At 37.9% G+C, this 70,299-nt stretch overlaps 7 protein-coding genes across 10 annotated transcripts; 6 read left to right on the top strand and 1 right to left on the bottom strand.

Annotated features, from left to right (window-relative positions):
• The first annotated feature begins 13,555 nt into the window (after nt 1–13,555).
• Nucleotides 13,556–16,707, top strand: LOC116263358 (zinc transporter 8-like). Its single transcript, XM_031643065.2, has 3 exons — nt 13,556–14,247; nt 15,487–15,636; nt 16,261–16,707. Exons 1-3 carry the CDS (start codon nt 13,624–13,626, stop codon nt 16,564–16,566), a joined length of 1,080 nt encoding a protein of 359 aa, XP_031498925.1. The 5' UTR covers nt 13,556–13,623; the 3' UTR covers nt 16,567–16,707.
• A 4,914-nt stretch (nt 16,708–21,621) lies between these two features.
• Nucleotides 21,622–23,210, top strand: LOC116262180 (zinc transporter 8-like). The gene is made up of 3 exons (XM_031641318.2): nt 21,622–22,242; nt 22,675–22,824; nt 22,905–23,210. Exons 1-3 carry the CDS (start codon nt 21,625–21,627, stop codon nt 23,208–23,210), a joined length of 1,074 nt encoding a protein of 357 aa, XP_031497178.1. The 5' UTR covers nt 21,622–21,624.
• Nucleotides 23,211–25,506: 2,296 nt separating this feature from the next.
• Nucleotides 25,507–35,337, top strand: LOC116262524 (gamma-glutamylcyclotransferase 2-3). The gene is made up of 8 exons (XM_031641976.2): nt 25,507–25,976; nt 26,068–26,144; nt 28,000–28,053; nt 34,054–34,110; nt 34,589–34,629; nt 34,718–34,789; nt 34,874–34,953; nt 35,052–35,337. The coding sequence occupies exons 1-8, from the start codon at nt 25,868–25,870 to the stop codon at nt 35,135–35,137; spliced, it is 576 nt and encodes a 191-aa protein (XP_031497836.1). The 5' UTR covers nt 25,507–25,867; the 3' UTR covers nt 35,138–35,337.
• On the bottom strand, nt 35,124–38,007 carry LOC116262523 (uncharacterized). Its single transcript, XM_031641975.2, has 6 exons — nt 37,711–38,007; nt 36,883–36,955; nt 36,543–36,636; nt 35,841–35,957; nt 35,704–35,758; nt 35,124–35,618 (listed from the first exon to the last, which is right to left on the bottom strand). The coding sequence occupies exons 1-6, from the start codon at nt 37,741–37,743 to the stop codon at nt 35,202–35,204; spliced, it is 789 nt and encodes a 262-aa protein (XP_031497835.1). The 5' UTR covers nt 37,744–38,007; the 3' UTR covers nt 35,124–35,201.
• A 5,680-nt stretch (nt 38,008–43,687) lies between these two features.
• LOC116262967 (uncharacterized) lies at nt 43,688–44,757 on the top strand. The gene is made up of 3 exons (XM_031642521.2): nt 43,688–44,035; nt 44,146–44,357; nt 44,454–44,757. The coding sequence occupies exons 1-3, from the start codon at nt 43,889–43,891 to the stop codon at nt 44,494–44,496; spliced, it is 402 nt and encodes a 133-aa protein (XP_031498381.1). The 5' UTR covers nt 43,688–43,888; the 3' UTR covers nt 44,497–44,757.
• Nucleotides 44,758–49,325: 4,568 nt separating this feature from the next.
• On the top strand, nt 49,326–55,428 carry LOC116263242 (pentatricopeptide repeat-containing protein At1g80150, mitochondrial). Of its 4 annotated transcripts, none has more exons than XM_031642905.2 (5): nt 49,326–50,834; nt 50,982–51,034; nt 51,264–51,378; nt 52,628–52,884; nt 55,048–55,428. In XM_031642905.2, exon 1 carries the CDS (start codon nt 49,394–49,396, stop codon nt 50,597–50,599), a length of 1,206 nt encoding a protein of 401 aa, XP_031498765.1. In that variant the 5' UTR covers nt 49,326–49,393; the 3' UTR covers nt 50,600–50,834; nt 50,982–51,034; nt 51,264–51,378; nt 52,628–52,884; nt 55,048–55,428. The 4 variants fall into 4 exon arrangements, with proteins under 4 accessions (XP_031498765.1, XP_049936271.1, XP_031498760.1 ...); XM_050080314.1 differs by lacking the exon at nt 50,982–51,034 and adding an exon at nt 54,643–54,731 and having other exon boundaries at nt 49,326–50,925; XM_031642900.2 differs by lacking the exon at nt 50,982–51,034 and having other exon boundaries at nt 49,326–50,925.
• A 1,897-nt stretch (nt 55,429–57,325) lies between these two features.
• LOC116263061 (tRNA(adenine(34)) deaminase, chloroplastic-like) lies at nt 57,326–68,560 on the top strand. Its single transcript, XM_031642642.2, has 4 exons — nt 57,326–62,122; nt 62,215–62,302; nt 67,492–67,619; nt 68,050–68,560. The coding sequence occupies exons 1-4, from the start codon at nt 57,633–57,635 to the stop codon at nt 68,309–68,311; spliced, it is 4,968 nt and encodes a 1,655-aa protein (XP_031498502.1). The 5' UTR covers nt 57,326–57,632; the 3' UTR covers nt 68,312–68,560.
• Nucleotides 68,561–70,299: the final 1,739 nt, after the last annotated feature.

The raw sequence follows: 70,299 nt of genomic DNA, 5'->3' as shown, positions 1-70,299 counted from the left end.
TATTATCAAACCAAGTATGAGCTTAACATTAGTTAAGTACATGGAGAGTTAAATTTCAGTTTGTAGCACATGCCACTCTATAGTGACTGAACTTTGTTGCACCAAAACTAAGTGATAGCTTAACTTTCCAAAAAGATTAGGGCCTCTAAATGTGCAATATGTAATTTATCCATTTAAATTACAATCAAGTGTTACTATTTTTCTTTTTTCTTTTCTTTTTTTGGGTATAGAGAGAAGTATTATATGGACAGATTGGATTCAGGTAGGGGGAGTAATTAGCAAGATCACTTTTCCTCCATTAGCTATTTTTCTTGAATTGAAGTAAGGTAAGTAGGATGCAAAGCCATGGACAAAGGAAAATAAGAATGAAACAAAAATCAAAGAGAAGCTCCTAGGAAAAGAAATGTAATATTAGGTGTACTTGGGAATAAGGCAACTCCTTCCTACCAACAAATGGTCACAATTCCTATGTAATTTTGGTAAGCGATAGTGACTATTAGATTTATCTTAAGTACTATCCCACTAATTGTTCTTTAATATCATTACAAGAAAAAAATAAATTAACACAAATGTTGTTATCCTTTGTCAGCATTTGAACAAATAAGAAAATCATACTAATTTGTGGAACATGCAAGATCTCTCTCAATTTGAATTTATCTTTATCATGGTGAAGAATGGTCAACCTTATACAATAAATAATCACATGAGAATTATGACCAATTTTTACATTGGCCTAGCTTAATAAAGATCATGAAATGATATATTGTTCCAAGTTGTTGGTAGTATGATATGTTGGCACCTCTAAGGTATGATACATCACTCATGAACTTAAATACCAATATTCATTCCCAAGCACTAGAGACTCCAACCAAGTATGCCTGTGGTTTTGACCATTTATTTTTTTGAGATGAGTAATTTGTTGGCATGGCTTTGCAGTGGGTCAACACTTACCACATATTTGACATACAACTTATGCCATTTATAGATTTTGTTTTGGTTTTATTTCTTGTTCTCAACTTCTTGTTTGTCCCTTGATATCTTCATTTATAAAATTTCCTTTGTTATTATTTTATTGATAGGGAACCCTTATATGTTGGCTTTAGGCAATAATGACAAATAAGAGAAGAGCCTCATCCTTTTCATTTCTCTTAAATTGGCAATATGAGAATTTTAAATCAAAAGTAGTGCAATTCATTTAGACTCGTATGCTTTATTTGATTACCTATGGATGACTTAAATGTCAAATACTCATTTAGCAGCCCACATAGACTATACATCATTAGATCCTGTTTATCAATAAGCTTAGTGGCGACTGCAAGCTCCTGGGTTATTAATTTGGCTTGTTTAACATATTCATTAATGGATATGTCCTCCTTTTTAGATTTTGTAAATGAGGTTTATGTTATAGTATATTGGGTTTTGATTAAACACCATAAGCTATATTCAAAGATTTCCATATCTCATATGATGTTCTACAACCAATCACTTGCTATGAATCAGCTTTTTCGATGTTCATAAAATCTAGCATAAGAAAATCTAGATATGATGATGCCAAAAACATGTTTGAATTCAAATTAAGCATTGTCATGCATGACAAATTTTGGTGGGCAAGGCTCGGAACCATCCAAAAAACCTAGAAAAATCATGTGGTTAAAGTCGGGAGAATATGAGATCCTACATTATATAATTATCAAACATGAATATTGTTGATGGAAGCTATTGCAAAGTATTGGAATGTTGAAGTAACTGAGATGAGATATGTTGTAAAGATCACACTTGAGCCATTAAGCAATCTTTTGAAAAATCTATGCAATAGAGAAGGAGAACCCATTTTTTAGGCTTTTAGGTATGATAGCATGAGAAGATAGGATATCACATAAACCACACAAAAACAACTTTCTTTTTTTTCTCTCTATAAATAGAGATGCTATATGGTTCAATCTAAAAAAATAGACCTACATTCATGGAGATGAATTATATGCATTTCTTTATTTTATTTCTTCATTCATTTTCAGTATTCACACATTCATATTTATGCTTGCATATAAAGATATTTGTTTAGATCCTTATTTTTAAGTATTTAAATTCTATTTTGAATGAAAAGTAAGAAATTTTAACTGTCATCCAATCATGACTTATCACCAGATATCTTCTCATTTTGGTAATGAGATTTTGCCTAGATTTTATCTTATGTTGTTTGTGGACATGAATATGTTGTTGCTTTAGTAGTATTCACATTTTGTGTTTACTTTACAAGAATGGGTTTAAAAAAAAGAGGCCCTTACTCATGTAGTGAACATTCTTCTCTTCTCTCAATCTTGAAAGTTGGTCTTTAAGTTGAAACTTTTGACTGCTTATACCAGAAAGTAAGACAATGTCACAAGGATTGCATCCTATTGCATATAAAGATGGGAGTTAAGAACCCACAAGCACCTAACATTGGCTGAGTCAGTCGCCTGTACCACAGCCTAACATGCTTTTTTAATATAAGGAGTACCTTTAGTTAGTTGAGTTATTGCTTCAAATACTATTTGAGTCCATAAAATAAGGTGATGTTTAAAAACATTTATTTTGTAACTTTTAACTATAGAAACCACTACTAATATTAAGCATCTAAAATCTAGAAATGCTTCACTTGTCACTAGATTATGGTAACCCTACTTATTTTTGTCAAAATAAGGATCTTAGGGCATGAAGGAGTTCACCTTCTCTCACATAAACACAAGGAAGGTACTTAATGTTTATAATATCAAATTACGTCAAAAATTAGTAAAGTAGAGCTCTTTGAATAACGAGGTTACATTTTTTACAAACTGCCAAAGCTTGTTAAGCTAGTAGTACGAACAAACTTTTAGAATGCATCGTTGCTTGACATTATTTCTTTCACTTTTCTCCTACAACAAATAATCAAAGCTAGAAAATTCATGGAGTTATAATTAAACACTAACTAAATAATATCTGCTCAAAAGATATAACAAAAATAAAAATAAACATGACATTGTGTTGATTCTTACAAATCTTTTATATAAAATTTCAATATATATATATATATATATATATATATATATATATATATATATATATATATATATATATATGTATATATGTGTGTGTGTGTGTGTGTGTGTGTGTGTGTTTTATTATATCAATCTTATTAATATGATGCATTCTGATAAAAGTGTAAATTGCATCTAATACACACAACAAATTGTAGGATTCCTTCCAATTGAGAAACCATTACAAGGGTTAAGAATAACTCCAATAGTACCAATTCATGGTGCCTTGAATGCAAAAGGTTGGCAACTTTCAATAGAACTTGATGCATGGGAGATAGTGTCCTTTCTTTTACTAAAAAAGAATAAAAAAATTTACACAAAAGAAATATCAGCCTCATTCAATCAAAAATAAAAATCATGGCCATACTCCACCAACTTATCCACTAATACCCAAAGTAATGCCAACCATCCATGATCAAGTTGCTAAAAGACCATTCATTTAAAGTCACTAACCTATCTATTGCTTCCTCTAATAACTGGACCAAAGTTTTGTCCCTTCCACACAATTCCTCAGCTTAATTTCTCTTCCAAGACATCCATACTTCTGTGCATCATACACATACAACTTGAACCACAAGAGTTGCTTATTGCATACATGCTAAATGAAAGAGGTGCTTGTATGCTATTGAAGCTGTTGCCTTGCCAGTTAAGAAGCAAACCAGAGCTCGTCAGATTATAAACTAAGAAGATACAACATTAAAAGGCTTATGGTTGTGCCAAAAGAAAGGTAGAATTAAGAAGAGATAGGAAGGTGCCAAGCATTGTTAAGCTGGTTATCATAAAAAGAAAGAAAAAGGCCTAAATATTCTATAGCATGGAATTCTTGGGGATTAAACTCCATTCACATGTCATGGAGAACTACCAAATTTGTTGTATGACATCTAAATCAAACTCATATGCATCCACCTACTGGGCCTTAACTTACAACTGTAAGGCATGCATAGATACACGATATCTGAATAGTCTTCATACCTGATTGAGAGATTATTGGTCACCATGTACATGCTCTATAAACTCCATTTCAAATAAAAAATTTCATGAAGAACCATTTAGGGATATATATATATAACCGTTTGATCCATCGTGATGGACAGTTAAGAAAGAACAAAGAGATAAAGGTGATAGATACTTTCATCATCTAGTATTTGGTCTCACTTTTTTCTCAATGTTTTTCTCTCAACCATCCGTCTGCATCAGATGGATGACCTTGGTTAGATGGTTGAATAACTGTAGATAGCCAAAGTCATCATTCACTCATTATATATATATATATATATATATATGCAACCTTCCCTCGCTTCGTGATCTTCTTGACCTTCTTTATATATCTTCTTGATCTGAGGTGAAAGAAACCTTCTATCTGGCCTCTATACCAGTGGCTTGCTTCAATAAAAAAAAAGGAAGATGGAGCAAGGCATGGGAGAAAGAGTCCCCTCTCTGGGGACCCTAGCCGGTCGCCCCTGGACAATCAACAAAGTGGGTGAGCTATGACTCTGTTCCTCGACTGCCCGACCAATAGAGATCTTTCCACGTGTGCCCGTCACCCGAGGGTCACTTCGTTTCACTCACTTTTTTCTTCTTTATGTAGTCCCAAGTTCATGAATTTATTGTCGACGTCTTGAAATTTCGTATCATATGATACATGTCAAATCGGGATAAAGGCCATTTCCATAGCTTCCGCGCTAGAAAAAAGGCATCTTTCCTTGGCTGCGAAAACTACACCCAATGGGTAAGCTTCATGAACATCTACCAGGGAGGCATGAAGGGAAGTGGGGAAAACCAGCTATATCCGGTCTTTGCTTGGCCTTTCACCCCTAGCCACAAGTCATCCCCGTATTTTGCCAAATACGTGGGCTCGGTCCTCCAAGGCCTATTAGAGCTCTCTTCAACCTCCTCATGGCTAGATTGCAGCCAGAACAGACAAGACGCCAGTCTCCTTTTATTGTTGTTGTCCTATTCGGATTTGCGTATAAGCAAGACTTGCTCATTCTGCTCCGCACGTCATATATATGTATATATACATAGTAAATGATGACTTTGGCTATCTATAGTCACTCAACCATTTAACCAAGCCCGTTCATCTGATGCAGATGGATGGTTGAGAGAAAAACATTAAGAAAAAAGTGAGACCAAATACTAGATGACGAAACTACCTATCGTCTTTTTCTCTTTGTTTTTTCTTAACTGTCCATCATGATGAATCACATGGTTATAATTAGATGGCTAAGTGATTTTAAAAACCTAGAGTCACCATTCAATATATATATATATATATATATATATATATATATATATATATATATATATTTATGTATATATTTATTTATAATGGGCAATTTCAAGTTAAATTAAGGACTTCCACCCGTTTATTTGAAATTAGAACCTCTTTTTATGCTGATGATTAGCAAATTTTGTTCATATATTCTTCTTCCAGATCCAAATTTGCTTTCTTCCTTACAAGTTCCTTCAAATCTCTTCCTTACATGTCAAGCAAATCAAAGTTTATGCAAATACATGTTTACAAGGAATCAAGTAATGTGGTGAATTCAGAAAATCAGCTAATGACCCCCAAGGAAATAATAAATTTTAAAATCTTGACAACAATATAGCAACAAAATGAATTTGAACATTGTGAGGAATATTTCTTTTAAAAAAAGTACCTTCATCATAAAGAGATACAAAAAAACATAAAAACATCACGTCAAAATTCATGCTCCTTATCGAAATGAAAGAATATCATATTCTAGGCTGATGGATTCGCATGGTTCTAAACCTAACAACAGTCTTTCATAAAAGACATAAATATATCCTTTATTAGATATTTTGTTTTTTAGTAGTATAAATTTATAATATTTGGTTTCTTCTTAGGGACTTCAATGGATTGGATTCGAATCGGATGTATTCTTGATTATATCCACTTTTTTGGATATTCACGTGTTCAGATTTAAATTTAAATTCAGGTGAAAATACAAATGAAGAAATGTCATGTCTGAATATAAAATGCAACATATGATTTCACAATGTAAATCTGATCCGAATTTGAATCCAAATTTTGAAATGAATCTGGCCGATCTTTGAAATGTAAGAGAATTGAATATAGAATATTTAATTAAAACTGAATCTGATGCGAATCTGAATCCAACCAGATATTTATGTATATCCGAATTCAAATTCAATCGGATGTCATTTCTTAAATTTGAATCCGATATAATTTCTTAATCACATACTAATTTTTTTCAATATTTTTTTTTTCAAAATGGTTCGATCAGATATCTTATTTAAATTGGATATATTAACATCACTATTTCCTCCATTCCCTTCTTGTTTTTCTTGTTCACCGTCCGGAACTCGCATGTCAGGGTCATGAGTCTATCCTTTGCACATATTCCAGCAGTTTACGTGAGCACATAAAAAGCAAAAACTGTCGACATAATTTGTGCCAGACATGATAAGGTCCAACTTTTTATTGATCCCATCTATGTCCTATTTCTATTTTACCTCTACACCCGCAATATTTGCTCCATTTTCCTATTGACCAAGAAAGTAGGAAAGACAAATATGTTGTGAAACTTATAACAAGAACCCCAATTCAAAGTTCCATCACTAGAAGTACTAAAAAAATTATATTTTATGTGCACTCATGTATATGTCTGCATTAGTGGTGGATTCACGAGTGGAATTGTGTCGGCAATTGCCCACACAGACCCAGAAAAATAATTCATTCACAAATTTGTAAACCCTCACAAACATTTACTCCCCCTCCCAACTGGTTCTAACTATATATTTGAAAGGTTTAAGATTTTTTTTTACGGCATAAAAACAAATTTGATTGCTATATATAGTAGTGCTCCTCAGCCAAAATTTTCTACCTCCGCTGCTGGTCAATATGTAAACAAACTAAAGAAGTTAAAAATAAAAAAGTACTAGTGCTTAGCTCTCCTCGGAACTAGAATAGAGGATTTCAATGTAAGAGAAAAGAGAGAAGGAAATGAATCACCCTCCAATGTGTGTGCCTTCAGCTATACCTTGGTGGGAAAGAGAAATAAAAGTTCCAAAAAACTATTGCAGTGTGGACCTTAGCGTTGCTTTAGTGAGCAGCAAGTTGTTCAACTTTAGGACTTTTTCTGCACCACAAAAAGCTAAAAAATCTTGTCCTATGTTCCAATGGTGTGACATCTCTCTTGGATATGGATGAAGTAAGACGTGGTTATATGAAGTCACATAATTCATTGTGACATCATTTCTAAAATAAGGACGTGTTTGTTATCTGAGGCTGATCTAGAATATGCGCCACATAAGATCCCCTGTTCAAGAATCAGCACAAACCCTCAAATTCCACACTGAGTGAGAAAATGGGGTCCCTGCAAGGGAGGCTGAATTAAAGTTTTTAAATTTTGATATGAGATGAAATATCATTTTTAAAAAATTTATATATAGGAAAACTGAAATTTTTTAAAATTTACATGTAAATATTTTTATTTTTATTTTTTTGAGGGGGGCCAAGGCCCCTGCGGTCCCCCCTTGGCTCCACCCCTAGGGTAGTGCCTTTTTTTCACTCCAGAGTGATGAGATCTGATTGCTAGGTGAACAATAATTGAGTGAGACACAAATTGTTTGGTTAGGGTTCTCTAGCGGTGAAAGGACGAAGAGTTGATAAGATTTTGTAGAAATTCAATTTCGGGATCTGCACGTGCATCCTTCTTGTTTGATGATGAACCTAAAAAATCCCTCAAATTGGATATGACTAAATCCAAGCATTGTAAACTTGCCCTCGGAATTCTAAATTTTATTTTATTTTTAAATTTAGAGAACAATCATGGCACTCCGCAAAATATGGATGTATCCTTTGGATCAATTTACTTGGATGTGGAGCTGAAGTTTTGGTGCCAAATAAAATTTTAATTCAGAACATTTAGGCCTCAAAAGTTAATTCAATCTTCACAAAGTGCAGTCAGCCTTCTAGGGCTGGATCATATTGGTGACTAATTACATCAAGAGTGCCGTAGCTAGAAATTTTGAGACGCTCTCATGAAATATAAAGTGCAGATCTGAATTTTTTGTTTGAATTATATTGCACAGCAGTCTGATTGCTAGAAACGCCAAAAAAACATACTCAGGGTAACTGGTTAGAGCATTATTAACTAAATGGGATCTGATGATTATACATGGTGTATGTATGCATGCTCCCTAGCTGATACTCGAGTAGTAAAATGACCAAAATACCCTTTAAGATAAGAAAATAAACACACCCTCCCAGAAAGCCGCCATCGGGAACTTTTTCAAAAGACAAAAATACCCTTGCAAAAACTCGTAGTGGGTTGTGAAGCATCAACCAGTGACAATAGTGGCGGACATACACGAGGGCTGCTGTGGGCAGTGCAGACTTTCAAATTAGACTGTGATCATTCAAAAATTACATGGAATACCACACCGGACATGAGTTGGTGATTTGACTGCCCCTCAGCCAAAATTCCGGTCTTTAAAACGTCGCTGTCTACGACTATACTTTTTTATAAAAATTTTAAAGAAAATAAAATCTTAGGAAACTTTTCTTTTTTTCTTCTTTTTTTTTTTTTAAATTTAAACAAAATGCAATTATAATATATACGAGCAGTTTATATGTTATCCTTAGGAAAGAAGGAGACTTTGAAATTCACCCCTCTTATGGCATAACATCTAAATCGTCCTCCCCTTTAATTTTGGATGCTGATTATTTAACTTACTGACCATATGGGTTACATATATCATTTGAAGCGTGACAGATTAAATACTTAAGCTAACACATTTATCTTAAGAATCTTTTGACAGCAGTAACACATTGTTGTTGAGTTATGAATTTGTTTCAGAAAAGATAATAGATTCGTTAATAGTAACAATATATTATTGTCCTCAAACAATTTTTTAGGAGTCATTTGGTAGCAGAACACTCTAGGAGTGTCCCACGAATATACCTAATTTTATGATAGATTCGTACGACACTAGTTTTAGTGTTCCATGAACCTAAAGATGTCAACAAATTGAATTCAGATCGGATACATCCTTAATCATATTTGCTTTTTTCGGACATTCATATATTTAAATTTGAATTCGGATTTGAATTCGAATAAAGAAAAGTCATATCTGAATACGAGTCCAAAATCCGATTTTACAATCTGAATCTGATTCGAGTCTGATTTAAATATTTATATCCGAATCCAAATTTTGAACTGGATTTTTTCAATTTCAAAAATTTAATAGCATTAGATACATGATACTTGTCTAAAAAGGAATTTGATCTGAATCTGTATCCAAATCTGATCAGATATATCCTTAATCATATCTGTTTTTTGGGATATTCACATATTCTGATTCGAATTCGAATAAAGGAAAGTCATATCTGAATACAAATCCAAAATCCGATTTTACAATCTGAATCTGATCTGAATCCAATTTTTATATTTATATCCGAATCCAAATTTTGAACCGAATTTTGCCAATTTTCAAAATTTAATAGCATTAGATACATGATATTTGTCTAAAAATGAATACGATCCGAATACAACCTGATTTCTTCATCGAATATTAAATTCTTTTTCATATCCAATTTTTTCGGATTGGATCGATTGGATATCCAATTCAATCGGATATGTTGACATCCCTACATGAACCTGCCCCATTTTTGAAACAAATTCATCGGACACTTTTGTAGTGTATCTAATGTCTAACAACCACTTGAAAGGTGTTTGACATCATAAATAAATTGTTACTATCTAATAAAATTGTTTCAAAATTTGAGGTAAATTCATAAAACCATATAATATAGTGTTTGACAGATCTACCTCAAGTTTTACGGTAAAATCACTACAGAGTTACAGTCTATTATGAATGGAGTCGTTTAGCTATATTCTAACAAATTCAGGAAATTGTTTGTTGTAGTGTTTTGTGTACCAGCTTAATCTTTTGGTATAGATTCGTAGGACAGTCAAACAGTCCTTTAATAGTAGATTGATAGAAATTTAAAAGAACCCAGGATAAAAAAAAATCAACAAAAAAACTTTTTGAAACAGACAAAAATTCTCGGGACGTGGTGGGTTGTGAAGCACTTTATTTATTTATTTATTTATTTTCATGAAACTGTTCATTTTTTTTCTTATTATTTGTAAGAGAACTCCTTTTATGTAAAAATTGCAAAAGTAGAATATGAGCTTACTTTTGGAATGTTCTTTCAAAGAGCGGTTAATTGCATCCCCAATTTGATCGGGTCTCAGGATTGGATTCCGAATATTTGGTTTGTTTATAATATTCGACCATTTGGTGGATTACTTAAAATTTACTTTAACAAAAGAAAAGGCGAATATCACATTTTCATAGCTCATTTCTTATGCAATCTTTTTGCTTCCTTCTTTTCCACTCTAATTTCTCTAGGGATGTCAATAATTTTGATTTGGGTCTTGGTTGAAAAACATAAAAACGAAAAAAGATTCATATTCGATTAAAAAAGTTAAATTGAGATTCAAAATTGGCATCCGATCGAATTTATATCCATACATATCCTACATTTAATGTACATAAAGTGAATTCTAAACATATTATAATGTGCAGTTCAGATATATTTTAAAAGTCAGATTTATACTCAATATGAAGGTTCCCCTTATTCATAGCGTTTTCGCGGGATACTAGTCAATGATAAAGTTGCATATCCACCATTTGTAATTTAAACAAACAGGTTTCAAATCGACGACCAGACTTTTGTTTACTTCGAACTTATATATAAAAAATTCAATAAAAAAAAATGTTGCATTGACTTTTTTTTTTTTTTTTTCTGGTGGGCTCAAATGTCACACTAAGTGAATAAGGTCCTAACGAATTAAATTTCTTTTTACCCGACAACTGGCAGACCGGATGGGCCAAGAATGCCATGCGGCCAGAATCAATTTTTTGCATTATGGACAGAGGACAACTGGTATTCGAAAATTGGATGCGGAAACTTTTATGTTCAAGATAGTTTCGATTAACTTGAAATACAATCCGCGTCTTTCATTGAGTTGAGATATACAAGATCATATCTTAATTTGGACTAAAATGCATGCCTTTGTAAGTTCAATTATAATCCGGAATTGTGACCAAACTTAATTATAAGAATCATTCTGAATCAACTATTATATATATATATATATAAACTAGTTGATTCAGTATAATATATACATATATAGATTTTAACTTTTTAAACTCACCCAGCTATCAAACCAACACTCTGATTATGGTGAAGAGAAAAAAAGATGAGGAGTGTTTTTGACATTTAAATTAATTTGTACTTTTTACTTTCTACCATCCATTGTTTTATATAGATAATGTTGACTAGATGGTTGACTCCATAATAATATATGTATATATATATATATAATTTGTGCATCCCAATTATTATTTTCTTGTCAAAATGGTAAAAACGTGATTTAGCAATAAGATATAATATTAGCTACGAAAATAACAATCGACCTGTTGGAGAAAAGTCAAGCTTTCACGAAATCAATCAAAAGAAACCGTAAGAAACTCTTTCTCTTTTAAAGATAACAAGCGAAAGGTAGAGAGTTTAAGAATCGAAATCTGCTGTTCGGGATGCTGCCCAAAAGGGTTTCCGGCGGGGAAGAAGAATCCGTCCGTCCGGCGGTTCGAGCAGTTGCCGGAGCATCGGCCGCCAAGGGAAGCGGAAACGATTCCCCTTTATGTGAATGAGGACAAAGGAAAGCGCGTGGTTTTTTTTGTTTGGCGGAACTCATTGGCGAAGTCAAACGAGAAGGGGACAACACGCAGTGAGCTCAATTCCAAGCCGCACGTTGCCTTCTGTTTGGCTGTGGCAGGTTTTTCTCGCCTTCTGTTTGGGTGTGGATCCTAAGTTTTCCACGGACAAAATGCATGGCCCGCTGTGATTCCTCACTCGACACGCAGCAAATGAAGAAGAGGGCGAGTCCTTTCTGTTGTTGGAGACCAGAAGCGTCCGAATCCAACGCTTGGTGGTGTGCTCCTTCATTCATGCTAGATGGAGGGGAGAATTTCTTGATGAGGTCGTGTTTGTTGCAAAATGGGCATTGCTTTGCTCTATTTCCCACCACAAGAAGGGAAGGAAATTTCCAAACATGAATTTAGTTTCTAAATGCGTGTTTGAATGATGCCAAAATTAAGTTTTATTAAAACATGATTTTGATAAAACCTGGTTTTCGTAAAGCACCAGAGATCTCAAGATCGCAGGGGCAATACTTGATTTTTGCTTTTAAACTAAGCCCTTGTTTCCCTTGCCATCCAAAATCCAAACCAGGTTTCAAGAAACGGGATTTTAACTAGGTTTTTGCAAAACATGATCTCCTTTGGGAACATTCCACCTAACGATAGCAAACATTAACTTTTATATGAATAACTAATACCACTTTGCTTTAGAGCCTTCTTAATCCTAAGTTTCATAGTTCCAAATAACGTTTTTGAGTTTTAAAGGGTGAGGTTTTTTTCAAATATAATATAGCAAGCTTGTAAAAAATACAATAAATTTTGAAAAATTAAAAAAAAAAACTAAAGATAAAAAAAAAAAAATAAGTGAGAAGCTATTAACACAAACATCAAAACATAAGCATATTTGCAACAAATAAAAATTAAAAAATTGTTTGGCATTAAAAAAGTAAAAAAAAAAGAATAAGAAAACTCGTTCTTTTCGTTTTTAACGTCTTTAAAAAAAGACACTTTGTTTAAGTTTTAAATAGTCATTTAATTTATCACGCTCTTTTATGTGTTTTTTTTCTAGAAAAAAACATGTTTTCCGTGACTATGATCTGTAACATATAATCTCCTCCTTTGTGGAAATTAACATATTTTTAGTAAACAAATCTCTGTTTAATTTCTCTAAAAAGTAAGTTTTCTTATAATTTTAAAATATTAAATGCAATTAAAGTCATTTGCAGAAATATTCAGTGCCGCTCACACGGCGCGGTGGCTGGTGACACTTGTCGTGGGAAACGAAGAAGAAGAAAGGGGCGATGAGGGCGAATTGCGCGATATCGTCGCAAAAAATGTCGCCATCTTCCTAAATTGACTTTCACGCAAGTTAAAACGGAAAAGGAAAGACGATTATCATCTTCACTTGTGCCGACATTTTCTGCAACAACCACTCCTTACACCTCACTCTTTATAAATCTGCAACTAATTTCTTTCACTTCTGAATTCTCGTTTTTTTCTTAAGATTCCAAAGATTTCCCTTCTTTTTTTTTTAAAGCTTATTTACGAGAAATCACCCGTAAAACAGTCATGATCTTATGTTTTTAAAGTTCTGATTAATTGGTTTATTTTAGAGTTCGGATTAGATCTATAATACATCTTGTAATTTAAGTAATGAGGTGAGATACAACCAAACTTATAACTTGAATTCCTACACAATTTTTTGCAAATTTCATTAAACGGATTAAGTCGTGAAAAGAAGTCAAGGTCGTCGTCCGTTTCCCTTTTGGACGAAGGATAAATAAAGAAGATGTCGACATTCTCTGCAGCAGCCACACGATTAATTTGCTCCGCATCCTTCCTCCGTCTTCCACGCAAAGCTCTAGCTATGAAGAAGCCCAGCTCCCTCCTCCTCTGCTCCTTCTTCCTCTTCCTCGTCCTCCTCCCTCTCTCCGTCCTCGCGGACGGCGGCGGCGGAGACTCGTGCGCCTCCGCCGACGAGTGCCGGAACAAGGACAAAGCCCTGAGGCTCAAGATCGCGGCGCTGGTGTCCATCCTTGTGTGCAGCACCATCGGGGTGCTGCTCCCGCTCGCCGGCAAGTTCGTCCCCGCGTTACGCCCCGAGCAGGACGGCTTCTTCGCCGTGAAGGCGTTCGCGGCCGGCGTCATTCTCGCCACCGGCTTCATCCACGTCCTTCCCGACGCCTTCGAGAACCTCACCTCGTCGTGCCTGAGCGAGCACCCATGGCAGGAGTTCCCCTTCGCGGGCTTCATCGCCATGGCGTCCGCATTGGGGACGCTCATGGTGGACGCCTTCGCCACGGGGTACTACAACAAGTTGGAGCTGAGCAAGGCGGCGCCGGTGGCGGAGGGCGACGAGGAGGCTCGGCGCTCCAGCGCGCTCCAGATGCACGTCCACACCCACGCGACCCACGGCCACGCCCATGGCCCCGGCGCCCTCCCGGCTCTTGCCAGTTCCGGCGATCTCATCCGCCACCGAGTCATCTCGCAGGTATCGATACGTCGTCCCGTGTTGGTTATTCTTTTATGATTTTCTGAACAGGATAATAATCTTTTCTGGAAAAATGGAATACTTGCTATAAAATGACGACCAACGAACCAAGAACGGGTCTCGATTGGCCGATTTTAATCGAATCAAGCGGTAAGACGATTCGATTCGGTGGCTTGATTAAGCCATTTTCTGGCCCTAAAAAAGAAATCGTTTAAGATTTTTTATTCATAATTATTTTTTTCAAAAAATAAATTCGGTGACCGGTTCGTAGCCGAATCACTGAATCAGCACTTTCGCCGATTTCGGTTCTAAAAACCAATTTTTAGAGGCAACTCTAAAATCTTCATCACGTTGAAGATGGTTTCAACACTGCTGATGTTATTTGTCTATTACTTTCTTTCTTTTTGCTTTGGTGAATTAATTTTCGAGTTTTTTTTTTGTATTATTTACTTAAATAATAATGACAATTTTGTATTTATCTCCTTTTTAGTTGGTTTTTTAATTGGTTTTTAAAAGGAAGCGTTTGACAAGAGGAACACAGGGGCAGTCTTCTTTCTAATTAGCATAAGATGCTCTGTGCCCATCTGTTTTATTCATCTACTTTTCCCTTTCAATGATCTCCCCACGTACTAAATCAGTAGTTCATGGCAACCTAGTGTTTGTGAACCACAAACAGGTGAATTTAACAGGCTTTTCTAAGTGGTTCTGTTCTAAAATTTGATGCTGGAAGAAAGCCTTCGGACCATCTAACTTGCAGAAGCAATTTGATGCCACAAAACTCCACTCTTCATGCAACAAAGTGCGCCAAACACTGAGGTGCCAATCAGATTCCCCGTTAAAAGAAACTTGCGCTGTCCAACATGTGGCGTCCCGTATTAGCTAGTGGACTCAAACGCAACTAAGATGCACACATAAATAAACATGTTGACGACCAATACTTAAATGATCCGAAAAGCTGATGGAATCCCCAGATTGTATGGTCCAAAAGTCTAAAGTGCTTAGCTCAAAGATCAAAAGCAAGAGGTGCCCCTAGCCATGGCCTTGGGCTTCACCAACTCATTTTAAAATGGTGGAAAACGTCATGTTTTCTGAGCCGCATGGCATCCGAGGGGGTTGGTGCAATGGACGGGACAAAGCCTGCATCCGGCGAGTTTCCGTTTAATCTTAATTTTCTTTAGATATTGATCGTAATCGTTGAGCTTGATCAGAGTTTTTGAATTGAACCCGTGCTGGGTGCAGGTGTTGGAGTTGGGAATTGTGGTTCACTCTGTGATCATCGGCATCTCCTTGGGCGCATCGGAGAGCCCATGCACCATCAAGCCTCTGGTCGCTGCCCTCAGCTTCCATCAGTTCTTTGAGGGCATGGGTCTCGGAGGCTGCATCGTTCAGGTATCCCATCCCTAAACCTTTCACTTCTATGTTCCTTTAAAATGTTTACAATGGATTTGAAGTCAGATCCAGGTCTGCCCACTTAATTTGTGGTTTCTAGTTCCAGATTGGTACAATCTAAATCCAAACCTAGTTACTTGAAAACACTGGATTTGAAGTTATCCAGTTTTAACTGATCCAATATATCTTAATCCAAACCGCACCTGGAGTAGTAGGGACGTCAATGTATTCGATTTGGATCGGACATCCAATCGAAGCGTTTTTTGAAAAAACTGTGTCGGATTAAGAAATTGCATCGGCTTTGGATTTGGACATACGTATGAAATTGGATCTTGTTTTGGTTCCCAATGAGGTCAAAGACTCAAAATGCATAGGAAATTGGGGTCCAAGTTTGATCTGGTACATTTAAAACAATCACACAAATCCGAATCCAGATCCAACCCGTTTCCACCCTCTTGACATCCCTGTTCATCAGGTCCAGATTTCTCATCAGCAAGAACAGTACCAGGGAGCAGAAGGAGTGCATTCCACATTCTAGGAAAAAAAAAAGAAGCTCATATTCATTTTTTACAGGCTAGGAGTGCTTTGAGAAGCGCTACTGACATGTGCTTTTGTTGTTGGCAGGCCAAGTTCAAGAGCAAAGCCACAGCCATAATGGCTCTCTTCTTCTCACTCACAACTCCAGTGGGGATAGCCATTGGGATTGGGATATCATCCACCTACAACGAGAACAGCCCGACTGCTTTGATAGTGGAGGGAGTGTTCAACTCTGCATCCTCAGGCATCCTCATATACATGGCGCTTGTGGACCTTCTTGCTGCTGATTTCATGGCCCCCAAGATGCTGAACAGTGGGAAGCTTCAACTTTTGGCTAATGTCTCACTCCTTCTTGGAGCAGGACTCATGTCCCTCTTAGCAAAGTGGGCTTGAGATATGTCAGTTAGAGAGGAGGAGTTTTTTTAATACAAAAATGTAGTAAGAACTGTGATAAGGGAATCTTAGTATACCTTCTTGCTGTTGATTTCATGGCCCCAACCGTGCAGGATAATCAGAAACTTCAAATTTTGGCAAGTTTTCTCTCTTTCTTGGAGCAGGGTGCATGCCCTCTTAGCAAAATGGGCATGATATATGTGTGTGTGGTTGTGTGAGTGTGTGTGCATGTGTGTGTGTGTGTGTGTGTGTTAGAGAGAGAGAGAGAGGGAGAGAGAGAGTTTTTTAAAAGGTACTCTTTCCTTGGATGAAGAAATAGATTTTTGCCTTCTAGCCAAGTATTTTTCAATTTTTATGTATAAAAAAAAAGTAACGTTCTCTGTTAATAGGTGTCTCTATTTATTCAAGAATTTTCTGTCATGAGTGGGGATTTGCTGTTTGCCTAAATCTTAATTAAAAAATTGGATCGAATTGAAATTTAAGAAATGACATCCAATCAAATTCGGATCCGGATATACATAAATATCCGATCATATTTTAATATAGATTCTGATCATATTCATCTTTAAACAAATGTCCTACATCCAATGCTCTTACATTTTGAAAATCGGTCAAATTCAGTTCAAATTTCATATTCAGATTCAATATGAATGTAAAAAATCAAATTCCAATTGCGAAATCACATTTGGATTCGGATTCGCATTAGACTTTTCTTTGTTTTTATTCGGATCTGAAATTGAATCCAAATATTTGAATATCTAAAAATTCAAAAAGTAACGTTCTCTAAGTAAATTGACATTGTTAACAGCTTTGATCAAATATTTGGATATCCAAATATTTGGATATCCAAAATATCCAAAAAGTAACGTTCTCTAAGTAAATTGACATTGTTGGAACAGCTTTTATTTAAGTATATCCAAAATATCTGGATATTTGAATATCCAAATATTTGGATATTCAAATATCCAAAAAGTAAATTGACATTGTTGGAGCAGCTTTGATTTTGTTGTCAGCTCACAGCTAGCTGATCAATGAGCCAACATCTTGCAATGATATGAAATATACGAAATCAGATCTCTTTTGGACCTCAACCGCATGCCTTTATAAGTTAAATCGTACTTGGAACGGTCTCAAAACCCGACTAAAATAATACCATCTTTGTAATAAGCATTTGCTGATGGATAAACCGTTATATGTAAATGTAATATGACATATTAATTATATGTGCAATGGATAACGTAATTCGTGCATTTCAATTTTTTTTTTGGTAAAGGGACAAACCGTATCGGTTAGCTTTTGAAAGTTTTTGGGAACCGTGACCCTTTTGCCAGTTTTACCTTTCTAGAAATTTTCTCAATCGGAAAATTTGTTCAGAGAATTTGATAGCCTAGGATCAAATATATGATGTGATTCACTACCATCAGGAATATCAAATCCACATATTTAAGTAGGGAGATCAATCTTTGCTCATAACCGTTTGGATACTCATATGTTCAGATTCGAATGCAAATAGAGAGAAAGTCCTATCCAAATCTGTTTTTTATAATCATATCTGAATCCGAATCCGAATGTTGAACCAAATCAAGCCAATTTTGAAAACATAAGAGCCTTTGGAACATAAGATACTTATTAAAAACTAAATCTGATTCAAATATGAATCTGAATCTGATCAAATATTTATATATATCCAAATTTGGATCCGATTGGATGTCATTTCTAATTTTAATCGAATTCAATATCTTAATTGAATATATATATATATTTTTCATATCTGATTGTTCAGAATCGTTCGTTTTACTGGATATCCAATTCAAATCAGATATGTTGACGATTAGACCCACTCTCACGTGACCTCAAATGTGCGATTTTGGCAACAAACCGAGGGTCTCAAATCCTTTTTCATAGAAAAATCTGAACTGGATCCCACATAAAAGGGATCTTAGATTAGCCACGCATATGCATATGACCCGAGACTATCAAACAAGTCCCATCTTTTGCCTATGACTTAGAAAACGTGGACTAACTTTTGTAGTCTTCCGAATAAGGGCCACAGTTTTTTCATAAAATGCTTTAAAGAAAAGCAACGAAATGATCTTCCATTACTCTGGGAAACAAAAAAAAAAATGATACTTAGAGAAATGGCAAAAAATACAATTTAATGATAAAATAAAATATTAGAAAAAAATTGCAGTTAACTTTTCCTTTCCTCAGGCCATGTTTATTATTAATAGGAATCATAACAAGTCGTTTCTTTCTTTACCATTATAAGAAAAAAAGGACATTTGAAAATAGAAATTTCCTTTTCAGATCGGCCCAGAGAAGGATCATTTATGACATACTTTGCTTTGATTTCTCATGAAAGGGTCAATAAAAGTTTTACCAATGTTTTCACTATTTTTTTTATTAATAAAGGGTCTTTTTTTTTTCTTGTGATGCAAATTTGAATTGGTTTTTGGCCCTCAACTGCCAAGAATGCCATTTGGGAAAAAAAAAATAAATTACATTAATTATAGCCAGGAAAATTGGTCTCATAAAATTGGACACGGAAATGTTTTGGGTTGAGGACGGTTTGACTAACTGGAAATTATAATACACATCCTTGCAGTGGGATGAGATATACAAAATCAGATGTCATTAGGACTAAGTTGACGCGTAATGTGTTTGTTGATAAGTTAAATCATATCCGGAATTGGGTCAAGGCTTGAAGATGATAACACTCTTCATGTGAGAAGTATGTATCTGAGCATTTGATAATTGAATAAGAAAAAAGGTCATCGAAAAAGGAGTCGTGGCTGGCAAGCTTGCCCGGCCGTCCGGTAAAGCGGGGGGAAGGAGGTCACTACTCACTGGCGTGAGAGAAGCATATATATATATATATATATATATATATATATATATATATATAGAGAGAGAGAGAGAGAGAGAGGGCATCGGGCTAGACCGAACCGGCCCAAAGCTCAACAAAATCTGGCTCGGGTTGGCCCGAAGCTTTTGACGGCAGCCCACGCCGAGCCAAATCATCATTTTCTTACTTATATTGGACACTCGGTTCGATCTCTACTTGAAACTCTTGACATTTCATTTTTTGATAACTCAAAACGATGGATAAGTGTTTTTAAGAGAACTATCAATGACACATGAAAAGTTTTTCAATGAGCCATTGGCAATGCACCAAAAGTTTATATGTCGGCATAGGTCAATGTATATATATATAGAGAGAGAACAAAACAAAATAGAAAATGTAGAAAAATGATTTTTACATACATATACTAGGCTGGGTCGAGCCCCCAGTACCCAACTCGGGCCAGTTCGGTCCGATAAGTTTTTTTGTATAGGGTCAACTTAAATGTCAAATAGCCAGCCTAAGCTTGGTCCAACATGGGTGGTACCCAGTTGCCCACCCTTAAATAAAAGGGTGGAAAATTGGTAAATACCAAACTATTTTGGTAAGGAATAAAAATTAGAACTAAAATTAAACCTCTTATATTTGTATTGAAAGGTGTTTTAAATAAAATGTAAGCCTCCTAATATGTTTATAGACATTAATTTAATTCAAATTATGTTTTTAGTAAAAGTTTTTTTTGTATAAAAACATTGATCTTTCTACTATCAACATTTTGATATATATTATAAGTGATGTTAAAATTTTCAATTATTAAAAAAACATTATTAAAGTAAAAAAGGGCTAACTAAATGTATGCTAGTCACTAAATCAATCTTAATATCATATCTTTAAGGTTAAATTGCAAAATGAATACTTTAATTCTCATTGGTCTGGTCTGGTTAACTTTTGTCTCTTGCCCATGTATTTACTAACTTTCCTCTCTCTCTCTCTCTCTCTCTCTCTCTCTCTATATATATATATATATATATATATATATATATATATATATATATAGAGAGAGAGAGAGAGAGAGAGAGAATGATAGAGAGAGAATGATAAATACAAGACCACTTATTTAAGAAATAAAAACTAGAAACCTGACCTCTTAAATGTGTGTAAAGAAGTATTCTAAACAAAATATGAACTTTTTAATGTGTTTATAAACACTAATTTAATATAAATCATGTCTAAGTTAAGTTGTTTTTGTAAAAAAACATTGTCCCTTTTTACTGTCAAAATTTTAAGAGACGTTAATTTTTCAATTGTTAAAAAAATGACTAACTTAATATAATTTTCTCACCAAAACATTCTTAAGACCATATGTCAGATTCCAAAAAACAAAAAAAATTAACAACTGATTTTAGTGAGTCTGGTTTTTGTAAAAAGACTGGCATTTTAAGTTTTGGAAGTTTTAGTAACCATGAATGACCCTTTCAATACAGGAATAATGTAGATATAACAACTTACAAATTTTTGCCTTTCTAAAACTTCTCTGAAACGAAAGTGGGGAAATATCTTTTCCAAGTCTGCCTATGGCTTTTAAATTAGAAAACGAACTTTTATTGTTTTGTGTATAAGGGTCTCGTTTGTCGTAAAAACTGCTATGAAAATAGGCTTCCATTAATAGGAGAAACCAGAAAAAAAGAAGATACTTTGGATTGTAAAAATACAATTTAGCGTTAAAATAAAATACTAAAAAAATAAAAAGATGTTTTTGTAAAGGCATTTGGGTGGAAAAGATGTTGAAAAAAAGGGTTTCATGCTTTCCTTTTAAGTAAACAATTACAAAGGAAAGCGTGTCATTTGTTTGGTGGAATTAATTTCTCAGACCACAAGATGGCGAAAAATGAACTCATCACCAATTCTCACCTTCTTGTGGACATTCTTTTTCTTGATCGAAGCTTTCTCTTGAATGAACAACGTGCAAAATCTAATCAATCTCTTTGCATGAAGCTTTTAAATACATTTAAACTGAATCAAACATCAAACCCAAATTCAACCTAAAGGCGTTTCAAGATGGAAAAGAAGTCTGTCACCATCTCCTTTCCATCTTTTATTTTATAGGGAAAGAAAGAAGGTGTCGACATTTGCAACCGCAGTCGTTAGTTACGCCTTACTTTTATTATATAAACTTCGGCAGTCCTCCTCCACCCTCTGCTTCCTTCGACTGCGCCATGACGAAGCGCAGGCCCCTCCTCCTCTTCCTCGTCCTCCTCCCTCTTTCTGTCCTTGCGGAGAACGGCGCCGGCGGAGATTCATGCTCCCCCGACGATGGCTGCCGTGACAAACACGGAGCCCTGAAGCTCAAGATCGCGGCGCTCGTGTCCATCCTCGTCTGCAGCTCCATAGGCGTGCTGCTCCCGCTCGCCGGCAAGTTTGTCCCCGCCTTACGCCCCGAGAGGGACGCCTTCTTCGCTGTGAAGTCGTTTGCTGCGGGCGTGATCCTCGCCACTGGCTTCATCCACGTGCTTCCGGACGCCTTCGAGAGCCTCAGCTCGTCCTGTCTGAGCGAGCAACCGTGGCAAGACTTCCCCTTCACGGGCTTCATCGCCATGGTGTCCGCAATGGGAACGCTCATGATAGACGCCTTCGCCACGGGGTATTACAACAGCTTGGAGCGCAGCAAGGCGGCGCCGGTGGAAGAGGGCGACGAGGAGGCCCGCAGCTCCGGCGTGCTCAGTAAGCACGTCCACGCTCACGGGACCCACGGCCATGCGGAGCAAGATTGCTCAGCCGGCGTCCCAGCTCTTGCCAAGTCCGACGACCTCATCCGCCATCGAGTCATCTCCCAGGTGCCGGCACCTTGTCCCCTGGCGGCTCTTCTTCTCTGAGTTTTGGGATTTAGGGTTTTTAGAGTGCGAGCTGGAGTTTAACCATTAAGACGAAGGCTAGGGAGAGCAAATCTGCATTCTCTAACGAACGATGCACTAACAAAACACTAATGGTGCATTTGCTGACGTCAGCACCGGAAAATTCTTTTCCAATGGTCGGCCCCAGTCATTCCCGTTGATCGCTCCGGCGTGGGATTACGCAAGAACCGCTAGTTTTTTTAACATTGCAGTTACAAAAGGAAACCTGGATAACTTTTCAGGGAAAACTAGCTTTCTATGCTGATTTTATAATACCATTAAGTTTGGAAGGTGTTTCATAGCTGACCCAAAAAGTATAGGATCTGGGGGCGCTTGGGGTGATTCGGAGTCTGAATTGAATCGTGTTGGGTGCAGGTGTTGGAGTTGGGGATTGTGGTTCACTCTGTGATCATCGGCATCTCCTTGGGCGCATCGGAGAGCCCATGCACCATCAAGCCTCTGGTGGCTGCCCTCAGCTTCCATCAGTTCTTTGAGGGCATGGGCCTCGGCGGCTGCATCGTTCAGGTATCCCATCCCTACACCTTTCACTTCTATATTCCTTTTGTTTTTTTTGCATGATAGTTATATGCTTTTGATGTTGGCAGGCCAAGTTCAAGAGCAAGGCCACAGCCATAATGGCTCTCTTCTTCTCACTCACAACTCCAGTGGGGATAGCCATTGGGATTGGGATATCATCCACCTACAACGAGAACAGCCCAACAGCTTTGATAGTGGAAGGAGTGTTCAACTCTGCATCCTCAGGCATCCTCATATACATGGCGCTTGTGGACCTTCTTGCTGCTGATTTCATGGCCCCCAGGATGCTGAACAGTGGGAAGCTTCAAGTTTTGGCTAATGTCTCACTCCTTCTTGGGGCAGGACTCATGTCCCTCTTAGCAAAGTGGGCTTAAGATATGTTAAAAAGAAGTTGGGAGGACTCCTTTGAATACAAAAATGTAGGAAGGAACCAATATATTAAGGGGATTTTATTTGGGGGATGCTTTGCTTCTTGCTAATATGAATATAGGAATAGAGAAGCACTTTTTTGCATTTTGTTCTTGGATGTTATTTCTTGAGAACAAAAAGAAAGATATTGAATGATCAGGTGTTCAAGAATAAAGCAACGAGAAGGACCTGTTATTTTAGAAGTTTATGGTTTTGTATTCGTTTTGTTTTATGTCTGGAAGACGTGAGAGTGGTTGCCATCCTGCAAAACAAAAGGAAAAAGTAGAACAAAATTAAGAAGATACTTTAACTTTCTTTCTTGGACATACCCTCTCTCTGTTAAATACCACACCTGCACTGTACTCAACATTCACGGAAAAAAGGAGAAAATTCAAAGAATAATAGTGTTAGTAACTCGTCATATAACGTTGAATTAGAGCTGAGTTTATTTGAATTCTTGAAGAGAAAAGAAGAAAAAAAGAAGTGGGTCGATGTATGATTATGAATATAAGCAGCGGATCCAGAAAGCTCCCAGGTTTTATTTTATTGAGGCATGGACCAGAGTTTCAATTATCAAGTCCAGTCCAAAAGGCTGGTTTCCAAACTCTGTCAGACTGTCACACTCTCTAATTTTTAAAATTTTGCAGAAAGATGACGACATTATTATCTATTTACTAGAAACTGCCTTACATTTGGATGATTCTGTTTATCCTCAATGCATTTCAAACACCTAAAATGATCTCATCCCTTTCCAGTAAAAGTGCAAATCTTTTGTTTCGTAGTCAATATCGAACACATTTTAGCGATTTGATAAGGGACAACAAAATTATTTAGGTTCAAGCATATTTTTGAAGGTTAAACTATATAAAGATTGGTAGTCATGTGTAATACTTGAAACAAATCGGCAGTTTTCTGCAAACAACAGAAGTTAGGCATCATCCTGCACATAATTTCTTTCTTTTTTTCGCTCAGTGGAAAACATGGCTAGTTAACATGATTGTGCACGGAGAGAGAGAGAGAGAGAGCATTAATAAATAAAAATAACAATGAAAATGAATAATAACATGATTGTGCACATCTCACAACTACAAAAGAAATGACAAACAATAACAAATAACTAATTTAGGTGTCATGTTTATAAGCTAACAATACATAAATAGCTAGTTTAGTTCTAGATTTAGATATAAATGTAAATATCAGATTGGAATTGGATTTTGAATTCAGCTTCACATATGACTTTTCTTTCTTTATATGTGAATCTGAACCCAAATTTAAATACATGGATATCTGAAAAAGAGAATATATCTGATTCAAATTCAGCCCGTTGACATCCCTTTCGATCTACATGGATATCTGAAGAAGAGAACACGATTAATTATATATCTGATTCAAATCCAACCCGTCTTTCGATCTGTTGATGAAAATGCAAACGATCAGCAGGCGAAAAGCTAGACATTTTGAAGCTTTGATGCACAATCAGTTACTAGGTTATTCAATGGCCCCAACTAAAGCTTGAATATGGAGCCTCTCTCACATGGCAGGCATGATCTTCAAAATTATTATCTTACATCAAATGGATCGTGCATGGATTCGGTGGCTTTGGAGGGCATTACAAAATTCAAATGCACAAGTAGCAAAAAAAAAAAAAAAAAAAAAAAAAACCCTTCTATCCCAATTGCCGTAAACCTTTCCTATCAGAGCGGCAGGAGTCGTATGTGCTTCTTCTGTCCAGAGATGATTGGTGGATATTGAATAAGTGCTTGTATTTTGCCTGTGTGTCTATCTCTCAATGGGGGACAGAACCAAGAGGCCGTCCCTTCTCACTTGTATTTTGGCAGCACCGGAAGTTTAAATTGTTCCCTATACGATACCGTAATTATTGTAACAGTAAGCACACCTCATGAATTGCATATAATCGACATTTAAAGCGAAAAAAACTTGACTAAAAAGGAATTCAAACTTGATTTAAGGTTTTTAACATTAACATCAACGTCTTTATTTGCATATTAATATTTTCAAATATTTGTTATGTTACGTACATGAGTTATATGCATGAGTGCTCCTTCGATTTATCCAAAAATGTGTGAACGAGAGGGCCCTCCGGAAACTCTTCCGGCCTAAAGGTGTAAAAAGGTGCAGTTACATCCAAAGGCCTAAAAAAGTAGAATCTGGAGAGAGGGCATCGTGGATGGAAATCTGTCTGAATTCAAGTTCTTATAAAGGGATATGCAGACGATGGTGGTCTAGTCTCCGCCATTGATGCTCATAATAATAAATAACAGGATAGTCCATCATGGTACAGATTGTAGATCCTTTCGAAAGTGTGATATGGCTGATTGATTAAATGTCAAGATATAACCTGCTCGTCGTGACAGATATCGTGGGGTGGGAGGCCCGTTGCGTCTTCAAATCCACCAATCGTTCATGTCATGCCTGGCTCTCCACCATTCGTGTGTGGGCACTGGGCAGCAGCCAGACAAAAAAGGCCAAGTACATTTTCGTCACCAACGTTTGTTCGTCCTGCCACAGAACGAGGGAGAGAGAGAGAGAAAGGAACGGCCTCTTGGTTCTGTCCCCCATTGAGAGATAGACACACAGGCAGACAAGGCGGACGGGAAAGGAGATGGGACTGTGGGTATTTGGGTACGGATCACTGATATGGAAAGCAGGCTTTGATTACGAGCAACGCCTCGTCGGGTTCATCAAGGGATACCGACGTGTCTTCTACCAAGGCGACGCCTCTCTCTCTCTCTCTCTCTCTCTCTCTCTCTCTATCTATCTATCTGTCCGCTTGTTCTTATTGCAACTATTCTAAATCTGCAGGCAGCACGGACCATAGAGGGACGCCTGAATATCCCGGAAGAACCGTGACACTGGAGCCCCATGACGGGGAAGTTTGTGTGAGTACAGAAATACGCTACATTGGTCTTCACATGCTTTTCTGTGAGGAGCACATCGCGTTATGCTAGAAAACCTATGTTTCCGATTGTTTTTCAAGATCCGTTGATATTGGTACAAATGTAAACTGGATATTGTTACTTTTCGTCGCTGCCCTTTTGAGATGATAGTTGGTTTCTATCTTTCTGCATACTGATGAAGCGTATGATTGGCTTTTGCCAAAAAAACGGCCATATATTTGCAAAAGGAGATTGATCGTGGACAATAAACGGTGTTTATGAATTTGTATTGCTTGTCTGATGATGATTGACTCATGTGATGATATGGTTAACAGAGCATGGTCACTTTTCTTTCTGTGTTGCCGCCATCATAAGGGAATATGGCAAGAGACAACGTCCTCAATTAGATACCTTCCTGGTTTTTGTTTCTGTAATTTATGTTCTCTTACACCTAATAAGTTCATTGATACATATGTCGGACGACGTTTTTGAAATTGCTTACCTCTTGTCTGTTAATTAATTGGGGAGAACTTGTTTTATGGTTTGAGCTAAAGAAGATGGCTGTTGAACGAGTAATATAGATAGCCAGATGAATTCTGGTAACGATAGATGGTGAACAATTCAATGCTTCTCGATTTGCCCTTTTTCTTCTTTTTGGTCTTGGTTTATTATTTTCGAAAACTGTAAAGGTTGATGACGTCTAGTTGTAGCTTTTGCTGAATAAAATATTACCACATGTAATGGGGTCTGATCATCTTGTTTGTTTTAGTTAGATCTAGTAAGGTGGTAAATCGTGAGTGCTGGTGAGATTAGTTTAGAAAATATCTAAGTATGAGCCCATGTATCTTTCATGCAATGTAACTTGCAAAAGTTTTTCTAAACCAGAATTTACGGGTGCACGTCTGCTTCAATTTGTATCTGAGATAGCTTTGACTTTGCAAGTGGAAATTTTAAGATAATTTATAGTGTGAGTTGAAACAAAGACGTGGTTGTAATTGTAAGCATAGTTTTTCATGTGACACTGAATTGGAAAAAGGATCTTCAAAGAGAAATTGTTGTCCCTCGAAGGAGAAAAACACTTTGACTGAAAATGGTTTCTCAAACTTCAAAACACATATTAATATTATATCTCGAAACGTCAACATACAAACATGGGCTGATCAGAGATAATGAAAATGATACATGTGACAAACATAGCTTTTAGTTCTTATTATCTTTGCTATCAAATGGACCACCCAACAGATGACCATTGGCTTCTAGTCTTTGTAGATGTCTTCCACTTTGGTCTCATCCAGGTGCTGTTTGTCACGTCAAATTGGCTGCATACAGTTAGCTTTACTATTCTCCATGTTATGCATGATCTAATGCTAAAGAATGGATGCACATGCTAAGTGCATTATACCATTTTTTCCAGTATGTCTCTAAACATGTAATGAATTTCTAATAATAAGATATGCAATTGTGCATGAAGTTGGCAAATAATGATGTTTTAGAAGGTCTGCATTTAGATTATGTGGCAAATGGTCTTCCATCTGTAAGTGCATGACATAGATCTCTACATTATGTGAACTGCTTGAATAATGTGCACTACAGTGCTATGTACTCTCAACATAGGAGGCTTACATTGGCCATGGTGAATATGCCATATTTCATATTATTATGGATTTCTTTTGCAAGTATGCCTTTCATCAATTCATGTAAAGTTGAAGGTGGAACAGCTTTCTACATCCTCGATGAATAGAAACCCATCAATATAAGCTGGATTGCCTCCTTATATCTTTTCCCTTTGATCTTCTTCTTTGTTTGTTAACTGATTCATTGTAATGCTTATGATGGTCACTATGTGCATGGCATTCAGTGGGGAGTTGCCTACAGAATTTCGGGAGAAGAAAATGAGCAAATTGCAATGTCGGTATGGTTCTTTTCTATTGCATTGAAACTTTGTTTTTAATGTTCCAGATGCTCCTCAATGTGGGTTTCACTAGTTTGCTAGTCATCTATGATGTGGAGGTTACTATACAGATTCTCCATATTTCATACTTTTGCAGTTTAAGATAGACTACTTGTATTCTACTTCCATCTTTTATTAATGAAAAGCTGATCCCTTTTTCTTTCCCTTTTTCATTTGCAAATATCTTGATATACTAGATATGTATACTGTTGTAGGTTTTCTGGGGTTAGATTTTGTTTTAGACTATCACTGGCACGTTTAGTTCCCTCAACTTTTTGCCATGCAAATATGGGGAAAAGAAAATTTTCTGTCCAGAAATAGGTAAACCATCGATTATAGATTATATTTTTCATAATACACATGCTTTATTTTACCAACCCTCGCTATGTTCTAGAGAAGAGATTGGTAGTTTTAGGATCACACATTGGGATTCCATCACGAGTGTTAAATCATGTAAGTGATCAATTATTTTTAAGCAATTTCTGTCTGCATATTTTTGCTGATGGAACATGTGAAGCAGTCAGTTTCTCACATGCTGATTCACTTCCTCTTTATACTTCACTTTCATGTCTAACCATGGGATAGCAAATTTTGGCGTGTCCTTGTGTCTGTAACAACTTTCTTTCTTTAATTAATATAATGTTGATTCTGTAGTAACTCACCTCATATTTAATGACTAATAAAAAAAGTGGCTTCTTTTTTGAAAAAAAATTATGTTTGATTGTCTGTCTTTTGACAAATTACTTGAATTTATTGAAATTTTTTCTTTTCTTTTCTTTCTTTAGCTGACTAGCCTCTTTTCTTATTGGCATCTAAAAATAATTAAGAGTTATTTTTTGTATATCTTGATATTTTAGTAGTTCATCTGTCATAGTTGTGTTTGTAGCGCACATCGATGAAATTTTGTTTGTTGCTAAGTTGTTTCTGCAAGATAAATCCAGTGACATGAAAAGATCTTCTTGTCGTTGGTCTTCATCTTCATGCTTAAAGTCTGACCATCCATAAAATTCTCTTAGAAGATTCTTGGATTTGGAAATGAGTAGAAAACAACATACCCTGGTGTGATGATGTAATTTTAGGCCATTATATTATCTTGCGTTCAGCAATAACAAGAGATATTGTAAGCACTAAGCAATGTTGTAGTGAATATTGGTCATGCGCTATATCAGCCAAAAACTGAAAGTGTCTGGCCGTTATGGATCTTAAAATATCAACAATTTTCTTTTGTTAAATATTTTTAAAATATTATTCATTAATTTAAAACAAGAAAAGTTGAAAGTAGCCTGATACGGGCTCATATGGTCCAGAGCATATTGGCTAATAGCTGACATGGTGTAAAAATCAAGATTGAACACTACTTGTAGGACTATAATTTTTCTCTTTCTAGACAAGCTCAGATTGTTGATGGAAATCTACATTCTATCTTGAGATGTTAAGAATTCCAGAGAGAAAGATTCAGCAAACTTATTGTTGTGTGAAAACTTTGGAACCCAGGAACATTGTCCTGGACCACAAGAATTTGACAAACATGTCGATCAGTCTGGCATGCTAACAAGAGATCAATTCAAGTGGCTAGTGAGTAAACCACCTAGCTGAAGAAGATGAGGAGCTTAATACCCAGGGTGAGTGTATTGACCATATATAACAAAGAAAGGTTTTTAAAAAATCCAAAGAAAAGGAAATCCTAGGACTTGTAATGTTCCTTTAGTATCTTTAAACAAATCAACACAGATTTATGCCCTCCAGTAGGATAATGTATACAGGGGGTAGTAGGGATAGCTCAGCTGGTAGAGCGAAGGGCTGAAAATCCTCGTGTCACCAGTTCGATCTGGTTCCTGACATATGGTTAAGTATCACAATGGATATACACAAGAGAAAATGTACAAGAATAAGATAGAAATGTTAGAAACAGTACAAATTGTAATCCATTTAAATACTGGAATTTGGAAGGAAATTGGATTTATGGATGGAATATTAGATACACAGTATTTACCAAGATAAAAAAATCGGGTTATTGGGGAACAATCAATAAACTTTTAAACTTGAATCAAGATCAACATGAAAAAAATAAAGCATTGGATCAAATTCTTCTTTGTTGTCAAGGTAGTAGTTATGAATAGCGATCAACTCCTGGGAAAGTATGGAAGAATGTGACCTACGCGACATGCAATGCATCACTGAGATACAATCATTATGCTTCGTCCAAGTTATTCTGTTCCACCTCTTATATAAGAAAGAACTTAAATATAAAAACAAATATTTAATAAAATGGCCATACATTTATACGAAACTTCTACACCATGCAAAGGAGCTGTAGGCAGTCAACCGACACCCTGCACTTTTGTATAGACTCCTAATATAATTAGTTTAGATTCAGAAGTGAAGGAAATCATTTTATCTACTAATAGTGGCCAAATCAGCATATTACCAAACCATCCCCTATTTTCATGGCCAAAGATATTGATATTTTAAAAATATGTATTGACATCCAATTGTTAACCATGGTAGATGGGAGGGTTTGCTAGGCTAGGCAATAATAAAGTCACCATATTGGTCAATGATGCAAAGAAGGGTGGTTACTTGATAGGCAAGAAGCTTGGTGGACTCTTGAAATAGCTGAAGGTAATTGGGTAAAGCAGAAGGCAAGAGACAAGTAATTGGGGAGAATTTAGCTCTTAAGCTAGGGGACAAGTAGAGGCCATCAATGCTATATTGGTATTTTGGAATACGTCTCGACAACCAATGGTTAACTATAGAATAGACCTATGTCACATAGGTACGGGTACTGGTACGGACCATTTTCAAAAAAATTGGGTACGGGGGTACGGCCGTACACACACGGACATATATATATATATATATATATATATATATATATATATATATATCAAAAAATTTCGAACAAAATAACATATTCACACATATATATCAAAAAATTGCAAACATAATAACAAGCTTACTTTCACACATAAATCATGGTCCAAAACACAGTATGGAAGTAATTAACATACAATTATACAAACATGTCAGCTTTCTTGATTCTCCTTCTCTAATGTATAGGTATTAACACTACTACTGCTGCTTTCAACATTTAACATTCCCACTTCTTGTAGGAGGCAGCATTTCTTTTTCTTTATCAGCCATTACAACTTATGTCTGAACAGAACCTAGCAAAAGAGCTGCAACACAACCAATAAAAACAGGGATCATTCGAAATAGATGAATCCTCTCACGATACGATATAACACAGCAATAACTAGGGAAGACGAAGTTAACAGGGATCGTGTAGTGCAAAAGGCCAAAATCATATACAATACAAATGTTGGCAAATTTGTATTGTATAATACAAATTTGAAATCCTCTCGGGTAGAGAAAGGGCTAGCCAGAGGGAGAGGTGATGGGTTTTCAGGCGATGGGTTTTCTGCACACTGTCTCCGTCGCCGGTGGCGAAGGCAGGGGTGGAGTCGATGAAAATGAAAACAAAAAATGAAAAAAACAAAGTCACAGTCACCTCCTGCTGCCGCTGCTGTCGTTGCCGCTGCCGTCACCTGCGTTCGCTGCTGCCTCTGCCGTCGCCTGTGTTCGCCGCTGCTTCGTCGCCGGAGAGAGACGAGAGGTAAGAGTCGTAAGAGGTAAGACGCAAGGGTTTCGTTTTACGTTTTTTTAACGTCAAAATGTTTTTAAAGTTGAAATGAAATAAACGTTAGAAAAAAAAGGACAAAATTGGACTTGGTCAATATTGACCATGTTCAATTTTGGACAGATACGGCTCCGGTGCGTTGACCGTACCCGGTACGGTCAACGCCGCACCAGGGCCGTACCCAGGCCCGTACCGGTACCGGTGTCGTACCGGTACTGGAGGCGTACCCGTGTATCATAGGAATAGACAATAATAAAATCACCATATTAGTAAATGATAGGGAGATGGCTAGCAACATTCATCCGCAAGGTGCCAAGGAGCTCAGTGAACTCTTGAAATAGCTCAAGATAACATAAGTAAAGCACAAGGCTAGAGGTGAATTTAGCTCTTGGGGATAATTTATCTCTTAAGCGAGGGGACAAGTAGAGGCTGTCAATGCTATATTGGTATTTTGGAATTCGCCTCGACAACCAATGGTTAACTATAGAATAGGCAATAATGAAATTACCATATTAGTAAATGATAGGGAGAAGGCTAGCAACATTCATCTGCAAGGTGCCAAGGAGCTCAGTCAATGCAAGAGGTGAATTTAGCTCTCAAATGAGCTAGGACATGAGTGGAGGTTATGAATGTTATTTTGTACTAGCTGATCCACATAATCCATACAAATAAAAAAATGCATATTATACATCATATTGGATTCTGTAAAACCAAGTAGAATTAATCTGATTGATGTAACAAACAAGAGTAGTCAGCAAATGGGAATAAGGGATAGAATACAAAATCAGTAGAAGGGGGCAACAAAATATTAGATGCCATTCATTGACTCCAGTGCCTAATAATTTCTACCTACTATTGCATTTGAACCAATGTTACCACCATATGAAAGCAATACTCTAGCCTTTGTTAGAGTGTTAGGCTTCTGCCTAACCCTAGCTTGTCTTTTTCAAAAAACTGGATATCTCTGCCGTGGTAAAAAATGCAATTTCACATGGCTAAGCTGCATTTATTTCTCTACTCCTCCCTGAGATCTGTCTTTCCAGGTAAAGATGGTACTCCATCATTGCTTTCCATAGTGAGGTGAACTGGATAAGAGAAGGTGTTTTCCAACTTGCACCACCAACATTTGCCACCACTCAATTCCTTGGGAAAACCTTTGCATACATCCATACATGTGAAAAAGTTTCCATGGGAGGCCTATACTATCAAGGGCAGTTTCATAGGCTTTCCCAGGAAAGGCTACGGCCCCTCCTATAAGAATGAAATAGACCCATCCCTCTACGATGTTGGCTTGGAGGGAGATCTTTCATGTCTTTTAAAATCCACCCTACAATATAGGTTCAAAAAGCCAAAGTATGCTTTTACTTCTATAAAACCGATTCTTGAACCTTTTTCACACTCATGCCATGCCAAGGTACTGCAGAAGAAAGAACTGCAAAATCTGATCCAATTTATCATAATCGATTAGTTAATATGTTGGTTAACCGTATTCTGAAACACAAAAAAAATCAAAATATCTATCGAGCTGCGAAAAAAATTCAACAAACAAGTGCACTATTTGTTTTTATTGCAAATTTTATGCCAAATGGAGCCTTCATTTAGCACGTCCATCCTGCATCTACATGATATGATACCTAGGCACTTAAAGTAGCCAATGACAGGTTCAAACCTCTGATATAGTCAACACTACTTTGTTAAGTTATTCCAATACTTTTATGATCCTGTTTGCTTATCTATATGTGCATTCTTTCTTCTAAAATTTGCTACAATGTGTTACGTTAATGTTTCAATTTAGCTTTATAAGTTGATGTTTTTAAGGATATATAGTTACTGCAAAAAGTTTGTGCTTGAGATGACATGACGATAAGTATATTACTTCTGTGACTAAAGGAAAAAGCCAACATGTCTGTATTTCAGTTGTTGACAACCTGCCAACCAAACTCTGTATTTATCCTTTATAGTCCACTTACACAGATTTTAAATATGCACAGGCACGTAGTTTGTGCTGTTTTATGGTTACGGTCATTAGTAACACCCCACATGTATGTGTTTATGCAATTACAATCTTCAATATCAAGTTCTGCAATTTATACCACACCTTGGGACCATTTCTAGATAAATGTGTGGTATCTATAAGTATTTAGTCATATGCTCCTGGAAGCAAGGAGTTTGATAGGCGTTTTTTTATTATTTACAGTCTTGCTTTCTTGGGTGCTGTTCCAAATTCAGGTTGGAGCTGTATTTCTCAAGTTATTATGTCCTACCTCTGTCACATTGAATATGATTGCCTTGGAACTTTTTCTTTTTTTGTTTTGATGCAGCATCTAGAAGTTAGAGAGAAGCAGTATGACTTGAAGGCTTATGTCGATTTTTACACTGTAAGTACCAGAATCATGATTACTAATATCAAGGATATTTTGAAAACAATGTGTTATTATTGCAGAAACAGGAGGAAATGTTCTTTGTTAGGAAATTATTGCAATATTTTCAAAATATTGCCAAAAAATAAATATGACGCAATACCTTCCTCTTTTCTAAAAAATCCTTTTTTATACGAACTTCAAATGTTTGTTTTCCATTTTTTGTTCCTTTTAAAATTTTAAAACCTGTTTGGGTTCTTTATCAGTATTTCTTTAGGAAAATAAGTAATTTTTTACTATGATTTTTATATATTGTTGATTTTTGAATTCTGACTCGCAAGATTTTCCTGAGGAAAAACAAAATTGAAAAAGACATCCTGAAAGGAATCCCCTAATAGACACCCAAGAACGATATATAAACGGCGAATAGAATCCTCGACTAATGTTTAATGTTGTATTTATATCCAAGTTCATCAATTTGAAAATTCCTATTCAGGACATGGAGTCATCAATTCCTGCAGTCACGAGGATACTAGTGTAAGTAGGAATGTCCCTTCTATGTTTTAATTTCAAAGATTAGTCCAAGGTGAGTGGTAAGCAGCCATTTTTTCACATACTTCCGCAGTTACATAGGTTCGGCAGACAAAAAGCTCAACAAAAACTACTTAGGCCCAGCGCCGCTTGAGGAAATGGCCAAGTAAAACATCTTCTCTAGTCATGTTTATAACTGTCGCTTTCTGTTTCTTCTGTCGCGTGAAATCATCCCTTTGTTGTGGTGCAGCCAAATTGTCAAGGCCCAAGGCCCATCAGGTCCAAACAGAGACTATCTTTTCCAGCTTGAACAATCGCTCCACGAATTTGGTATGTACTTTGCTCTTTGCGTATAACTATTTGTCTTGATTCTGCATTTTTACTGGTTGCTAACTTAGGTTTCTTTTCTGGGTTGAACAACTCTGCAGGATGCCATGACGATCATATCAAGAATCTGGCTAATGCGGTCAGAAAAATTCTTTCAGAGATGGAGCAGCAGAAACAACAAAGCTAATTTTAAGTTGCTGCGGAAAATATTATACAATTGTTTGCGGAGATCTATAAACAATTGAAAGGCTTCATTCTTCATAATTGTCATAGTCCTCTTCTGCTTCTAGTGTCTTGTTTAGGTGCAAAAACTGTGATGACTCTATGCCCATGTTGTCCACATCAGCCCAGACCAAGTACTCATTATTATGATTGGCATTCACTTTAGCTGCCTCTTCTACATTAGGTCCCTTGTTTTCTGTTAAACTCTCTGTGGCCGTTTTGCTATTTGTGCAACCTGCATCTTTTTCTTCACTACGACCCTCCATTTTTTCGATTTTAGCATCATCTTGTTCATCATCATGCTGAGAAGACATGCCCAAGTCATCATCATGCCCCTGGGACCTGTCCTCATTTGGCCTGCAGCTAGGAGCTGATCTTCCTCTTCCTCGGCCCCGGCCCCGGCCCCTTCCACGTCCTCCTCTACCAGGATGTTGCGTCAGCATTCCCTGCCATAACGACTGTTAGCTTCTCCTTGGAATTTGCTAGTAAGTCGTGCCAAGAGAGAGTTTGTTTAGAAGTTCGAGATCTTACGGCCTTTGCACGCTTTCCATCAGATGTGTCAAGATCTTCATCGTTTGATATTTTTCTGTCAAATATGAAAATAGTTAAACGGTTTCTGTTGCCATGAAGTTTCTGAAGAGAATTATAGAAATACAGCTAATCATTACCTTCTTCTGGTGGCATTTCTGTCGATGCACCTGGGATCGGAACCACCAATGTCAGGGACTTTCTTCATGCTTTCCCTCAAGAAGTCAAACGTACTATACGTCTGAACGCAATGTTTTCTGAACCAAGGATTGAAATGTAGTCATCTCATTGTACGTCTAAATGGGATGAATACATTGTTTAAAGAGTAGCAAAGTTTACGAGCTGGTTGGTGGCAGCTTCCATGTACCAGATGTGGTTAACACACATTCAAGGAAAGCAGTTTCGGGCCTGTTATATGTGGGTCTAGATAACATGCATATTTGTCACTTCCTCAAGCAATATGTATACTTTTTCAAATAAATGACATCATTTTTTGAGCAATAATTATGTTACATGACCGATGTTTATTTTAACTCACTGAAGGTCTAAAGTGCTCCATATGTTTGAAAAACAAAGCAATGACAAGATAAATTCTCAAACTTTACTGGAACTCAAGATGTTGCCTTGACCTTGTACGACTAAAGCCACAATAATATAGCCATTTAGAGGTTTTTTTTTAGCTATCTTTATACGTTTTACTGCGACTGGGTTATTGAGAGATGGAATAAAACGAATGGGTGACTCAAGGAAGCGTATTCTTTTCCCATTTCGGCATGCATATGTGCCCCACACTTACAAGCAAAAACATGAGAAACATGAAGAACATCGAAGTTTTAGCTTACAGATGCGAAGAACTCATTGTCTTGGCTCCTCTTTGGAGTGTTATTTCGTATGTCCTGTCACATAGGTCCTGCAAGAACAACTCCAAAGCTTTTGCTGCAAAGCAAACCAAGCAACGTAAATGGAAGAAATGCTTCGCAGAAGAATGCTAACAGGGGACTTGCAAAAAATATGTTCGCATGTCATCTCATGCAAAAGCAGACCGATTAAGGCAAGATCATGAGCTTTAACACGAAAAAGAGAATTTTGGAGGGCAAAATTTCATGATAGTCTACTAATAACATGATTGAATCTGAATCTTCCCATGTAATGAAAAGAGAAATTAGGATCTGCATAACTTACATACTAAGACAGGCACTGCCAATGCAATCTTCCCAACATCCTCATCAGCTTGCATTATCTTCTTTATCCGCGACTGTCAAAAGTGGCCATGGTCAAGAACCAATTTTGTCAAACCCAGTAATCTATTGGACGTGATTGCATAGCAAATAAAAAAAGTCGTTTTTCTAATGGAGTGAGGCTATTTCAGGTTCTCAGAAATAACAGAATGGCATCCGTATCATGCACTTCACTTCGTTTGGAGCAAAAAACAGCAATTCTTTTCCCAATCAGTTTCCTGCTTAATTTTTGGAGCTAGTTCATACGAGTTCCTGCATCGCTAAATAATAAATCTTTAGCGTTTCGGGGTATCAGATACAAAACAGGCATTTTTGCGGTTAAATCTTCTAAAAATGACCCGACAAGGCAGATACTACACCTTCTTTTCACAAAGTAGCACGTTCCATTTTCTAGCGCAGAGAGGAATTCTCATAGATAAGGATGCATTTTTCATGGTACCCATTACAAAACCTAACTATGATACACTTGACAGGACTCTGAGGCGAGCTTCGCCGATCTGCATATATCAAAGTCGAAAAGGGAACCAAAAAAATCATAGGGCCAAACGCCAAAATATACACATCTGCAAGGACAGGTACGATGACTTCGTGGAAACTTCCCGGAACGCCAGGAGCAAAAAGAAGAAGAAATCGAACTTTTTGTCGTCCGATTGATGGGATAAAAGCGAAATACTGAAAGAGATCTCCATTTTCTTGGAGACCGAAGAAAGGAAAACACGATCATGGCTTCTATTCGAAATTGAGGGCGAAAAAGAGGATTCATCTGGCTTACCGCGGGGAAACGGGTGCCGAGTTTCTTCCTCATCGTTACTGATCCTCAGCTTCTTCTTCTTCTGCTTGTTCGTCTTCCTCACTCGCCGATTGCTTCAGAGAGTGAGAATGAAGGGGGAAGAGAGAGAAAGAGAGAGAGAGAGAGCGCGCGGTTCGAAAAAGAGCGAGAAAATTTCAGATCCCGCAGGTCGCCGTCTGGCTCACGGGCAGCTCATGATTTCGCCATTAAAACTCTGACTTCTCCGCCATCACCACCGCCACCACCACCAGGTCCACCACCGATCATGGCGGAGACGTTCATCCAATTCTTTTTTTATTTTTCGTCCTTTTTTCTCCCCTGGGAACGAGACCAGCAGTACTTCGGCTTGACTCGGCGCGGCTTCACTTGGGAAACTGCTTGCTCAACCTCTAAGCTGGAGCTGGGAGAGCCAAGCCATCAGCTCCCTCGATTCCGCTCGGCTCGTTGTGTCAACGGATCGGATTCTTTTCCGGTTACTTGACTCGACCAAGAGATAACCAGAGTTATTTTCTAATAAAAATGCAAGAAAAAACTTACAAAAGCACCCTCAATAAATGAGCCAATACCTAATAGGGACCTATGTTTAAAAGGACCATCAAACTGGTCCTTCTTAACTTTTCTATACAACTCTCATACCACCGCCTCATGACGGCAGACGTTAAAGTAAGGTATATTTTGGATGAACCCCTTGAAAAAATGATTTTTGTCAAAACTTGGTTTCTGAAAATCATTTTTTAAAAACAGGTTTTCACAAAACTTGGCTTTTTCAAAGCAAAGTCTTTTGAAAATTTTCGTAGCTAAAAACACCATAAATCATTACTAAATTTAGTCAAATAGAAACATGTGTGTGTGTGAATTCTAGGTGGTTTACACACATACACATATAATATATAAATATATATGCCTCAGGGTCAACTAAGACCTCAACATGGTTACCCAAATTATTTTAATGTGTTTTCATTATAAGAATAACATTTGGTTGGCCTCAAATGCGGTCCGAGCCGGGATATTTTCTCTTTTCCCTAAACCTGTTGGCCAAGATTCACTTCGCAATGTAAATGAAAGTATATATAGAAGCAAGTGAAAATGAAGCTAAGACAGTAACTTCCATCATCTAAAAACACCAAAAGTTTCTTTGAATTCAAGGAATCTTCACGTAGGAGGATTTACAATCTTAGGGAGGCAACAATGCATACAAGTAGTTTAAACCAGTGGGACAAGCTTCCCACGCAGAGTGGTTTCTCTTCTACGGACCAAGGATTTCACCATTCCGCTGGACCTTATGAAGGACAGAATCAGAATGATGTAATGGCATATGTCACTTGCATAGGTATACGCCTACCATGCCCACCCCGTGAATTTTGATCACATTATACCAACAAATAGCATATTCTGCAACAAATAAAGTTGAACAATCCATTGGCATCCACAGGAATTCAGATTCTAAGATTGGACTGTGGAGATCATTGACATCCATGGAAATTGACATTACCAAACTCGGATGGTGGAGACCATACATAGCCTTGAAGAATGAAGACTAGGAGTACACACATAAACAAAAAAAAAAAAGTTAAAAACAGTGGCAAAGGATTGCAGAGAAATGGCGTGAAGATGCATCTTGTGAATTGCCTTTTCCCCATTACCCCAAGAGCTCTCCTGATTATGGAGCCTTGATCTTGAAAGGTAGAACCATTCCAGCCAAAGTTGAAACCCAGTAAATGAACGAACATCAGTAACAACCTGCTTAAATCAAAATGCCGAAAATTGCACTATCTAAAGGGTTTCATTGGGCTCGTTTTCGTCAAGGCTTCACAGTCGTTTGTCTGTCAAATGTAATTTACATGCAAGCTATGTGGCAAGTCATGAATCTTGACTGCGATGTGTTTGACAAACACTTGATAAGCGTAGATGACAGATCAATAACCTGGAAAACAAGCTGATAGGTCAAGAATTCAGAGACTTTGCATTGGAAATGAGTACAGAGCCATTCAGTACTATCGTCACATACTGTGAAACCAACCAAATTTGTTGACAAAAAGAAAATATCAGTCAGTTTGCACACACAAATAAATAGAGTTAGACATGCACAGCTAGAAGCTTCCAAGCATGCAGCCATTAGCACAAATTTTTAACTAAACTCAATTACAGATCTAAGTTGCTGTTCAAGAATATTACTCATCTTTGAAATAAAACCACCTTCAACGAGAATAATATGGGCAGAAATTAGACAACTAGGATAAATTTTTTAACTGCATTCAAACAAAGAAGCCTATCAAGTTGTTCGTGGACACTCGTCTTTTGGATAAAACAGCCTTCAACATGAGTAACAGAGAAAGAAGTTACATGACTATTTCATCTACAAGGCAGGTAAAGTCAGTTTCGATAGTAAGGAAGGATAAGAGACATGAAAGACCGCAAAAAAGCTTACTCTCATATGGTCCTCAAGCTGCCTTCGGCCACCTCCCTTGCCGTAGAACGCCACCGCTTTCTGTGGGGGGAGAGTGATGGACATCGTCACCTGCATCTTATCAGTTGGGAACAGATCTACCTCCCTACTGTTGAAGGAGGGCTCGGCATTCGGAGAATGAAAGATACTAGCATTGCTTTCCTTGGTTTCCTTGTTACGCTGGTTCTTGGTGGAGGCATTCCTTCCTCGGGCTGTTCTCATTAAGGCTAAATACCAAAGAGACAGGGTATTTGGACGGTGAAGGTCCCTCATGGGGCCTCAGCTTGTTGGAAAGCCATTTTTAAGGCTTGCTAAATGGCCAAGCAGACATACAGTGAGCTGGTTCATGTTAATTAACACCATGAATAATGGTTAGAGATGACGACGGTTCAGGGGGAGAAGGAACATACCTCGAAGCGGGGGCAGAGCAAGGAACTAGTTATGCAGTCTTCAATTTTAAAGACTACCGCCATGTACACAAACATTGCCATGAAATTTCAATATGAAAGTAAACATTTTTTGTGGCTGTGTGTAGGCAATTGCCCACACCTGCCTCCGCCCATTCCTTGAAGATGGCACTTCACACAGGAATTCAAAACTGCACTCAAATCAGAAACATGTTTCGGCCTCCAGTAGAAGTCGGTTTGTTAATATGAAAGGAAGGGACTTGGACACATCGGCATCCGAATTGACCAAATCTTGCATGATCACGAGCTGGCAGTAAGACCAATTTTGTTGGAATATTAATCGATAACACATATTCCAAGTCTGATGTTTTGTTGGCTGAGTTTCTTGTTTAATGATGATGTTTTGCATATTTTGTTGTTTCCTGTACATATACATTTTTTGATAATAAATGAAAGGGAGCCTATCTTCCAGCAGCTTCTTTGATGGGAAATAAAGTCCTAATATTATTCACTTCACATATTTCAAAAATATTATGTAACTCTATTGTCCAGTTTAAGTATGACATTTAAAGTTCTAGCATTGGATTAGAACTATTTCTTTCACATTCATCTAAAAGATTGGGCTTTACATCTCTAGGGACTTGGTTATCGACCTTGTTACACATACTTTGTGTATTCATTGACTTTATGATATGATTAGCCTGTTAAAATATATTGTTCAGATGAAAAGAATATTGTATATTAATTTCCTTTAGACATGATTTATCTCACGTCATTATTAGAATAAGGGTTAATTTCAAAACTTTGGAAGTCTCATGGAATCAAAATTTCACACAGCTATATCGAGCAACTGCACACACACACATGCATACAATATGCTCAAAATCTTGAATGTAAAATCAGGCAAAGTATTACATTATATCAAATTTACAAAATAAGTACATCTAAATGCCTTAAGCCCAATTACGTTTGCTCAAAAGAAGTTTCAGGGGTAAAAGGGCCCTCAGCAGTTAGCTCTATGATTTTATAACACTATTGGGAGGGTACAGATCATAAACATAACAAGCTAAACCAACACTGGCTAAGTTTCCCATTTGTAAGGGCCGTTTCTTTTATTTTTAAGGGGGAAAATGAATATCGGCTTTAGATAATCACCGTATGATGGTAGGTCAAGGCATTAGATAATATAAACAAACATGAAAATTTTGAAGAGTTGTTGCCTTTGGTTAGTTCGGCATGGAAGTTTCATCTAAAATCTTTGTAAACACAAACTGTTTGGCCAATGCATTTCTGTCAACTCTAGATAGGGTGCTGGGTTCATCTCATGAAAGGAGCAAACGTTTTTCTCATCACCAAACACTTTGTAAATGTCTCATGAATTTGCTCAAAAGATTGAGGTAGGTTCATCAGCAATTAAAATTCTTGTTTCATGAACCTACTCCAATCTTTAAAGCGGACCATAAACACTTACAAAATGTCTCTGCTACCAAACTATTTCTTTTAGACCACTTGTCTTTCTTTGTTAGTATTCACACTTTATGTTTCTCTTTCTCTCTTTTCTTTAAGAATCCTCTTATGTATAGGAGTTGTTTCACATAGGCATGTTTGGTAGAGTTGTTAACGTGGTCAGTTTGCCAACAGCTCAAAAAATCTAGGGCTCCATGAACTAAGCCAGGGCACCGGGCGGCTGGCGGATACCTGGTACTCGGCCTCAGTCGGGCCCGGGCCCAAAAAAACAGGCACCTGACTGGCCCAATCATTTATCAGGCTGGCCCGGGTGTGCTCCATAATATTTTCTTTAAATATATATAATTAATTATATATATAATTATAATATTTTATTATAGTTAATTATAATTATATATTATTTTATATTAAAAATATTTTTTTAATTTAATTAGGCTCGAGCTCAGGTTTTAGGTATTGGCCAGGCTCGAGCCCGGGTTTCAAGTGTCGTGCTAGCCAGTTTGCCAACTTTGGGCAGATTTTCGATGGAACCAACTTTCAGTGCCTTATGAACGAACAACAATGTTCTACTAATATACACGAGGATATACGTTACTTGTACGCAAGTGAATTCCTTTGGTTGAAAATGTTAAATGCAGAATGAGACATTAGTTGCACAAATTTGTAAAAGCGTTTTTCGTGCCAGTGAACACTTGATTTCTTGAACTTAAACTTAGGAACATAAAGTGATGGCTATCTATCATAAAAACTGGATGATTCTCTTTTCAAAGGTGATAGTTAGTTTCATTAACATACAAAATGTTGACCGATAAGCTTGGCTAATACTGGTAGTGGTTCCATATCAGTTTGATCATTGATATGATGTATTTAGGGACAGAGTACAACCATTAAATAAAATCTTTGAAATTTTTTAACAGGGGTCAACCCCAATTTTTCAAAAGTTTTATAAGGTGCACAATTAAATTTTTTAACTAAAATTATCACGTAAAATTTTAAATATTCAAAACTTGTTCCCAAATGGATGCATTGATCGATAATTATCATTCCCCTAATTGACTTAAAAAGGAAAATAATGTTCACAGGACGAATGGACAATATATATTAGCACTGTCTCTTTCTCTCTCTCAATCATCTTTCAACTTACAATAACTTTTTATTTAATAAAAAATAAAGTTTAGTTTACCCTGAGGATCGTTGCGTTGAGCGGTTAGACCAACAGGTGGTAGGTAACTGGTCGTTGATTCGAATCCCACTAGTGCCCGGTCCTTTCCAAACAATGCATATGCAGGACCCCTAAGGTTGGAGAACTCAATATCAGAATCACCTGAGATTTTTAATTTCCATGTTTTCGGCCCTAATTGAGAGGTGGGCAGCACCAAGTGCTTTTCCAATACAACAATGGCAGCAGCACAATCTCTTGAGAAAGCAAGAAATTATTCTAATGGCCTGCTGACGCCAACGTAAAATAATGAAAACACAAGCCGACGACACCGAGAGGGGCGAAAACGAAAGCTGTCCTTCCAACAGCCAGAAGATAAGCTTTTGATAATGACTTTGAAATGATTTTGCAGAAATCGGAGCTTGTTTATTTGTCCAGGCAAGACAAGATTGCTTTGTTTATCTGCCTATGGTTAATTCTAATCAATATCCTTAAAGTTGCAGATGCATTAATACTTTGTTCGACCTAATTGACTTTCCATCGTATATGAACTAATCTCTCGAAGAGAACAACTGCCAAACTTTCATTTTCAGGTCCACCCACCGTTCTCCGCTGCTGCTCTTTGCCTAACTTTCCTTCAGTTCGTTGCGTTCTGTGGTCGTTTCTGTGGAAGTTTCATCCATGGCTTCTAGCTTCTGTAATGCCCAGATTCTGCCCTTCAACAGTTCCACCAAGAAGGCTGTGAGCAGAGTCGTCATGGTTCAGAGCAAGGATGTTACACCCAAAAGAATTTACAACTTCAATATCAGATTGATCGCAGAAAACAAGGTTGGCATCTTCAGATTTTGTTTTAGCCCCTGCCAAAATGTAGAATCCATTATAACTTTGATGAATTTCTGGCCTGTCCTTCTCGGATGATCGATTCACCGACTGTACAGATATACGAAGATCAAGAGAACGGAATTGTCTGCTACAGAGGCGACGATGGGAAGGTCGTCTGTGAAGGGCTTGATGAGGGGCCACGGCACCAAATTCCAGAAACAAGAACGTTTGCAGATCTCAAGTCGGGGAACATGAGCGGCAGAGGAAGAATCCATGAGGACCCTTGGGATCAACTGCCAGAAAGAACAGGATTCGCTGATCACCGGAGGTCAGAACCAAATTCGATCCCCCCAACCAGAATGTTGCTGTTTGATTCGAGGTAAACTAACGTGACTGTTTACGCTCTGATGTTTCTGAACTGCAGGGAGCTTCAGATCCTTACCTCCCTCGATGCAAGATTCAACTAGAACAAGAGCCTTCTCTGTCATGGATGAAGATCAACGATGGAAGGTTGCAATCAACACATCGTCAACGAGAATGACTACATTCAGAGTTTGAAATCAAATCACTTGTCAATGCAGGAAATCCGGATGCATCTACAACAGAGAGATTGGTAGCTATGGAGACTGTTTTAGATATCGAGGCCGGTTTGGACATGTCCATGTTTTGAGAGTGATGACAATGATGTAACTTTTTTAGTTTCCAAATAAATGCTGCGTTAAATTGAATCATTGTATTTGATTGCAATAATCCTATTAATATAAAAAATGGGGAGGCACATGTCAACCACACAAAGGCTTACTTAAATGTATATCTTACATTATTTTGTTTCCACTTTACTTCAAACAAAGGGCTTACTTAAATATATATCTTACATTATTTTGCTTCCATTTTACTTCAAACTTTTTATGTTACATCGAGTGTCGTATATAAAATCCTATCCGATATCCTATTAAGGTTTTGATCGGATCTAATTATATATAAACACCAGATCATATACTAGTTGCATTTGAAAAAGACTAAACCTGACGGAACGCTATCTTTCACCAATGAAGACATATCCCTTTCATCTTTCCTGCCAATTTTGGAGATGCTTTTTGTTTTTTTCAAATGTTTTTGTGATATTATTAATTCAATATGGTATGTTTGTGTAATTAGCTTTAGCTTTTCCAATTGGAAAAGGAATCGTGAATGAAACGGTCAGATCTTTTTTTTTTTCTTTTTTTGTAAATTTGCTAACATTGGGTTCCAAAAGGGAACTCTAAGAAACTTATTAAGGTTATTTTGTCAAGAAGTACATTCAAGTTCAAATTATCTTTCAAAGGGTAAAATTCTAAGTCAAAAATTTTAGAAGAGTTTGGATTCTAATAATATTGCGTCCAAGCTTGAAATATTATCCCTACTTCCCCATTTCTTAGGGTTGAGGGTTGCTTTTGGTACTCGGGGTGATACCAATAGCCCATCAAGCACAACCTGAAATTGAAATGGAAAAAAAAAAATATCCTCTACTCTTTTTTAAGTAAAAAATCCTTCGTTTTTTTCTATGGGCATAAAAATTGATGCCCCCTCAGTGGTAATTCTTCTTCTTGCAAATCAGTCATAATAATAATAATGTTTTCTTTTATATTTTGACAATGATTTTTTCTAGCCACATTTTTCTTATGTGAAATTTGGGTTTTTTGCTTGATAAAGACTATGACATTTGGAATCAAATATTTGTTAATATTATTTTCTCTTTTCTTATTGATGATGAGAACACAGAGCAACTTGGGATGAAGTCTCATCCCTATGCCTATTAACACAAGATTCATACATTTGGAGAAGAGGAACCACATCTGTATATGATGAAGTTGGGGGTTTGAGCATAAAGGAGTTCCATAACCTTGGCAAAGACCTTATGAATCAAATAGGTGTTGGCTTTGTCATTGATGATTTTGCCAATGACAGATAAATCATTACGAATATGATGCAGATTCATATTGTTTCTTGATTGTGTCATTTGTTGAGTGAGAAAAAAAATCTCTCTCTTTGTTAATCTAGAATAAAGGACTCAACAAAAGTTCATATTTCTGTCTATCATTTCAACTTCACAACTATTTCGAAAAGAACCTTTGGTAGAATTCTAATAGCCTAACTTTTTAATATCCAAATAACATATAAAAAGGGGCAAAGACATTATGTGGGGTCTCTGCGGGGTTGGACTTGAGTGGACCTGAGTCTAGTTATATGATGCTGCCCCACCAGACCTAGGTCACTGCCTCACGAACCTAAGTGCACATAACGGTTAACTATGTGGAAAAAATTTCTAGCTTCAACCCTGCATATAAAAGATTGGATTACTCATTACCAACTTCAATTAATGTGAGAGTCAGCATTTGCGAACTAATAAAGGTGCAAGCATTGTTTTATTAGAGTGCATACATTTGTGGGGCCATTGCCGCCTTTCACTTGCCATTTTTTATGGAAAGAAAAAAAGTACATTTTAGTTGACTATATATATATACACACACCACCTGTACATGATCAAGTATAGAAGTCAAGCTACTTTTCAAAATTACAAAATATATTTTAAAGGAGGGATAGAGAGATGAAAAAGAAGAAACAAATGAGTGAGAGATGAGAGAAAAGGAAGGTTGGGGGTCTAAGACTAGATGTACACATGAGTAGAGTCGAACTTGAGTTCAGCCAACTCGAGCTCAACTCAACTTGACTAAAAAACTGGAGTTTGAGTCGATCTCTAGCTAGCTCAACTTGTTGTACAACCTTACTTAAGATCTAGCAATTGCCAACCCAAAATCAAAACTCCTCACTAGTACCATTAGGATAGTATATTTCAAAATCGAATTGATGACAAAGTTAATATATATATATATATATATATATATATATATATATATATATATATATATATATATATATATATATATATAATATATATATATATATATATATATATATATATATATATATATATATATATATATATATATATATATATTATATATATATATATATATATATATATATATATATATATATATATATATATATATATATATATATATATAGAGAGAGAGAGAGAGAGAGAGCCGATAAAATGAAAATATATAACAAAATTTGGGGACAAGAAGGGTACATAAGCAAACCGCAGAAACAAAATATAAGAAGAGAATATACAAGTTAGTATCACAATAAAACGTGATAAGAGAGGTGGAGAGAGAGTGGATAGACGGAACAGCAGAGTCACCCAGCAGTAGACGAAGGACGGCGTCGTAGCCGAATAGCAAAGTGAACATCTCCCTGCACAAGGCGTGCCACAGACTCCGACGATGAGAAGGTGTCCCTGAATACCCTATTGTTGCGCTCTTCCCAAATGCACCACTAAGAAGAAATGAGCCACAACCTCCAAACACGACCCCAGGTAAAAGACAGGTGAGAAGAAGGACAAAAGAGGAAAAAAAGGCGAATGGATGGTGGGTTTGAGAGTTTGTTAACGAAGAAAGACCATGCAGAGGTAAGGACAATATACAAGAAAGGACAAGAGGTAAAAAGGTGAACCCAAGACTCAGCCGCGGCGAGACAGATGAGACATTGGTTAGCTAAACTAATACCAAGACGCTGTAGGTGGTCAAAAGTATTGATGTGACCAACAAGAAGAAGCTAGGCAAAAACAACGGCACGAGGAGAGGGACCAGGGAACCAAAGAGACCGGGGTGGAAGCGACGCAATGGAAAAACCAAAGAAGGTCAGGTAACAAGAAGAAAAAGTGAATTCACGGGAAGACGAAAGAGGCCAGGAAGGGGGGGCGAGCGGTGGGAGGTCAGCAAGGCGGAGAAAAAGAGGAAGGGCAAAAAGCACACCGCTCCAAAAGTGTGAAGGAGAAGTGTGAGAGATGAAAATATTCCAATCACTAGGGGAAGACATGTCATATTTGGAACAAATGAAAAGGGAGATGAGAGAAAACTCAGTTGCCAAACACTATCACCAAGAACATAAAGAGGACTCACACGCCCGATTAAGGTTGGTAATCCCAGCACCCCCAAGAAGACGCGGAAGGGCAACCATATCCTAAGGTGCAAGACAATCCGAAGGGCGATCACCATCCCAAATAAAATTACGAATGATCTTGTCAAACCTTCTCAGTACAACTGCAGGAGGTCGAAAGACCGCCAAGACATGAAGCGGGATAGATGTAAGGCAGTGCTTAGCAAGGGTAATACGTCCTGGCAGGGAAAGCAGCTTTTCCTGCCAACAATGGAGGCGATCCGATAGCTTCTTCTCCACACCATCCCAAAAGGAGGGCGTAGGAGGCAATAATGTAATCTGAAGACCCAAGTAGTCCATGGGCAAGCCAACAGCCTTACACCCAAAACAAGCTTCCGCAAGAAGCACCGTAGCCGGATCCACGTGAATGAGAGAAAGGTGACACTTCGAGGAATTAATAGAAAGACCAGAGACGAGCTCAAAAACTCGAAGGATGAGCCAAGTTCTCACAATCTGTTGGCGAGAAGCAGTGCCAAACAAGAGAAAATCGTATGCATATTGGAGGGTGGAGAAGGCCTGCAAGTGAGGTAGTGAATGTGGAGTGATGAAACAAACGACAATCGTGTGACGAAATAAGGCAGAAAAGTACTCGGCAACTAAGTTGAAAAGCAAAGGTGATAGCGGACAACCCTGTCGGAGGCCGCGACCGAGACAAAAAAATTCGCCACACAACCCATTGAAGGAGACCGCAAGCTGGGCCCAGTCAAAATTCTCTAAACGTGATTCAGGTAAAATTGGCGTTGTTGGTTGCCAGGATGCGTGAAGACTTGTAAGCTCAAACTCACTACTTTTGTGGATCAAAACGGATGAGCATTTGAAACTATTTGCTTCAATGTTTCATGACAAATGTATCAAAGATTTGCTTTCTTTTCTTGCATATTTTTAAAGCAAAATACCTTGTTCTAAAGTAAAAAAAAAAAATCCAAAAGGACTATGTTGTAGGAACCAATTATACATTAACTTTTGGGAATGCCCAAATTATAATATTGCGGAAAAAATTATGAGCCGGTAAATATAAACTCTTAAATAAACAGTGTGAAAAAAGTTGTGATACAACAATATAGCCATAATAAAATATATTTAAAAATTTTCATACAACATAGAACATAGATCTCACAAACTTCGACGTGGCAGCAGATGAATTAAGTTACTTGTTTCTCAAGTACACTAGCTAGTCAACCTACAACTTCCTGATGATCTCGATACCTAGGTCCCTCGGTCACTCACACACTCTGTCTCTCTCTTCCCCTGTCGGACTCGACTCCTCTTCTTAAAACTGTGCGGGGGGGAAGGTGGTGCGTTCGTGGTGCTGGGGAAACGATGTCCGTGTTCCTCTCCCTGCGCACCGCCCGAACACTTTGCACAACGACCACCACCACCGTCGCTGGCACCGGTACCGCCGCCGCATCGAGTCTCCAGAAGCAGCAGCACATATTGGAGAGGGTGAAGCAGGAGCGCGACCCGGAGAAGCTCTACCTGCTCTTCAAGGCCAACACTCACAATCGAGTTCTCCTCGAGAACCGCTTCGCTTACCAGGACGCCGTCTCACGCCTTGCCGGCGCCCGCCGCTTTGACCTCGTGGAGCGCCTATTGGAGGATCAGGCAACTCTCCCTCACTGCCGGCGGCGGCAGGCCTTCCTAGCCCGCCTTATTCTCCTCTACGGCCACGCCGGCATGCCTGACCACGCTCTTCGCGCCTTCCGCCGCCTCCCCTCCCCGCCACCCACTAAATCCTTCAACGCCACGCTTACCGCGCTCGCACTCTGCCGCCGCTTCGACGATCTCCTGATGTTCTTCTACGAGGTGCCTTCCTCCCTCGGCCTCTCCCCTGATCTCTTCTCTTATAACATCCTTATCAAGGCCCTCTGCGACATGGGCGCCCTGGATTCCGCCTTCCTCCTCTTGGCGGATATGGAGAAGCACGCCGAACTCTCCCCCGATGTCGTCTCTTACACCACTCTTCTCTCTGCTTTCTACAAGAGCGGCAATGGCAAAATGGCCGATGCGATTTGGAACAGGATGGTGATTAAGGGAGTGAGACCCAATGTGGCTACTTTCAACGTGAGGATCCAGTATCTCATTAACAGGAGGAAGAATTGGCAAGCGAGGAATATGATGAGGAAGATGGTATCCATGGGGCTAAGGCCCGATGACGCGACGTATAATTTGATCATCAAGGGTTTCTGCGTCGTGGGCAATCTCGAAATGGCGAAGAAGTACTTTTTTGGGATGGCGAACTTCGGTTACAAGCCTAATTCGAGGATCTACCAGACGATGATTCACTACCTCTGCGGCGAAGGTGGAGAATTAGGGTTGGCGTTTACGCTGTGTAAGGAGAGCATGGCCAGAAACTGGTTTCCTAATGTGAATACGATTTATAAACTATTGGATGGGCTTGCGAGTGACCCTGAGAATGGTGAAAGGGTGAAGGAGATCATAGAGATGGTGAGAAAAAGGGCTCCTTCTTATTCTGTGCAAGAACTCAAAGCTTTTCAAACGTACTTGACTAGATATGGAGCAAAATGAAGGTGCACTCTTTGCTGCTAATCCCAGAGAAGTCTAGAATTTGATGCTTTGCATCCTTTGGTAGCTTTCATCATTCATATGGTTCTGTGGAGGTTGTCTGGAGATTTGAGATCATTTTGACTGTTCTGCGGAATCGATCTTGAAGATGTTTTCATGTTAATGATTGACGTTGTAATAGAAGCAATAACTGTAGAAGGATTTTGCTGAAACTTGCAACGCAGATAGCTATTTGGAGGTGAAGATCATCGGCACTCTACTTATTTATTTGGCAAATGAGACAAGTAGTCCGTGAAGGGTTTTCGTTTATGAACATCATCTGCTGACGAGTAAGTTCTTTTGATGGTTTACTTCTCTGTATATAATTATTTTCATTCTTTTGCAGATTGTTTGGTTCTGAAAACCAGTAACATAGTCTGACGGATTGAGGATCTCCGGGTTTGCCTCTTATTTTCTTTGTTTTCACTTTGTACTAGACGTATAAAATGTCAATCTTTCCATTGTTTGCTCGTGGGAAATGAGATATTTCAAATCAATTGTAGTGTAGTAAGGACGAATCTCCATTATCTCCATTGTTCATCATTGGAGATGTTTAATCCTTGATTTTTATTCGTCTCTTCTGAGGTGTTTCTTCACTTACATTAACCGTGAATGGTGGTGCTTGCAGAAAGTACGAGAAGATCATCCTTACGGTATCCGGATGCTCAAAGGCAATTAGGTTGGAGATTGATAACCAATTGCATGCTGCTTCAGGACCGTTGGCATTGTTCAACTTTGTGGAGGTATAGTTTGCCAAATGATTCGTTCTAGTTATCTTAGCTTTGTTCTTCTCACTCTTGTGAAAATACTCCCTTTTGTTTGATAATTTTGATAGACCTGAAATGAAGATGAAGAAAGTATTCTCATGTAAATAATAGCATGCACGATTAACATGAGAAAATAGGGTTATCTTCAGAATGTAAATTATAATAGATGCATAGATATTTTTCTCATGTTCATCAATGAATTTAGATTTTGATAAAGAGAACTTGGAAATTGAGCTGCTATAATAATGCCTTCTACTTTGACAAACTGCTAAAACATAAATGCTTAACTAAGCTATTAGCTACTACTGAGACACCATAGTCGATATGAATCAAAGGTTTTCATAAATCGTTGCTTGACCAGAAGATGGTAAATCGTTGGTTAAATGATCTATCATGGTTACTTTATGGAACAAAGATAACATTGTAAGTAGCTTGCTCTTGAACCAAGTAGTAAGTTAGTATGTGGGTTTAATTTGGTGATACAACTGTTTGACGGGACTACTGAGGAATTGCGGATATAACCAATGTCACGAATAACATTCTTGGTTTTTTAACAGTGAGATTTTTCTCGGGTATTTTTTTGGCAAAATTGTTTTTCTCGGGAAAATCTCACCAAAAAACTCAGAAAACTGGATACTACTTATGCTGGAGTGGATGTTTGTTTTGAAGTTGTCTGTCAGTGCCTGTGAAACTTAGAAAATTCCTAGAGACATCAACTCGAGTCACAAACTCTGCTTCAAAGTGGGAAGGAGGTATAAGTATCTGATTACTTTGAAATGACTAAAGAAGATGAAAGAATTTATCATGATAGAATTCAATTCAGCCGTGGCCACCTGCATATCCAAGCAACTTTAAGAAGATCTGGATGTGTTTCCCCATCACTCTCTCTCTCTCTCTCTCACACACACACACATACACATGTGATAACCTGCAAATATACAACTATATTTGAAAGCTGTGCAGTCGTAGGTGGAAAAAGAAAAGAAGAAAGTAAAAAAGAAACCAAAGCATGTTTGCACAATCCCCAGTAATAGGGATCCTACTCTTTTAGGTGTTTGCTTAGACCTAAATTTTAGCGATCATTGACAGGAGTGTATCTGTTAAGTGTTAAAGTTAAAAATGCACCTTATTCAAAATATTTTCCACAAGAACTTACCTGGAAAACATTGAATTGTGAGTACCTTATCCCATGACATGTTGATGAATCCTTGAGCATTGTGTGCAGGCATGACGAAGCTCAATTCCTGTGAAGTGTGAACACAAAAATTTCGTGTATCTTGAGAGTCAGCTTTCAGCTGACGATGATTTGTGGAGCAACTGTGAATTCATGGAGTACTCAATGAAGATGCATTGTGAAAGAAGAAAAAAAATGAAGGAAAGAAAAAAGAGATGTGGATATTTAGTGACAGCATAGGGAGAATACCGGGAATTCTCTAGTTATACAGTACTGCATGGGCTGCCGTTGCATAGATGTTACGCAAGGTACTGTATCAGTTTCATGATTACATGCTCCACATAAAGATTTGCAGCAATAACACAGCACCCTTATCGGCTATCGCTGTTGGATTTTGCTCTGACTAACATAGGTTTTGTGTCCACTGTTCATATTTAGGAGCAAAATAGTTCCACTAGATTTATTATTTCTACATATTGATGAGCTCGATTGTGCGCAAGTCACTCTCTTGGTTAAGGAGTTGGGTTGACACTTTTTTCCATGACAATGGTTTCCATGTTGAGGAAGTTGGACGGCAGATTTTATCTACAATACAAAACAATTCAATAGTTTTGTTGCGCTTAAACGGTTAAACCTAGTATTTAACTGAGATACCCTGTAGATTTAGTAGCTATTGTTCAATTTTCAATTGGATGCTCTTCTACGTGGATAAATCTGTGTTCTGGTGTGTGTGTGTGTATATATATATATGTAATCCTATGAAAATCCATGCATTTTGTTAAAAGGAAGAAGAGTTTAGTGTGTTTTGGATTGGGTCTGACCCAGAACCCAATCTAAAATATATATATGTAATCCTATGAAAATCCATGCATTTTGTTAAAAGGAAGAAGAGTTTAGTGTGTTTTGGATTGGGTCTGACCCAGAACCCAATCTAAAACATACCGTGATGTTTTCCCATGCTAGTGTTGCTGTATCGGCATGTCAACACAAAATGGGAAAAAAAATCTGCTGTGCATGTGACTCAGGGCCCATTAATAGTTTCAGACTTTGGATGGTTCCCTTATCAATCAGAAAGAAAAATCACGTTCAGTGTATACTTAAGCTTCCCTGGATCTTTGTTCACTTTCACCGGCAGCTAACCAATATGCAGACGTGTGCATCTTATGGTTATAGCCTTGTAGGCATAAGGTCACTAGTTAGATATAGATATTATGGGACATTTGTACCACATTGATTTCCTACACAAAATTATGGCTGCTGAGGCAGTATGCAAGTTTAATGAAGGCAAAAATGGTTCGTGTGCAGATTGACTTGTTGACATGACAAATATGAGATTTCTTCAATTATTGGAGTTTCTAATTTTCCCTTCTGCCTTAGTGAAGGTTAGTAGACGTGGTTTAGGACAAGTTGGTGAGAAAGTTGTTTAAATTCTTGAAAAAAATATGACCGGGAAACTAAAGGGGTCCTCTTAACAAATGGATTAAGCATGGCAATTTTTATGTAAACATTTTATTGACTTTCTATTAGTTGTTAATTTCTTTTTTAAATGTTCTTTATTAATTACTATGGTTCTCTCGATTTTGTTTCCGTTTGATTCATATATATTGGATCCGGTTCCCATTTCTTGATAGAGTTCAGCTTCTTGTTTCCTGATAAGGCTCTGGTGGATTGGATGTTTATTTCTTGAAATATTATTTAGAAGCACTGTTTATACATATTTTCTGTGGGTAAATGTATAAAATTTTTTTACTCGGGTTCCTCCCTCATCTTATAAACCATTGAACTACTTCCATTTTCCATTCGTGTAATTGTATATTTCTTGCTTGGGCCATTCAGTTTTGTCCTTTGTTAATGTAGTAACAGAATCATCTTTTCAGTATCAGATCTTGTGCTACACTTGATAACCTTTTGAGCCATGGTGCTTGAAAATTCACAATCTTCAAAGGAGCCTTCCAACTTTTCACGCTTCTCTCTGTCTCTCTGTCTCTCTCTCTCTGCAGACGCACACATACATAAGTTGTGGACACATGCGTGCTCATATGATGTTCTTTTTCTGCTTTTATCAGGGCCTGCGTCACAAAACATTCTAGTATTTGGAGCTCAATTAGTATCACATAGAAGTTTCTCAGAGCCTTTAGTCAGAAAGTCCAAATCGGTAATCTAGCATCTGTGATGTCCTTTGTAGGGTTCCAACTGCTTAGTAGTTAGGAGCAGAATAACAGATTTTTTTTTTTTTTTTGTTGCTTTTAGTTCTTCGTTTTATGGTACCTTATTACTCCATGGTTTTATGCTGTCATTTCTTTCTTCACATTGCAAGAACTGCACAACTTTTCCTCCAATATTTCTTTAGTCATGAAGTGACAGAGAAAGGAAGAAAACTGTAGGACATACAGTATCTATGTGAATTAGACATCGACCAAAGTGGCCGTCACTGCCTGTTTCTCTTATCTGTTGAATTTACTTGATTGTAGGTAATCGGGAGCATGTGGCGATCTATGCTTTGCCATGAGACGTTGTTCAAGAATGGTCACTAACAATCCTTTGCTGGAACAGGGAATAAGATCTGCGGCTCTAGGCGTCTCTGACCGTGAAACTCTCAAGTACAGAGAGTTGCATATTGGAAGATAACAAATGACGAAGGTTATACAGAGAATTTATTCATTTATTAATCTGTTCACCTTTGGGTCACTTGATGTATGTTTCTCTTTTTCCAATAAGGTAACAAATAATTCGGTGAATTAATTATCAAAGAAGAGGGCATCATGTAAGGCCTCTTGCTTTTTTTTCACTTCAGAGAACTGAAAAATTCTTATGTGATAATTTTGAAAGTATGTTATACAATGTTGTTTTATTTCGGCTTCCCAAGTGACCAAACAATTGTTATCAACTAAAATTTCGGTTTTCCTCTTCCTCACTAAGATTACATGATAATTATGTATGAGTTACTTAATTTCAGTAATGGTGCTAGTAATCAAAACTGTAATTAAAAAAATTAAGAAAATAAAAACAAAAACCTTTGAAATATTTTTTAACATTGGAATTCAGTTCTTTCTTAAAAATTGCTTATTACATGTAAATTTATTTCTGTAAAAAGTGATTTGGTACTGACATGGATATGGTTAGACTAGATCTTGGTGACTCGTTCAGATCATTGTGACTCGTGAATTTTGAAATTTATACGTCCTTTTAAGAAAAACTAACATTAGATGTCTGTTTCCTTTTTACCCTCTTTTATAAAACTTACTAAATGAAACCAAACGAGAATAATTTATTATAATTAACTTTTATGCCATTTCGTTTTTCATTGTTTATGCTCAACATGAAGGCCTTTCCCCCACTTTGCTTCCCTACCCATTAGGCATTAAGCATTTAGTTCAGGTCCAATAAGCATGCATCTGACTTCCCGATGTAAAGCAGATCATTGCCTGGATGGTCTCTACTTAGACCTCAATATTTTCTTGGACTTTGTGGACATAGTGGCGTTTGTGAATTGTGAAAGGCCGAAACGGCTTGTGGCAAATATGTTTTTGGGACACTTCATCCCTGCCATATGGAGCTCTTTCAAACACTTGACGCTCACTCATATTTTAACCTTTTCTATAATTTCTGCTTCACCCTTTGGATGAATAGAAATTTTGAAAGGAAAAGGGACATCCCCAACCTTTTGTCTCAGATTTAAAACCGAGTAAAAGGTTAGTAGACGATCGGTCTTTTGTCTAAGGTGTCAATCCAAAGGGAATTGCCCATGTGCAAGTTTGAACTTCATTAGGGGCAACATCCAAAATCAGGTCTAATATCCTTGAAAATGGAGAAAAGATAAAAACTAGATGGAATACTTTTTTTCCACGACACGGCTTGTATAGGACGCACTTTCTAAACAAAAGGTGGGGATCCACTGTTTAAACAAACGGTGGATTTGTTGACTGTAGATTTCAGATCTGCATTATAAATCTCACCTTCGAGGTCTGACAGGAGGGCGTGGGGCCTCATGTCTTCTGAGCTTGGGATCCCAGGTAAACAAACATACCGTGTTTCAGCTTTCAACACACACAATATTAAATCCTACCCTTTGAAACTGTGGGATTGAGGTATGGGGCTCAAATACTTGGAGAAGTGAAATAATACAAAATCTACTTGTGTATGAATGCATCATCTAGTCTGCCAAACTTGCATTTTAAAATAGATTTGCGATCTTGATTCTCCATTCCTTTCTTCATTTTAATGACGGTCTCCAATCTCCACGTCGAGTATAAGAAACTAGACTGTGAAGATTGGCAGAAGAAAAATGAAATTTGTGAAAGCTTGGAATATTTTTTCCACAAATGTAACACTGTAGAGAGTCTATTTTTCAAAATAAATTATTGAATACTTTTTTAATAAAATATGACTTTTGAGGCTGAAGTATTTAGCAATATCTCGAGTCTTGATCTTTAAATACTTGTGAAAACTCCCCTCCGTGTCATGATTCAAGATCCTAAGAAACCAAGTACTCCATATAAAAAAATAAATTGTAAAAAATAACTGAAGATTACCACATATAAAAGATAATTCAGTGGTCACAGTTTAGTTCCTTCTTGTGAGCAGATTCGTACTGTTATCTTGCCAAAGAGAAAAGCAAAATTTCAATGTATAGCTGCTTTCGTAATTCCGTAGTCATACGTTATCGGGGTAGTTCGATACTCGATTAACCTCGTCTTGTGAATTGCGACCTAAATATCAGGCGAGTTCCAACTCCGAACTCTATCAGATCAGGCGAGTTCCAACTCCGAACTCTATCAGATCAGGCGAGTTCCAACTCCGAACTCTATCAGATTAGTTTCCCTCTCGGGGAACGTCGTTTGATAGTTGATGTCATCTCTTTTCTGGAGGCGGACAAAACCCAATTACCTAAGCAAGGGCACGAGAAATCACTCCTCTGTGTCTTTCTCTCTCTCTCTCTCTCTCTCTGTGATGGAAGCCAGACGGCTAGCTGATCCCTTTAGCTGAATCCCTTAGCAGATCAACAAAATCAGACAGAAAGAGAGAGAGAGAGAGAGAGAGAGAGAGCAGGAAAGGTATGTATCAGGCTCACTTCCAATCGGCCCTGACGGTGAGGGACACGGCCTCGTTCCCTTGCTGCAATGAGTTCCGCCACTGTCATTGTCAAGAAAGGCTTCTAGACTCTGTTTGTGCTTGTGGGCATGGATTGGGTCGGTACCCACCTGCTTGTGGGATGAGGCAATCGTCTCTGATCCCCCAATTTGCCCCCAAAAGGGTTATCTATTTCGGCAGCAGTGGGAGTTGCTGGTCTCACGGTCACGAGTCTCAGTTCTTTCGTCTCAAGGAAGATTGCCGGGAGAGGAGAAGGGCTGCGCGTGCGGTACAGGAAGAGAAATTTGGTGGTCCTTGGAGGCTTGACTACGGGGTGGAGATTCACAGGTGGGTACAGGAAGCACTGAGTTTGTTGGTCAGGTTTAACACTGGTTTATTCCCTGGTCCAGGGAGGTGGCGTGATGTCCGATGCGACGAGTCTCCATTTCTTCGGTGTGATCGCGACCTCGATGGCGAGAGTGAGTCCGGATTTAGTTTTAAGCATTGGGTCTCTGAGGAATTTGCAAATGGGGATGTTGGCCGAGCTCCTGACGACAAATCTTTGGCTGGAAATGTTTACAAAAAGGCTGGAGGAAGAAGGAACAGAGATTCCCGTGGTGGTCACAGACGTCGTGATGAACGTGAGGACGATGATGCTGCTTGTGAAGTTAGTGGTCGGTGGACTGATCATAATTCTTCTTCTTCTTCTTCTTCTTCTTCTTCTTCTTCTTCTTCTTCTTCTTCTAAGAGGCGACAGAACAGAGGAAGATCGCATTCGCTGGTTAAATTCGCCGTTCAGGATAAGCATTTCTCAAGTAGGCGGGATCAGACTGAATCAGCATCAAGGGCTAGCAATCATCATGGTGTTAAAAAGGATGTAAGAAGCAGAGTCTCCCGTGGTGGTGACAGACATCATGATAAACCTGGGGACGATGATGCTGGTTACGAAGTTAGTGCTCAGCGGACTGATTATGATTCTTCGTCGTCTTCTTCTTCGTACTCTTCTTCCAAGAGGCGACAGAACGTAGGAAGATCGCATGATAAATTCACCGTTCACGGTGAGCATTTCTCAAGTAGGCGTGATCAAATCGAGAGTACCTCCCCAACTCGCTCAATTGGTACTCAAACAAGTAAACAGGAGCAGATTACGCGAGAAGATCGGCACTCCTGTGACTGGAATAGAAGGAATAAACAAGAGACTGTTGGAGGCGACCGATCCTTTTCCAAGCGCGATAAAATCAAGGTATGTGTGGGTGAAGAAGAAAACCGTGCATCTTCCTCAAGAACAGGTAATCATCGCTGTGAGCAACAGATTCAGATGAAGCAGGAAGACTCTAAAATGGAGAGAAGAAGCGACACTAGAGACTCCTCTGTTTCCCGGGGCACCTATTCTGGTGGTTATAGGCATGACAAGTCTTGGGAGGATAGGCAGGACGAATCTTGTGGGAATAGTCAAGTTAGGATAGGAGTGACGAGAGAACAGAACCAACGACATGATAGAACAGCACATGACGAGATGGATTGTAGTGCCACAGATGCTTGCTACAGGTACAAAGACGGGCAAAGGGTACTCGTCAACAAGAGGCAAGAAACTTCAGCGTCAGTTCAACATTTAGCTCAACGTCCAAAGCAAGCTCAAGTGAGCCAAAGTTCCAGGGGACCTGAACTGCCACATCCTGATAGTTCAGTTACTATTGTGGATTCAGACTTGTCGAGGCTTCGTGAGTCCAAGGAGTACGTCTGTAAGCATTGTGGTTCTTGCATTGTTGATTCTTCGAGACAAGTAAGCACCAGCAGAATGGAGAGAGATACAAGGATCTCGCAAGAACAGATACCATCAACACAAGTGCCAATTACTTCATCTTCTCAATTGCCACTGGGGAGCTATTCAAGCATTAGTGCTGGCCAGAAAATGACTAAATATGTTACTAGCGATTATAATGGGAAGCATCGTCGATCATCAAACATGGAATACACGCAGGAAGTAGTCAGTGGTGGTCCACCTATAGGTGTCAGGATCCCAGAACCAGCGATCTTGCAGGAAGAACAAGGATCTCAGCCATCTGAGCCAAGACCAGGAAGCTCATCGAAATTCACTAGTGCCCATCAATCAGGTCGACTGGAAACTAGTGTCTTTGTTGCTAGAGACCGCCACTCCTTGAGTACTAGCGGCTTACAGGAAGAGGCTATTCCCTCGGGACGGACATCTGCGCAGGGGGTTTCAATTCGTCCACCTAAGTCTAAAACTTGTGGCGATCACCAATCGCCTGATTACGCAACTAACGATTATGTTACATTGCATCGTGATTCTGAAAAAGTTGATTATCAGGAAGAATTTAAGAGTAGTTCACAGACAGATGCGGCCATTCGGAGACAGGTAACCTTACAGGATCCATCTGTGCCTTCATCTTCTACGTTGGTGCTTCAGGACTCACTAGGAACTGCTGCTGCTGATCGTCAACCAGCAGGGTATACAGCTAGCGATTACGTTGGGAAGCGTTGCCGATCGTCAAACATGGAATACACACAGGAAATAGTCATTGACGGTACATCTACAGGCGTCAGGATCCCGGAACCAGCGACCTTGCAGGAAAAGTCAAGATCTCAACCATCTGAGCCAAGGCCAGGAAGCTCATCGGAATATAGTGGTGCCCATCAATCAGGTCGACTTGCAACTGATGTCTTTGTTGCTAAAAACAGCCACTCCTTGAGTACTAGCGGTTCACAGCAAGAGGCCGTTCTCTTGGGACAGATATCTTCGCAGGGAGTTTCAATTCGTCCACCTCCGTTAGAAATTTATGGCGATCATCAATCGCCAGATGACGCAATCAGTGATTATTTTCACGGTTCTACAGATATTTATTATCTGGAAGAATTTAACACTAGTTCACAGAGAGGTGCGGCCTTCCAGGGACAGGTCACCTTCCAGGAACCATCTGTGCTAGCATCTTCTAAGTTGGTGCGTCAGGGCTCAGTAGGAACTGCTGCTGCTGATTGTCATCCAGCAGGGTCTGCGTCTAGTGAATCATTCACCAGGTCATCACAGATTGGCTCTCATGTTCTTAGTGCGCAACTGCATGGAGGAGCTCCCAGCAATCAATCTGAAACCGAAAATACAAGAAATGACGACCTAAGTGGGCAGTCGGGGCTGCACACCAGAGACAGTGATTCGAGCTCAGTCGTCTGCATAGGTAAGTCTTCTCATGAAACGAAAGAGTCTGTTCATCAACTTCCCCAGGCAGGCTTGCCTTCCCAGAGAATTCTGATAACAACTGAGAAAACATTTCTAGTAGAGAGGGAGAGGACATCTGATCAGACCACCGTTTTACAGCAAGTAGTATTGGCGAATCAATCAAGTGCCGATTCTGTAAAAAGCGGGACGAGTGCAAAGAACTCGAGAAACTGTGGGATGCAGGGTTCTTGGCAGTCTCCTGCATCGTCTGAGATAAGAGGACCGCCTGATGAAATGTGGGATGTTGCAGGTGAAGCATTTGAAGAACCTTATGGCGTGGAAGCCACAGAGCCTCCTGTATCTGTAGCTTCTGGAGAGAATTTGACTGAAGGAACTGCTACTGAAGGAGCGGTTGCAGGATCTGATGTTGCATCTTCCAAGACTGCAATCGTTAAGAGGCCAAGCAAATCATTATGGGGCTACCTTGCAGAAATTGTTAAGGCTGGTTGGATATTACGCATGGGATCGCATGATTCAACACCAAAATCTACTGCTAAGAGCTCATCAAATGAATCTGGGGGTACTGAAGCGTGGTTTTCAGGTTATGAACCAGAGGCTGAGGAGAAGGTGAAGAGAGAGAAGAAGGGTGGGTCAAGAGAACCACCAGCTGTCAAAGGGTCAAGCGATGAGATTACCGCTGAACTGAGCTTGAAACAAGGGCAGGAGATCACCGAACGGGAGAATGTCCAGGCAACAATAACCAATGATGGGTTTGCTACGTCTCCAGTACGGCTCTCTGAACGTGGATCTATCCGCAGAAGAGCTTCCTCATTATCAGATAATCAAAGATGGGAGTCTGCTGCTAATTCTGCCCATGTTACTTCATCATCAGCGCCAGCAAGTGGTAGAACATCACCGGACACCATTACAAGTTCAACCGGCACCACTAACGTGCAAAAGCAAGGAGAAACTAGTGAAGTCGGAGCTTCTTTTGTGGAGATTACCGGTGACTTCCAGACAGGAATTCAAGAACAACCCATCAAGGGAGGGCAGGAAGATGCTGGTATGGAAGATACGGAAACAACCCTAATGCAGGGTAAGTTAAAACGAACTGCACAAGTTCAAAGAGAAAGATTTGAAGCGTGGGAAGAAGCTTATAGACTTGAAAGCCAGCAGAGAAAAATGGATGAGATGTTTATGAGGGAAGCTCTTCAGGAAGCAGGAAAAGCAGCTGATACCTGGGAGGTACCGGTTGGTGCTGTTTTGGTCCATCATGGTAAAGTTATTGCCCGGGGCCGCAACCTGTAAGTAATATTTTTCTGTTTTTTCCCTCTATTTCTAGGTTAATATGTCACTTGCAGAGTAAAACTGATGACTGGGTGGATTGATGTTTCAGCGTGGAAGAGTTGAGGGATGCAACTGCACATGCTGAACTGATATGTATCAGGGAGGCATCTAACACACTTAAATCTTGGCACCTTGCGGTAAGTTTTCCTTAACTTCTCCCGTCTATCTTTTTGACCTTCCAGCCTATAAAGTAATTCTGCTCTATGTTTTAAGATTTAATATCTGATTTATGTATCCATGTTTCTGCTAACCTCAAAGGCAGCAGAAACTGCATTGTGGATGCATATCCTGCTTCATAATGTCCTTGGCTTTTAATTTAAAAAGAGAATTGCTGTTTGGCAATCCTTCTGTCTGAGGCGTACTTCACAACATAAAGAAGATAATAACAAATAGTGCCACACCTTTAACTTCTGATTATATATATATATATATTCCTGAGAACATGTCTAGGTATGCTATTTATTTTTTGAGAGCAATTGCCATTCCACTATCTTGATTATTATGTTATGTGATGCTGTTCTCTTACTCAAAAGTAAATTACTAGTTATCTTTCCTTTTTATAAATTAATTTGCCATTGAAGAATCCCCTGCCATCTGGAGATGAATACCACTGAATATGAAATGCAATTGCCGCTGTGATTGAAAAACCGCTTGGCAGGATATAAAATCCCTTGCGGAGAATTTGGCAACCAGGTAACAGTATAATCTGTTCATAAACTGGAGGAATATATAAGACCCTTAGAGAAATTGGCATTTGGAAATAATGTAATAGTTGAATGAACAGGTGTTTCTGTAAAGAGCTTGATAAGATACAAATCTATATCAACAACCCAGATCTCCTTCCAAGAAGCAAACATTCAACAAGAAACATAGATAAACTATATTTCTCACAACAAAGCCTCATACTACTCATGAATCATAAATGAGAAGAATTCTGTAATTCCTAAACTAAAGAACTTGCCTAAACTAGAAATCATAACACCTTCCCTCAAACTTATAGTGTAATTACTGAAAGTTTGCCAAGAAGAATGAGGAATGAGTTTCAAATCCTTTGGTGGAGATCAGTTAACTAAAACACTGATGGAACATATGGAAATTTAATAGTCCCTTTTAGAAATTTCTCTCTTACAAATGACAATCCATTTTAATGCGCTTGGCTCTCTTGTGACATTTATGGTTACTTGCAATATCGATGACACTTTTTTGTTGTCACAGCGTAGCTTGGATGGCCCTTCAGATTGGATTCCCAGTCTTTGAGTAGACTGTTCGACTAAACAATCTCCATAGTGGTTGAAGTCATGACAAAGACGAATAGGAGAATGCTAGTTAATGGGTTCATCTCCGAAGCGGAAAGAAAATAAGAAAACTCCCTTGTTTATAGTGTTTTTAGCATGTCTGACAATTTGCTAGATAGCCTACATGTGAATCACAATTGGAGCATGTTGAAACAGCTAGCAACATAAACAACATGTGCAATGTTTGGTCTGTGACGCTTAAGGTAAGGCACTGAAAAAGTTGGCAATATGATATGGGGTTTTCTAGAGGTTCACCATCATTGACCCTCATCTTTTACGCTAGGAGCTTTTGGGGACTCAGCAATCTTATCATCAGTTATCGCTGACCTATTACAATATTGGCTGCAAAATTGATTTCTGACAGAAAATAACCTTTATGGGAGTGCCGAACTTCTATGCCAAGAAAGTATGTAAAAAAACTTATCAAATATTACCAAATTCCTCTTTTAAGAGGTTCTTGATTTGTTTTACTCCATTCTTTTCACTTCCTTTGATTATCATATCATCAACATAGAGATAGAATTTACAAGCCATTAGTAGAATTTCTAACAAAAGAGTATATAGGGTAGCAGAACTTAAATTTATTATCATTCATAATACTGCTAAAGCAGTTATACTGGTTTTTTGTGCTTTCTTCAACCCATAAAGAGCATTCCTCAATTGAAGAACTTTTCCCTAAGAAATATTGTAACCAGGATGAGGAGACATAAAAACTTCCTTGTTCAACTTACCATTTACGAAAGCCTTTTAACATCCATTTGATATGTGGACCATCGGTTAATAGAGGCGATAGCATCAAGAGTACTAACTGATGTTATATGAGCAACAGGAGCAAAGTCTCCTCATAATCTATTCCATACTCTTAAGAGTAGCCATTGACAACTGATATAGCTCTCAATGTTTCAAGGTATCTGTCACTTTTGGTTTTAACTGTAAAAACCTATCTACATCTTATCGTTTTCTTATCTTGAGGTAGAGATTGAATTTCTCAGGTTTTACATTTCTCTGAGGCCATTAATTCTAATTTTGTTGCTCTACCCATTAAGGATCTTGAGCAACTTCATAATAGTTTGAAGGTTCAGTGTGAGAATGGATTGCAATCATGCAATTTCTATATCTAGGTGAAAAGAACTTACATGGCACAAACTTTGGGGGTGGTCTAGTACTTACTATTGGATCTTCTAATGTGGGACTTGAAGTGCCTTATCAAGTTGAGCTAAGCAACATTTCACTCATGGAGTTTGACTGTTCTTTTTCTTGATAGCTTTCTGTGATTGCAACTTTCTTCTGAAATTTTTTTCCACTTTGGGCATGTTGATTTTATATGCCTAGGCTTGCGAGTTGTGACAACGAAAAAAAGTAATTTTCTTGTTTGTTTCTTTATTATTCTTTCTAGAATGAGGAGGTCTGTATGGTTTTATATAATTTCCCAGTTTTGAAATCACCAAGTGACTCTCACCCCTTTCTTTATAATGAAAAAGTCTATTCTCTCTCATAACAAATTCGGCAAGGGCTTCATTAAGGTGGGGTACTTGGCCAGTTGGCCTTTGAAGAAGTGAAGTCTTTGCAATATCAAATTCCGGTCGTAGACCCGTAATGGATTTATTGAACTTATCTTCTTGCATTTACCTCTCTCTAAGTATAATGTCATGAATTTCCCACTATTTGGGCCGAAATATGTTTAATTCATCCCATAGTTGAAATAATTCCTCATAATAATCCTTGATGGTCTTATCAGCTTGTTGTAGGTTTAAAATGTTAACTTACACATTCCATTTATTGCAACAATATGGTATGCATTTTCTTAAGGAACTCTCAAGGCTCATGTGCATGTTCAAACTTAACAAGTTGAACGCTTACAGAACTATCAACAGCATTTAACATGATATGAGCTTGTGATGACCAATTTTCGACTCTTTCCATTTCTTTTTGCATTTCTTAATTGTTTTTTTTTTCCGCTCCTTCTACTTCTTTTGCCTTTCCATCAATAGTCTGGGTTAAAGTCAAATTTGGCTCACATGAAGACGCATCAATGCATCCCCATAACCCTTTACCTCCTATCTAGTGCTTCGTAGATGAAGCCCACATAATATTGTTGGTTGAAGAAAGCTTGAGGAAAGGCTGTAGAGAAATGCAGTCCTTGTCTTCCATCTTAAGGTAGGAAAAGAATACATCGATCAAGGGGAAGATGCTAGGCCACCATAGACGAAGGGAGAGTTTCATTGCATGCTGGGAACCAATGACTAGTCTTCAACTCCTCCAGAGTCTTTGATCACAAAGATGCTTTGATAATAATAGCAAGATCTTCTTGCTCTGGTACCATGTAACAACAAGAAAAGTCTCTTTCAGAGAAGGCAAGAGTCAACAAAAATATAGATAAAGTTTATATTTCTCACAACAAAGCCTTATATTATAGATGAATGATAAGAACGGTGCACTAAGGCACAAAAAGGTATTTGAGAAACAGTTAAGAAAGCTTCAAAGAAGCATGCTTTGCAAAGTGCCAAAATGGCCCATATAAAGACACTAAAGAGGAAGCCATTGGGGAGCCCAACAGCTCTCGCAGCTGATCTTTTTAACTGAAAAAAAAAAAACAAAAACAATACAATAAAATGAAAAAGAAAAACAGATTACAAAATAAAATATAGAAGATCTGACTAAAAGTCCTTAATAAAGGACTTATCTTAACTTGAAAACCTAACAGTTTAGTCCTCCTTTTCTAGGTGTATTAGCTTCTAAGGTCATGATTATTTGGTAAAAAGAGTGAACATATGCATGTCTGTCACCTATGACCTGTCATTAAAACAATTGTATTTTGAAGCACCTAGGTAGCCTTGTTAGAGACTTAGAACACATCCCTTGTATGTTGAAAAGCCTCAAATGGCCACAACCTTTTGTGTCCTTCATGAACGGCATTAAGCACATGAAAGTTGTGTAAAATTCTTATTCAAGTAGGTCTAGCACACGTAATTTGCGCTGAAATTCTGAGACTTTATTGTGAATGATGTCTTGCTTGTCCTTACCTTTTAACATGATAACTAAATCCTTTAATAACTCAAGTTGAAATTTGTTGTAAGAGAAGAACTTCACTAGTTTCTCACCCATAGGTTGGAAGTTTAATATCAAAACATCATATTTGTATACAAGTTTCAGTCACCTAAATTCCCCAGTCATGTAAGAATTAAACCATTGAACTTTCTTAGCCTAGGCAACCTTTTGATATAGTGTTGCTTTCAGTGGCTGTTGTTTGCTTTGGATGTGGAGTTTTAAGCTTGTCAAGACCACTAAATAAAATACAACTTCTACAAACATCCAATGTATGTGTAGGAAAAGTTCTATGACTGCCCCTTCCATATACAATGCAATAACATACCTGTTTATATGTAATTTTTTGTTTCCATCTTATCGTATTAATGCCCAAGGTTCAAGTGGGTCCATTTGAGTGGTTGGTAATGGTCGGACCTGAATCTGGAAACCAGACAGATTTTAATCATTTTATGTACTTACGTTGTTCTTTGCATCTCGTTCGCACCTCAAAGAGTACCTTAGTCAAGTGGTCAAGCAATGCTGCAGTTCCAGTTATTCAAGGAAAGAAGCACTAGGAATGAAAATATTTTGTTGCTTCTTTCATGCAAACTTTTTTGAATTTGGATGAATATTTGGGCAGTTTCAAGTTCAGTTTGGAAATATCTGAATCTGTGGCCATCTGTTTCTGGTTACATGGATAAAGTATTTTTCTCAGAACTAGATGGAAGTAGGTTCTATGTCAAGGGAGTTGAAATGTGGATGGAGGTATCTACTTGGTGGTGTGCCTATAGTATGTTGGTTTACCTTTATTCTTTTCTGCAGATTGGCTTGATGGCATTTACGATCCATTGAATTATATATTGAAATTGTCAATTCACTCACGGAGGATAATTTTGACAACTATTTCTAATTTTTACATGATAAATGTTGCATATACGAATGAAAGTGTGTTGTTTACACTTTTAGTTACATTTGAACTCAATCTCTGGTTTGCTTTTTTTCAGGGGACAACTCTTTATGTCACAGTTGAACCTTGTGCAATGTGTGCGGGCGCTATTCTTCAAGCTAGAATTGATACGTTGGTCTGGGGGGCACCAAATAAGCTTCTTGGAGCTGATGGCAGCTGGGTCAGGTATGCACATATTTAAGTTCTTAAGCTATTCATTCTTTTTCTTTTCTTCCATGACTTTCCAGTTGGCTGAAACTTGACTTCTCAAAATTTGAGATCTGATGGTGCTTCACATATTTGGTTAATGTTATTGTCACATTTGGATGATCTGTCACCATTGGAGTCAAATATAGACCAAACCTAAGTGAGCTTTTGCTTGTACACGTATGACTGGACCGCCACTAACCATTTGACAGTGATATAGGTGCTATTATGTGGTGTCAGAATGTCCTTAGTAGTCAAGACTGCCTAGAAAAATAAAATTTGCCAAGTCAAATTGCCAAATAAACTGGATTATTCTTTGAACCTCTTTTTAGCCAAATGAGAAATGACCTACTCTGACCATGTTAGGGCATGTTCCAAAAGAGTTTTAACCTTGATCATTCCTTTGCAGACTTTTCCATTCTCCTGATGAAGGACAGAGCAGCTCGGGACAACCGAGCTCACCAGCAGGTCCAGTACATCCATTTCATCCAAATATGAAGATTAGGCGTGGTATCCTTGAAACTGAATGCTCTGATGTGATGCAACAATTTTTCCAACTGAGGAAGAAGACCAGGATAGAAGAATCTCCACCTTCATGCATGCCACTTGCAAATCCTCCAAAATTTTTCTCTAAGATGCACGACTTTTTTGGTATGATGATCTGCTTGTAGCTGTTGGTTTTTCCTATTAAGACAGAAATTTTGACACGATACCCTTGGTGAGTAATGACTAATGGGAGGAACCTCAATTAGCCTACTGAGCCAAGAGTTCTGCTTCAACTGAAAAATGAACAGAAACTAAAGATAACCTGTCAATATCTATTACCAAGTCAGAATGCGGAACAGATGTACTTCAGCGGTTTCTTGAGGATTTCACAAATTATCCTCATATTATCCTATCCTCTCTGAGAGCTTTCTTTTTTTCTTTTTTCCTTCTATGGGTTGTCTCTCAATTGCGTAGTATTTTGACATCTTGCTCGAGCTTGCGGTAAACAGGAAACCAAGGTCATATTTTGGTGCTGCATCTTCAACATATACATAGCAATTATCACATGTGGAGAGAAACTATTATTGCATTTTTGAAGTGTCTATGCGTCTACCACATATTGCACAATCAAAGAGCTTTGCTTAGAGGATGGTTCATTGAAGATACCGTCGTCATTATTCATGAGTATTGGTTAGCATAAAAGGAAAGAACACGTTTAAACAAATTGGCCGAAGGATTATGATGATGTGCACTAGGAGTTTAGGGAGTGCTCGATTAATTTTTCTGGATTTGATGTCATTTGGATACAGAAAATCACCCATGTGCTTGTAACCTAGTTTCTTCTCATCTTTTGTTGGTCATGGGAAGCTTGGGTTTGAGCTTGTGAGATGATTGCATGCCAAGCTTCGGGGATGTTAGTGTTACTGACTAAAATTTTGCCTTACAAAGTTTATAATACTGCCTTTATGCACACAGGTGCTACAGGTGCTATTAACATGGCAAGGCACGCAAACATACACACATATGAACAGATAAATTTGGCCAAAACTAATTATGATGCATTTGATCAAATTTATTGATGGTTTGAGCTACCATGCATGGATAATCGGTGGACGACAACTAATATTTTGACCTTCAAAAAGTAAACTACACATAAGGCATTATAAACTATTAATCAAGTTGATCCAATGGCCATCGTTGGCAAACTTGGGAATGAGACTCGGATCGGCAGCCAACCGGGTCAGTGGGTTGACTCAGTGACTTGGTCGGGTCAAATACTAACATTGGGTTACCGCCATGATGCAACCAAGTTATCAGACTATTGCCCTTTCTTTGTTTTAATTTATTTCCCAAACGATCTAGTTAACTACTTAATACTTAAAGGCTTTGTAAAATCATTAAAATATAAAAGAAAAATGTGTGTTTTCTCTGGGTGTTGGGAGGTCACCGGTGTTTTAATTGACCACCTTGGAGGCATCAAAGAGAGAGATATCAAGGATGAGGCTGGTTTTGGGCTTTTGAATTTGGGAATTGCTGGAAAGGCAAAAACCTCCAACAAATGGTCAATGAGAGAGAGAAAGAGAGAAAAAAACCAATCAATTCAGCCTCCTCTCCTTTTTTGGTCTTTTCATACCAATTAGAAAAAAAGATCAAAATCAATTTTTATCATTAATTTAGCTTTATATTTCCAAAACTCATATTATGCCTAACTCAGCTGAGTGAGCCGAGTCTCGGCCGAGTCAACCAAGTTTTGGTGTGGATCGCTTGGGTCCTAACCTGTGACCCAGTAAGAGAGCGATCCTGGATTTGCCAACTATGCCCATGGCTTCACACAATCAATTATGCCTTCTAGTCTCTCTTGGCTATCAAGCACTATGACTACTGTCTTTATAAATTTAATTGCACAAATAAATACAAAATGTTTTAAATGGCAAATCAGATGTATATACTAGATTTTATATGGTTTTAGACATTGACAGTCTTAGCTTTCTCAAGTCACAAAACTTTAAACAGTTTTTTGTTCATTATTTATTTATATACAGCTTGCATCAACCTGTACGATTAAATTTGAAAAACTGCTTAAATTTGGAGAGGCACTATTTAGTTAAGGACTTGATTATATCATGTCATTCCTTGTATTTTGCGACCTATAGTTTTAATTTTCCCCCTTTTT

The sequence above is a fragment of the Nymphaea colorata genome, chromosome 10 (assembly GCF_008831285.2).
Source record: "Nymphaea colorata isolate Beijing-Zhang1983 chromosome 10, ASM883128v2, whole genome shotgun sequence".
Classification (NCBI taxonomy): domain Eukaryota; kingdom Viridiplantae; phylum Streptophyta; class Magnoliopsida; order Nymphaeales; family Nymphaeaceae; genus Nymphaea; species Nymphaea colorata.
This window is presented reverse-complemented; position numbering and strand designations above follow the sequence as displayed.

What these genes read in the sequence shown, in the direction of transcription:
- LOC116263242 (XM_031642905.2), top strand. Translation starts at nt 49,394, where the DNA reads ATGTCCGTGTTCCTCTCCCTGCGCACCGCCCGAACACTTTGCACAACG.
- LOC116262523 (XM_031641975.2), bottom strand. Translation starts at nt 37,743, where the DNA reads ATGAGGAAGAAACTCGGCACCCGTTTCCCCGCG. An exon ending in AGAAATGCCACCAGAAGAAG is followed by an intron (nt 35,759 to 35,840) that starts GTAATGATTAGC and finishes CATATTTGACAG; the next exon opens with AAAAATATCAAACGATGAAG. An exon ending in ATGGAAAGCGTGCAAAGGCC is followed by an intron (nt 35,619 to 35,703) that starts GTAAGATCTCGA and finishes TCGTTATGGCAG; the next exon opens with GGAATGCTGACGCAACATCC.
- LOC116263061 (XM_031642642.2), top strand. Translation starts at nt 57,633, where the DNA reads ATGTATCAGGCTCACTTCCAATCGGCCCTGACGGTGAGGGACACGGCC. An exon ending in ATTGCCCGGGGCCGCAACCT is followed by an intron (nt 62,123 to 62,214) that starts GTAAGTAATATT and finishes TTGATGTTTCAG; the next exon opens with CGTGGAAGAGTTGAGGGATG. An exon ending in GCTGATGGCAGCTGGGTCAG is followed by an intron (nt 67,620 to 68,049) that starts GTATGCACATAT and finishes ATTCCTTTGCAG; the next exon opens with ACTTTTCCATTCTCCTGATG.
- LOC116262180 (XM_031641318.2), top strand. Translation starts at nt 21,625, where the DNA reads ATGACGAAGCGCAGGCCCCTCCTCCTCTTCCTCGTCCTCCTCCCTCTT. An exon ending in GCCATCGAGTCATCTCCCAG is followed by an intron (nt 22,243 to 22,674) that starts GTGCCGGCACCT and finishes TGTTGGGTGCAG; the next exon opens with GTGTTGGAGTTGGGGATTGT. An exon ending in TCGGCGGCTGCATCGTTCAG is followed by an intron (nt 22,825 to 22,904) that starts GTATCCCATCCC and finishes TGATGTTGGCAG; the next exon opens with GCCAAGTTCAAGAGCAAGGC.
- LOC116262967 (XM_031642521.2), top strand. Translation starts at nt 43,889, where the DNA reads ATGGCTTCTAGCTTCTGTAATGCCCAGATTCTGCCCTTCAACAGTTCC. An exon ending in GATTGATCGCAGAAAACAAG is followed by an intron (nt 44,036 to 44,145) that starts GTTGGCATCTTC and finishes CCGACTGTACAG; the next exon opens with ATATACGAAGATCAAGAGAA. An exon ending in GGATTCGCTGATCACCGGAG is followed by an intron (nt 44,358 to 44,453) that starts GTCAGAACCAAA and finishes TCTGAACTGCAG; the next exon opens with GGAGCTTCAGATCCTTACCT.
- LOC116263358 (XM_031643065.2), top strand. Translation starts at nt 13,624, where the DNA reads ATGAAGAAGCCCAGCTCCCTCCTCCTCTGCTCCTTCTTCCTCTTCCTC. An exon ending in GCCACCGAGTCATCTCGCAG is followed by an intron (nt 14,248 to 15,486) that starts GTATCGATACGT and finishes TGCTGGGTGCAG; the next exon opens with GTGTTGGAGTTGGGAATTGT. An exon ending in TCGGAGGCTGCATCGTTCAG is followed by an intron (nt 15,637 to 16,260) that starts GTATCCCATCCC and finishes TGTTGTTGGCAG; the next exon opens with GCCAAGTTCAAGAGCAAAGC.
- LOC116262524 (XM_031641976.2), top strand. Translation starts at nt 25,868, where the DNA reads ATGGGACTGTGGGTATTTGGGTACGGATCACTGATATGGAAAGCAGGC. An exon ending in CCGACGTGTCTTCTACCAAG is followed by an intron (nt 25,977 to 26,067) that starts GCGACGCCTCTC and finishes CTAAATCTGCAG; the next exon opens with GCAGCACGGACCATAGAGGG. An exon ending in CCCATGACGGGGAAGTTTGT is followed by an intron (nt 26,145 to 27,999) that starts GTGAGTACAGAA and finishes CATGGCATTCAG; the next exon opens with TGGGGAGTTGCCTACAGAAT.